Source organism: Oncorhynchus masou, chromosome 2 (genome assembly GCF_036934945.1).
Source record: "Oncorhynchus masou masou isolate Uvic2021 chromosome 2, UVic_Omas_1.1, whole genome shotgun sequence".
In the NCBI taxonomy this organism is placed as follows: domain Eukaryota; kingdom Metazoa; phylum Chordata; class Actinopteri; order Salmoniformes; family Salmonidae; genus Oncorhynchus; species Oncorhynchus masou.
In genome coordinates, this window is record NC_088213.1 from 17,080,662 (window position 1) to 17,141,609 (window position 60,948).

The following is a 60,948-nucleotide window of genomic DNA, read 5'->3' on the forward strand; positions in this document are numbered from 1 at the left end:
TTTTTCTCCAGACCATTTGAACAGGAATGGTTGCCTTCTCCCTTACCCTCCCATCAACTCATCCCTGACCGCATGTAGATCCCTTCCGTCTTCAACACACACGCACAGTTGCACCACCTTCAAAAAACCACACTCGATCCCTCCGATGTCAACAACTACAGACCAGTATCCCTTCTTTCTTTTCTCTCCAAAACTCACACGTGCCGTCACACAGCTCCCTCTTCTCTTGCATCTTCTTGATCCAAATCAGTCAGGTTTCACACTAGTCATTCAACTGCACACGCTCTTCACTGTATCACACGCTCCACACACTAACCCTCTCCTCTGCTCTCATCCTTCAGACCACACACGACACTACACACACCATCACATCCTCCACTCCACACTCACACGCACACACACACACACACACACTGTCTCCTCGCCACGCGCTCTCACCACTGGTGTCCCCCAGGGCTCTGTTCTAGGCCCTCTCCTACTCTCGCTATACACCACACCTCACATGGTCTCTCCTATCATTGCTATGCAGACGAGCACACAATTAATCTTCTCCTTTCCCCCTTCAACACACACACACACACACACACACACACACACACACACCACTGGTGTCCGGCCGTTTTTGAGTGGGATCAGTGTCTCTCCCCTGCAGCTGGACTAGTTAATTCTCCCATGCCGCAAATCCAGACATTTCCCCTCTCTGAAAGGACCTGTGTGTGTCTGGCAGACTAACAAAAAGGTAGTGAAATATCAACAAGTTGTCATTTACCTCAGAACAAAACAAACAAAGCTAGAAGAAAGAACTGCTAATGAGCCAACGGCTTTTACACTCCAGGAATCCATCTCCCATGTGGCTTCAGGCAGCGTGATCCAGCCAAATCTAATATGGATTTATATACAAAGAAAGTGCCTAGTTTAACATAATTAATATTTAATCATGCATGGACCCTGTAATCCAGGCAATTTTGCCAGAGTAATTTTAAGCAGACATTGTTTTAAACCCCAAAAAACTCACCAGATAAACTATTGTCCCAAAGGAGCCCGGAAATCTGAGGCTGGATTAAATGTTTACACTGAAGCTCGCATCCGCTACAAGACCATGGTGCTTGCCTGAGGAACGGCACGGAGGCCTCCAGTCAAAACTGTTTGCTGCTGGCATACACTCTGGTAAATGAGGTTACAATTCTGGGCCTGAATCAGTGAGTGCTAACCCTGCTGATCTGGTCACCCAAACAAGGGCATCTCCCTCTCATCCACCTCACACTCACCCTACCACTGAGGAACACAGTTCCACACAGCCCAGTCAAAACTGTTTGCACTCTGGCCCCACAATGGTGGAACAAACACCTCACACGCCAGGACACGGAGTCAATCACCACCTTCCGGAGACACCTGAAACCCCACCTCTTAAAGGAATATTAGGATAGAAACATGCAATGTTCTATCTGGGTTCCTTGGGATTTAGATGTTTGTAAAGTGGCTGTTCCACTGATGTTAGGTAAGGGTTGGTACCAATTTGTAATGCTCTGGATAAGAGCGTCTGCTAAATGACTTAAATGTAAATGTAAATGTGTCAACACAACCCCAACACACACCTACCTACTGTGTTAACACAACCCCAACACACCACCTACCTACTGTGTTAACACAACCCCAACACACCACATATCTACTGTGTTAACACAATAATTCCTGCAGTTGGAAAACAATACACTGGCTCACGAACACGGTGAATCCACAGAATTCCAAATACAGAATTTATTCTGAACACAGATGTATATTTAGCTGAAAATATTGGGTAACAGACAATACATTCTGAACACAGTAGACAATACATTCTGAACACGGTAGACAATACATTTTTGAACACAGTATTTGAACAGGAATGGTTGCTTTCTTAACACATGTAGATACACACAATACGTTCTGAACACAGTAGACAATACATTCTGAACACACAGACAATACACAACACAGTAGACAATACATTCTGAATCACACACAGACAATACATTCTACACACAGACACGCACATTCTGAACACACGACACACACCCCTCTTTCTGAACACAGTAGACAACACATTCTGAACACAGTAGACAACACACGCACACAGCACACGCACAATCACAACACATACACAAACATTCTGAACACGGTAGACAATACGGCCGTTTTTGAGTGGGATCAGTGTCTCTCCCCTGCAGACAATACATTAATTCTCCACAGTAGACAATACATTCTGAACAGGTGACAATAATTCTGGAACACAGTAGTGAAATGCATTCTGAAGTTGTACCTCAGAACAAAAACAAACTGAACACAGTAGCCAATACAAGAACACAGTAAGACAATACAGAAGAATCCATCTCATGTGGCTTCAGGCAGCCTGCCAGCCAAATCTAATATGGATTTATATCCATTCTGAACACAGTAGACAATACATTCTGAACACAGTAGACAATACATTCTGAACACTAGTTTAGACATAATGCATATTTAACACATGGACAAAGCATTTTGCCAGAAATTTTAAGCAGACATTTCTGGAAGCCAAAAAAACACCAGACAAACATTCTGAACAGGTAGACAAAATTCTGAACTGGATTAAATGTTTACACTGCTGGCATACACTCTGGTAAATGAGGTTACAATTTGGGCCTGAATCAGTAGACAATACATTCTGAACTGGTCAGAAACAATACATCTCCCTCCCTCCCTCCCTCCCTTCACACACACACAGTAGACAATACACACACACACACACACACACACTGAACACAGTAGACAATACATTCTGAACACAGTAGACAATATCTTTGAAGGGTTAGTAGACAATACATTCTGAACAGGGTTAGACAATACATTCTGAACACAGTAGACAATAATTCTGGTAAGGTAAGGGTTAAGGTTAAGGCAAGGTACGGGTTTAGGGTAGACAATACATTCTGAACACGGACAGACAATGACATTAGAAATAAGATGTGCAGAAGATGAACATAAACCTATTTAGCTAGCATACAAATCAAAATTCAAACAAATGTAGACAATACATTCTGAACACAGTAGACAATACATTCTGAAACACAGTAGACAATACTTTTCCAACAATGACAATACATTCTGAACACAGTAGACAATACATTTAAACATAGTAATAATGACATAAGGAATAAATATACAGTGACAATACACAATGAACGAGTCAGAATGACAGTGACAATGACATCTCAACAAGTAGACAATAATTCTGAACACAGTAACAATACATTCTGAACACAGTAGACAATACATTCTGAACACAGTAGACAATACATTCTGAACACAGTAGACAATACATTCTGAACACGGTAGACAATCCATTCTGAACACGGTAGACAATACATTCTGAACACAGTAGACAATACATTCTGAACACAGTAGACAATACATTCTGAACACAGTAGACAATACATTCTGAACACAGTAGACAATACATTCTGAACACAGTAGACAATACATTCTGAACACAGTAGACAATACATTCTGAACACAGTAGACAATAGCAAAGAAGTCTGGTGAGATAAGAAAACTTCCCTTGCTTCTGCTGTTTCCTCTGTATACAATTCCTTTACCGTAAATAGGAAACTTATATAAAGGGGGGCGTTAATATAAGCGGATTTGACGGCCGGTAAGTGTTCACTTGTGCAAAATAAAACAGGTTATCAGGTTTATTTGGTGATTCCCGGCACCCCTTAATAAATCGGCTTAAAGGCGGCCTAACGGCTTCATTCGCTGTAAATCTCTGCACTGCAATAACACGCACCAGCAAGCACAGATTAATTTAATAACTCCTTAATATTCTCTGTGAAAAGGGGGACTGGGAGAGTCCGCAGCATATGGGGAGCTCGAGCCGAGCCTCCCACAGAATAGAATATTGCTGCGGCTCCAGATTGAAAATTACGTAATGATGTCATTTATATTCCATTCACCAACAAGGCTAGAAAAATACTTTCAGCTGACTCTGTGGGGAAATAAAAGTGTGTTTCGTGCCTAGATCCTATAATCCTGAAAAATAGAAACAGAAATTGACATTCGAAATACATATTTACAACTCTAATTTATTTTAATATTTTTATTTATTACGTTTATTTGAACAGGGACCATGTACAACAAAAAATATGTCTCAGAAGTAAGAGGTGAGGTGTTTTGGCTCAATTCCATCTCCAGTCCCCAGGAAGGTGAACACATAATCATGAAAACATTATATACAAAACAGACAATGTACATTCATTAAAAAGTGGTCAGGACATTACACAGAGAAGTTATTGCACATATTGCTTTTGGACCAGATAATATCTGAGTAGTAAACACATCACATACGTAGTAAAAACTAAATATTGCACAGAGCCCAGAGTGTGTTTTCGTGAGCCTTCTGTAGCATTAAAACAGTCACTGTGTTCTGTTAGCTAAAATCAGTGTGAACACGTCTGATTGGACTTGATCCATGTTTTTGTCTGGATGAGAAGGCTAAGGAGGCGGAAATCGGGATTTGTCCAAATCAGTAGTAGGTGTTTGAATCCCTGGTGTTGTCTGACTGAAATTCATCTCTCTTGGACAGATCTACGGTAACATAACTGTTCCCCTGGAATCTGTCGGGAATGGGGTGGGTGGGATACTGAGCAGCAGTAGTTCTTCATGTTCGGGTTTTTTGTTACTGGTTATTTGGACCAAACATGATTTGGCAGGTGTTAGCGTCTTTTGACTTTCGGAAGGGCAGGGGGCATTAGGACCGTAACTTGCAATAAGAGAGTGGGTGGAGCTTGTCGTTCCAGTGCCGCTCCTTGTTCTAGCGTCTCTTAATCCCCTTCTCTTAACACGTACGGACCCAGAACTTAATCAAGCAGCTGACCAATTACGTGAGACTTTAGTTCTGGGTTAACCAAGATTAGTCTAACAAGCATATAGATACTGTACCACGTGCCATTTACGTGTATAATTTGTATACGCTTCACTGCTCACCATAATAGGGGTGTCGTGACTGACTGTTTCCCACTCCTAAGTAGCTCGCTCCATTTTGGCCGACACCCCGAAACCTCAAACATTCTGGTTCACTACCAACCCACTGCTCCCACCACCACCAGTCACACAATAGCAGCTCAAATAACAAGCGGTGTGGTTTGTATGGCAAGATAATTGACTGTTGGAAGAAAAACTAAAAGGAGACATCTGGTTGTCATTAGCCTTAAAGATACTAAAATGTCCTGCAATCAGCAAGCAAGGCATTACATGTGACAAGCTGACATCAAATACATTGTATTCGGAGTGGGTGGTGGTGGTAACCGAACAGAGAGGCTGCCCTGAGAGGGGGGCTTCATGAAAATAAGCAGGGTCAACTGTAGACAGTGTAATGAGAATTTGCTCCATTTGGTGGTTTCCCGCAGCAAATATCCCATCTGTTTTCTGTTGGAGAAAGAGTCAACAGTTTAGAAGTGCAGGGGTGAGGCAGGGAATCAGCAGACCATACTGACATCTCATGGCTGCAGCTGAGATCACAGGCATTAAGGGTGCGTGTGTGTGAGTGTGTGAGTGTGTGAGTGTGTGAGTGTGTGAGAGTGTGAGAGTGTGAGAGTGTGAGAGTGTGAGAGTGTGTGAGTGAGACAGACAGACGGACGGACGGACGGACGGACGGACGGACGGACAGACAGACTTCTTTATTTATTTTATTTTTTACCCCTTTTTCTCCCCAATTTCGTGGTATCCAATCGTTGTAGTAGCTACTATCTTGTCTCATCGCTACAACTCCCGTACGGGCTTGGGAGAGACGAAGGTTGAAAGTCATGTGTTCTCCGATACACAACCCAACCAGCCGTACTGCTTCTTAACACAGCGTGCATCCAACCCGGAAGCCAGCCGCACCAATGTGTCGGAGGGTACACCGTGCACCTGGCAACCTTGGTTAGCGCGCACTGCGCCCGGCCCGCCACAGGAGTCGCTGGTGCGCGATGAGACAAGGACATCCCTACCGACCAAGCCCTCCCCAACCCGGACAACGCTAGGCCAATTGTGCGTCGCCCCACGGATCTCCTGGTTACGACAGAGCCTGGGCGCGAACCCAGGGACACTGATGGCACAGCTGGCGCTGCAGTACAGCGCCCTTAACCACTGCGTCCAAACACACCATGACAGTTGTGAAGAGGACACGACAAAGCCTATCCCCCTCAGGAAACTAAAAGATTTGGCATGGGTCCTGAGATCCTCAAAGGTTCTGCCGCTGCAACATCGAGAGCATCCTAACCGGTTTCATCACTGCCTGGTATTGCAACTGCTCGGCCTCCGACTGCATGGCACTACAGTGTGTACGGCCCAGTACATCACTGGGGATAAGCTGTGCCATCCAGGACCTCTATACCAGGCGGTGTCAGAGGAAGGCATCACTGGGCCCAGTACATCACTGGGGATAAGCTGTACATCACCTGCCATCCAGGACCTCTACACCAGGCGGTGTCAGAGGAAGGCCCTACAGAGGGGTAGTACGGCCCAGTACATCACTGGGGATACTGCCTGCCCAGTACATCACTGGGGATAAGTACATCACTGGGCCTGCCATCCAGGACCTCTACACCAGGCGGTGTCAGAGGAAGGCCCTACAGAGGGTAGTGTGTACGGCCCAGTACATCACTGGGGATAAGCTGCCTGCCATCCAGGACCTCTACACCAGGCGGTGTCAGAGGAAGGCCCTACAGAGGGTAGTGTGTGTACATCACTGGGGATACTGGCATCCAGTACATCACTCCAGGACCTCTACACCAGGCGGGAGGAAGGCTGTGTACGGCCCAGTACATCACTGGGGATGCCATCCAGGACCTCTACACCAGGCGGTGTCAGAGGAAGGCCCTACAGAGGGTAGTGTGTACGGCCCAGTACATCACTGGGGATAAGCTGCCTGCCATCCAGGACCTCTACACCAGGCGGTGTCAGAGGAAGGCCCTATAGAGGGTAGTGTGTACGGCCCAGTACATCACTGGGGATAAGCTGCCTGCCATCCAGGACCTCTACACCAGGCGGTGTCAGAGGAAGGCCCTACAGAGGGTAGTGTGTACGGCCCAGTACATCACTGGGGATAAGCTGCCTGCCATCCAGGACCTCTACACCAGGCGGTGTCAGAGGAAGGCCCAGAGGGTAGTGTGTACGGCCCAGTACATCACTGGGGAAAAGCTGCCTGCCATCCAGGACCTCTACACCAGGCGGTGTCAGAGGAAGGCCCTACAGAGGGTAGTGGGTACGGCCCAGTACATCACTGGGGATAAGCTGCCTGCCATCCAGGACCTCTACACCAGGCGGTGTCAGAGGAAGGCCCTACAGAGGGTAGTGTGTACGGCCCAGTACATCACTGGGGATAAGCTGCCTGCCATCCAGGACCTCTACACCAGGCGGTGTCAGAGGAAGGCCCTATAGAGGGTAGTGTGTACGGCCCAGTACATCACTGGGGATAAGCTGCCTGCCATCCAGGACCTCTACACCAGGCGGTGTCAGAGGAAGGCCCTAAAAATTGTCACAAAGACCCTAGCCACCCCAGCCATAGACTGTTCTCTCTACTACCGCATGGCTAGCGGTATCGGAGTGCTAGGACAAGTCTAGGACATAAGAAAAGGTCATCAAATCTCTATTTGCAGTTTTTACCCCCAAGTCCTCCAGGACATAAGCACGATGTCAAAAGATCTGAACAGGTCATCAAATGGCTACCCGGACTATTTGCATTGTGTGCCTCCCCCTCGGGCTCTCCAGAGGGTGGTGCGGTCTGCCCAACGCATCACCTGTCCTCCAGGACACCTACAGCACCCGATGTCACAGGAAGGCCAAAAAGATCATCAAGGACATCAACCACCTGAGGTCATCAAATGGCTACCCGGACTATCTGCATTGTGTGCCTCCCCCTCGGGCTCTCCCGGTCTGCCCGGGCATCACCTGTCCTCCAGGAGCACCCGATGTCACAGGAAGGCCAAAAAGATCATCAAGGACATCAACCACCTGAGGTCATCAAATGGCTACCCGGACTATCTGCATCCCCTCGGGTCGGTCTCCAGGATCACCTCCAGGACACCCGCACCCGATGTCATCAAGGACCACCTGAGGTCCAAAAATCTGCATCAAGGACATCAACCACCTGTCATCAAATGGCCCGGACCCCCTCGGGCTCTCCAGAGGGTGGTGCGGTCTGCCCAACGCATCACCTGTCCTCCAGGACACCTACAGCACCCGATGTCACAGGAAGGCCAAAAAGATCATCAAGGACATCAACCACCTGAGCCACTGCCTGTTCACCCCACTATCATCCAGAAGGCGAGGTCAGTACAGGTGCATCAAAGCTGGGACCGAGAGACTGAAAAACAGCTTCTATCTCAAGGCCATCAGACTGTTAAATAGCCATCACTAGCAGGCCACGCAACACTGCACCTTAGAGGATGCTGCCCTATATACATACACTTGGAATCACTGGCCACTTTAATAATGTTTACATACTGCTTTACTCATCTCATTTATATTGTACTCTATTCTACTGTATTTTAGTCAATGCTTTTCCAACATTGCTCAATCTAATATTTACATATTTCTTAATTCCATTCTTTCACTTTTAGATTTGTGTGTATTGTTGTGAATTGCTAGATACTACTGCACTGTTGGAGTTGGCAACGCAAGCATTTCGCTACACCTGCAATAACATCTGCTAAATGTGTATGTGACCAATAACATGTGATTTGATTTAGTTAAATAGTTAACCAATAGCTACCCAGAATATCTGTTTAGTTAAATAGTTAACCAATAGCTACCCAGAATATCTGTTTAGTTAAATAGTTAACCAATAGCTACCCAGAATATCTGTTTAGTTAAATAGTTAACCAATAGCTTCCCAGAATATCTGTTTAGTTAAATAGTTAACCAATAGCTACCCAGAATATCTGTTTAGTTAAATAGCTAACCAATAGCTACCCAGAATATCTGTTTAGTTAAATAGCTAACCAATAGCTACCCAGAATATCTGTTTCGTTCAATAGTTAACCAATAGCTACCCAGAATATCTGCATTGAAACTTTTTGCACTACCTCTTTTGAATCAACACATGATGCTGTTACTGTGTATTATCTATCCTGCTGCCTAGTCACTATACCTTTACCTATATTTAAATATCTTTTGACTCAACACACGATGCTGTTACTGTGTATTATCTATCCTGCTGCCTAGTCACTATACCTTTACCTATATTTAAATATCTTTTGACTCAACACACGATGCTGTTACTGTGTATTATCTATCCTGCTGCCTAGTCACTATACCTTTACCTATATTTAAATATCTTTTGACTCAACACATGATGCTGTTACTGTTGATTATCTATCCTGCTGCCTAGTCAAATACCTCGTACCCCAGCACATCGACTCGGCAACACATGTATATCGCCAAGCGATCTTTACTTTGTTTATTTATTCATTGTTTGATTATTATTCTATTTAGTAAAATGTCTACTCTTTCTTTCTCTACACACACACACACACACACACACACACACACACACACTGCATTCAGAAAGTATTCAGACCCCTTGACTTTTTCCACATTTTGTTACATTACAGCCTTATTCTAAAATGGATTCAAATTGTAGTCCCCCCCCCCCCTCATCAATTTACACACAATACCCCATAATGACAAAACCAAAACGGTTTTTTATACATTTATGCAAATGTATCAAGAAAAAAACTGAAATAGCACATTTACATAATTATTCAGAACCTTTACTCAGTACTTTGTTAAAAGCATCTTTGGCAGCGACTACAGCCTCAAGTCTTCTTGGGTATGACGCTTCAAGCTAGGCACACTTGTATTGGGGAGTTTCTCCCATTCTTCTCTGCAGATCCTCTCAAGCTCTGTGCGGTTGGAAGGAGAGTGTCGCTCCACAGCTGTTTGATCGGGTTCAAGTTGTCCCAAAGCCACTTCTGCGTTGTTTTGGCTGTTGAGCTCAGGTGCATCCTGCACAGCTATTTCCAGGTTCACCCTGTACAGCTATTTCCAGGTTCACCCTGCACAGCTATTTCCAGGTTCACCCTGCACAGCTATTTCCAGGTTCACCCTGCACAGCTATTTCCAGGTTCACCCTGCACAGCTATTTCCAGGTTCACCCTGCACAGCTATTTCCAGGTTCACCCTGCACAGCTATTTCCAGGTGCACCCTGCACAGCTATTTCCAGGTGCAGAGATGTTTGATTGGGTTCAAGTTGCCCCAAGGAGGCCTGTGGGGATTAGGAGAATAAGAACAGCCTCTATATATATATGGTCCAAATGAGAAAGTCCCAGGTCCATTTCAGAACGGGTCCAACTTTTTGGACTGGTGAAGACTTCTGATGCAAATCTGCCGTCCTCACCCTCTTTCCCTCTCAGGCACAGAGAGCGTACAGCGAGACACTGCGTACAGCATGGGTCTCACTCCACATCATCGCCTCCAAACTGGCCTTCCTCACCCTCTTTCCCTCTCAGGCACAGAGAGCGTACAGCGAGACACTGCGTACAGCGAGACACTGCATTCAGCGAGACGCTGCGTACAGCATGGGTCTCACTCCACATCATCGCCTCCAAACTGGCCTTCCTCACCCTCTTTCCCTCTCAGGCACAGAGAGCGTACAGTGAGACACTGCGTACAGCATGGGTCTCACTCCACATCATCGCCTCCAAACTGGCCTTCCTCACCCTCTTTCCCTCTCAGGCACAGAGAGTGTACAGCGAGATGCTGCGTACAGCGAGACGCTGCGTACAGCGAGACGCTGCGTACAGCGAGACGCTGCGTACAGCGAGACGCTGGGTACAGCGAGACGCTGCGTACAGCGAGACGCTGCGTTCAGCGAGACGCTGGGTACAGCGAGACGCTGCGTTCAGCGAGACGCTGCGTTCAGCGAGACGCTGGGTACAGCGAGACGCTGCGTTCAGCGAGACGCTGCGTACAGCATGGGTCTCACTCCACATCACCGCCCTCAAGCTGGCCTGCCTCCCTTCCCATTCAGAATGATGGAAGCACAAATGAAAACAGAAAGAAAAAGAGCTTTCCCCAACGAATGAACTAAAATATCCAATCTTGCTGTTAACTTGGGGAGAAACAACCATGTACAAAGGATACGCGCTTTTTCAAATGACTTGTGAACATTTTTGAAGTTTGATGGCTTTACAATTTCAGAGATGCAATGGAAAGACATAGTAATGTTATGCATTGTAATGGTTGAGCTACTTCCATGTCTGAAAGTGGAACAGTCCCAGCTTTGTCCTTGTGTGAGTTTTTCCCTCAGAGCTGGAGGACAGGTGTTGTGAAGGGGTGTGACTAAAGATTTGTTTGACTAGTGACCCATGGCCAGATTATTCGGCGGGATGTAAAAGCCTTTATTAATGTAGGTTTAAATAGGGTCAACACACACAGAGACGTTGTGTTTGTGTGTGTCTCAGAGGGAAGTTAGCCAACACCTTCAGCTAGATCAACAGTCGACGGCACTAGTAAAACAGAGCAAGTCTCATGTGTAGGACGTTACAGCTTTGGCACACAAGCCACAGCATTTATCTCCCTCCTTAACCCTCCATCATTGAAAAGGATGATTGCAGGGGTCAAATAGTGGTGGGCTTTCACAGGTCACACAGAGCCTCGTCTCACACCCATGCACACACACAGACAAATATATACACAGACAGAGACACACAGCAGGGTCACTGTGACAACAAGCCTCTGTGCTTGTGTGTGTGTGAGAGAGAGTTTGTGAGTGTGAGAGAGTGAGTGAGAGAGATGTGACAATGTTCAGTTCACACAGAAACGTGTTCCACTAAAGTTGGTGTGTCTTCCTGTTTTCCCTCTGGGGTCTCACCTATTCCAGCTCTGGATTGATCTGGTAGAGACAGTGGCAGTAAGTGGAGCCAACGTCCACACTGAACTCATGGTTAAGGATGTTTAGGCCCATGTGTTTTAACATGATAACAGCCTGTGAGAGACACAGACACACACACATTCTTAATCATGCATGCAGTCACTCAAAACGCTCCTATCCAACACACAGCAGTCAGTTCTGAATGTGGCATGAGCCAAAAGCCTCAACCGCATTGGAGGGATGCTAAGCTGGATTTAGTGTGTTCTTTACCTACTGCATTAAATAAGCAAATCCTGACACATTCCCCCACTCCAACCTCACATTGTGTTTTTATGTGACAGCTTTTTTTGGAAAATAACAATATTTGCAATTATCAGACACTTTTATCCAAAGTGACTTAGAGTCAAGTGTGAATACATTTTAGGTACGGTTGGTCCCAGGAAATGAACCCACTTTACTGGCGTTGCAAGCACTATGCTCTAATAACTGAGCTACAGAGGACCACAAGGGACTTAGAACACATCCCGGCCATGGGAATGTTTCTGAACACCCAAATCTAGAAGTTAATGAAGATCTTTCTGGAGGTCTACTGCGCTTCCCTGTTGAACCCACCAGGAAAACAAGACACATCAGCCATCTCATTCTGGTTGATATCTAATTGAGTCGTCAACCAATGTGAATTCATTAATAATGTTTCGCAATTTTCAAACCAGCCTGCTACGTTGATGCAGCGTCATCACGACATTGATAAAATACGTTGAATAACGTTGAAACTGCAACGAGTCAAGCAGCGAGGGAAGAGGCCTAAAAAGAGAGATGAGGACCGTCATCACTTGGCCCTGGAAGGAACCCTGGGTTCTGACAGTTTAATGCAACCTGAAAATGAGGAAACGAGGCGACCCAACACAGCGTCAAACCCCCATTGTATGCAGTGGCCACACACCGACGGCTGTACAAACACACTGTGTTGAATCAGGGGGGAGGTGGGGAGGAGGGATAGACTGAGGGAAGTAGGTCATCTTGTATTTTACAGGACAGTGGTGTCTCAGTGTGTTAGAAAAGGGGTTAAGAAAGTAAACAGAGTTGGTTGTGACCCTCCAGTTGTCTGTCATCGTAGGCGAACACACAAACAGACCCGTTTTTAGAAACGTTAACACTCAGGTGTAGAACACACAGACACACTCACCCTGTCTCACTCACACACACACACTATCTACATGCAAAACACTAAAACAGCAATAAAGGGATGGAAATTCCCAGGGACCTCACGATATGATATCACAATACTTAGATGCGGATGAGATATGCATTGCGATTCTCATGATTCTATAGGTGTTGCAATTCCAAAACTTATTGCTCAGTATAGGTCTCCTGTAGGTAGCATAGTGGTTAAGAGCATTGGGCCAGTAACCGAAAGGTTGCCGTTTCTAATCCTCGAGCCGACTACGTGAAAAATCTGTCGATGTGCCATTGAGCAAAGCACTTAACCATAATTGCTCCTGTAAGTTGCTCTGAATAAGCACCAGGTAAATTACTAAAATGTTTATTTTTTAAATTCCACAAAAGAGAAAATTTGTTTTGATCAGTCAAGGAAATAAGTGTGTTGGAAACATGTTGGCTCACTATTTAAAAAGAAGATGGAGAACAAGCTATAGGATGAAAAATACCAGAGTTTTGGCGCCGGTACAGCTGTCTGGCGCTTGCTAAAGCTACCGAGCACCAACAAAAAAACAAGATACTTGGAGTTAAAGTATCGATATAATATAGTCCAAAATAATATTGTGACATGGAACTGTACAGATGTTTTCCCCCATCACTAATTGATATGTGGAATCCGTAATATATGATACAGTAGTTATCAACCGACCCACCTAGTCAGAACGTGCAATAGTGACCTGTGAAGTGTTACTGTGTGTTACACAAGAGAATTCACAGGAATCATGGAGATCATAAGGAAGTGCCTACAGGATTGGCTGTTGATGCCTAGCATTAGGACCTGGCATGCTGTCGGCCTGCTAGTGAACATTGACCTTGAGGGCCATCGGCTATAGCAGGGTCGTATTCATTAGGCACCAAACGGAAGAAAAGACTGAAACAGGGAGGAACTACCTGAACTTGTCCAATAAGAAACACTACATTTTCCATTGCAGCAAAACGTTTTGCGACGGTGCGCCCCAAATGAATACGGACCAATATTACCTAACGTTTTCCCCATATGGACTCTGTTTACATGACATGGCACTTGCTCTTTGCAACTGAAATATGTCCCAAGGCAAGTATGGCCTTAGATATAGCTGCCCTTCCATTAGTCACCTGCCGTTTACGACGACTATCGAGCGAGTCTCTTTTATCCATATAGATTATCTCATATTTTATAAGGTCTGTAAAATTCTGTGCTGTGAAACAACACTGATTAGACTTTATGATCCAGCTGTGTGTATTGTAATGCATGTATAGGGTATTCCAGTGTCAAACACAAGTGTCAATAACCAATGACTCATGGTGCTTTGTAAGAGACACACTCAAAAAATGCTTATTAATGGTTTCATAATGCGCTACCACAACAATACTAGTGAGAACTACAAAGGGATGCAGTTGGTTTTGCAGGAGTATGATTCATCTATGGGCGTAGCGTTGTAGAAAGGGTTTTCAGACAGGTTAAGGGCATTCAGTGTGTAGTTGAGCATTGTTAGGGAAGTTTACACAGCGTCGACAAGGAGGGAGAGACCGAGGGAACAAAAGAAGGACACAGAGAGAGAGAGAGAGAGAGAGAGCGAGAGAGAGAAGTCAATTTGTTAGAGAGTAGCCATTATTTACTGAAGACAATGGAGGAAGGAGAAATAGAGTGTTGCTAAGGGGACAAGTCACACTAAAGAACACACACAGTGACATACACAATTATGCAGTTCCAACAATGATGATCTCCTCCCAGAGTGGTCATCAGTCAAACAACGTTTGACATTAATTAAGTAAATAACAACGGAAACAAACCTCATGGCATTTGACTGTACCTTTAGACTGTAAAACAGGTGTAGACAGCAGTATCGTGTGGGTCATTGATTTTACACTGAAATTGAAATAGAGTTGACCTACTTGTACTTTGTGACATGATGCTGCTCTGTTAGTGAAAGGCTCAGGTATTCTTTGGCTGCTTCAAACCGTCCACACACACACACACACACACACTTGTATTCTCCAAGTCCACAAGACCAGTCACATTAGCAGCTAGCAGGGCCATGAGAACCAACACCAGTCACACACTACCACATGAGAACCACAAGACCAGGCACATTACACACAGGGCCATGAGAACCAACAAGACCAGGCACATTACAGTTGCACACATGAGAACCAGCACACACATTACAGTAGTTCTCCAAGTCACTAATTGAATGAGAAAATGTATAGGAGTTGAAAACAAGACCAGTCACATTAGCAGTAGTAGCTAGCAGGGCCATGAGAACCAACAAGACCAGTCACATTAGCAGTAGTAGCTACCAGGGCCATGAGAACCAACAAGACCAGGCACATTAGCAGTAGTAGCTAGCAGGGCCATGAGAACCAACAAGACCAGGCAGATTAACAGCAGTAGCTAGCATCATGAGAACCAACAAGACCAGTCAGATTAGCAGTAGTAGCTAGCATGAGAGGGCCATTGAGAACCAGACCAAGACCAGGCACATTAGCAGTAGTAGCTAGCATGGTCAGGGACCAGTCAGATTGAGAACCAACAAGACCAGTCACATTAGCAGTAGTAGCAGATTAGCAGGGCCATGAGAACCAACAAGACCAGGCACATTAGCAGTCAGATTAACAGCAGTAGCTAGCAGGGCCATGAGAACCAGTCAGATTAACAAGACCAGAACAAGACCAGTCATTAGCAGTAGTAGCTAGCAGGGCCATGAGAACCAACAAGACCAGTCAGCATTAGCAGTAGTAGCTAGCAGGGCCATGAGAACCAACAAGACCAGGCACATTAGCAGTAGTAGCTAGATTAACAGGGCCATGAGAACCAACAAGACCAGAGACCACATTAGCAGTAGTAGCTAGCAGGGTCATGAGAACCAACAAGACCAGGCACATTAGTCAGATTAACAGTAGTAGCTAGGGTCAGGGCCATGAGAACCAACAAGACCAGTCAGATTAACAGTAGTAGCTAGCAGGGTCATGAGAGACCAGTCAGATTAAAGAGGGTCATGAGAACGAGACCAGTCAGATTAACAGCAGTAGCCAGTCACCATTAGCAGCTAGCAGTGAGAACGAGACCAGTCAGATTAACAGCAGGCTAGCATGAGAACGAGACCAGTCAGATTAACACAGTAGCAATGGTCAAGACCAGTCAGATTAACAGCAGTAGCTAGCAGGGTCATGAGAACGAGACCAGTCAGATTAACAGTAGTAGCTAGCAGGGTCTGAGAAGCAGACCAGTCAGATTCAGTATGCAGGGTCATGACGAGACCAGTCAGATTAACAGCAGTAGCTAGCAGGGTCATGAGAGAGACCAGTCAGATTAACCAGTCAGATTAACAGCAGTAGCTAGCAGGGTCATGAGAACGAGACCAGTCAGCAGTAGCTAGCAGGGTCATGAGAACGAGACCAGTCAGATTAACAGCAGTAGCTAGCAGGGTCATGAGAACGAGACCAGTCAGATTAACAGCAGTAGCTAGCAGGGTCATGAGAACGAGACCAGTCAGACCAGTCAGAGGACCAGTTAGAGAAGGGTCATGAGAGACCAGTCAGATTAACAGCAGTAGCTAGCAGGGTCATGAGAACGAGACCAGTCAGATTAACAGTAGTAGCTAGCAGGGTCATGAGAACGAGACCAGTCAGATTAACAGCAGTAGCTAGCAGGGTCATGAGAACGAGACCAGTCAGATTAACAGTAGTAGCTAGCAGGGTCATAGCAGAGAAGAACGAGACCAGTCAGATTAACAGTAGTAGCTAGCAGGGTCATGAGAACGAGACCAGTCAGATTAACAGCAGTAGCTAGCAGGGTCATGAGAACGAGACCAGTCAGATTAACAGCAGTAGCTAGCAGGGTCATGAGAACGAGACCAGTCAGATTAACAGCAGTAGCTAGCAGGGTCATGAGAACGAGACCAGTCAGATTAACAGTCAGTAGACCAGTCAGATTAACAGTCATGAGAACGAGTCAGATTAACAGTAGTAGCTAGCAGGTAGCCGTGTGACTTGCCTGGTGTGTGTACCTTGTACTACTCAGAATTGTTCTGTATCTATATTTGAGCCACACGGCCACATAAAGGAAAGGCCCGGCATAAAAGGGAACAAACAGCACAAATAGGTAGCTAATCTCTCAGACGTTCTACTCCAGAGCCCCAGGACATGAAAAGGTGACCAATTCAATGCAATGTTCCAAGGTAAACACAACGTACACAGTGGATAAGAGGGGGTATTTAAGCTTCCATTAGTGAATGTTTGAGTAAAAGGAGTCATTTAGAAAAGCGTCAGGGCCATGTGATATTTGCTCAAACAGTGCTTAAAGGCTGCCTGGTTAAACAGGCAGCGGGGGAAGGTCAATATTTTCACAGGCAGGCCGGGAGACACAGGACCGCTGGAAGTGAGAGACAACTGACAGCTGTTTCCCGCCCGGGCTGCCACTCGCTGTTCAAACTGGGCAGGAGAGGACGTTGGACTGGACAACGGTCAGACCAGACATGTCAGCATGGCCCTCTCAAATAAGGGGGGGGGGGGAACGAAAACCACCAGCACTATAGAAAGTCATGTATATAAACCACCAGACACTATAGAAAGTCATGTATATAAACCACCAGACACTATAGAAAGTCATGTATATAAACCACCGGACACTATAGAAAGTCATGTATATAAACCACCAGACACTATAGAAAGTCATGTATATAAACCACCAGACACTATAGAAAGTCATGTATATAAACCACCAGGACACTATAGAAAGTCATGTATATAAACCACCAGACACTATAGAAAGTCATGACACTATAGAAATATAAACCACCAGACACTATAGAAAGTCATGTATATAAACCACCTGGACACTATAGAAAGTCATGTATATAAACCACCGGACACTATAGAAAGTCATGTATATAAACCACCAGACACTATAGAAAGTCATGTATATAAACCACCGGACACTATAGAAAGTCATGTATATAAACCACCGGACACTATAGAAAGTCATGTATATAAACCACCAGACACTATAGAAAGTCATGTATATAAACCACCAGACACTATAGAAAGTCATGTATATAAACCACCAGACACTATAGAAAGTCATGTATATAAACCACCAGACACTATAGAAAGTCATGTATATAAACCAAGACATAGAAAGTCATGTATATAAACCACCAGACACTATAGAAAGTCATGTATATAAACCACCAGACACTATAGAAAGTCATGTATATAAACCACCAGACACTATAGAAAGTCATGTATATAAACCACCAGACACTATAGAAAGTCATGTATATAAACCACCAGACACTATAGAAAGTCATGTATATAAACCACCAGACACTATAGAAAGTCATGTATATAAACCACTGGACACTATAGAAAGTCATGTATATAAACCACCGGACACTATAGAAAGTCATGTATATAAACCACCGGACACTATAGAAAGTCATGTATATAAACCACCGGACACTATAGAAAGTCATGTATATAAACCACCAGACACTATAGAAAGTCATGTATATAAACCACCGGACACTATAGAAAGTCATGTATATAAACCACCAGACACTATAGAAAGTCATGTATATAAACCACCAGACACTATAGAAAGTCATGTATATAAACCACCAGACACTATAGAAAGTCATGTATATAAACCACCAGACACTATAGAAAGTCATGTATATAAACCACCAGACACTATAGAAAGTCATGTATATAAACCACCAGACACTTTAGAAAGTCATGTATAAGTAACTTGACATTATACTTGATTCCAACATCTCTTTTTTAAAGCAGGTGAAGAAGGTAACTTGAATAACCAAATTGAAACTAGCTCATTTCTGATTCACACAAAATTGTTTGACTGTAGAGGTTGCAAAACTGTACTTCAATACTATGATACTCCCCCACTTAACATAATGCTTGACAAGTGTGGCCCAAGCATGCTGTACAACATTAAAACCCATTCAGTCTGACTACAAACAGGCTCTCAAAGTGCTTGATAGAAAGCTCAATAGCCATCATCACTGCTACATCCTCAGAACGCATAAGCTCCTGGGTTGGGAAAATCTACAAGCATGTCTTGTATTCAAAGATTCTAAATGGCCTGGCTCCTCCCCTTCCACGTAGTACCTTTGTCAAACAGAAAACCTAAACCCATGGCAGCAGATCCACAAGGTCTGCCATGGAGACGTGACTATAGTTCCCATGAGGAAAATCCCCTTTGGTCAATCTGATTTCTCTGCGAGAGCTTTCCATGTCTGGAATACACTGTTATCAGACACACACATATCACCACCTATCACACTTTCACAAAAATCATGAAGACATGGCTAAAGGTCAATCAGATTTGTGAACATAATCCTTAGCAGTGTATTGCCGCTTTCCCTGTCGTCTGTAGCTTGTGAGGTGTGGAAACACTGCTGCTTTTATGGATTTAGTTGTGTTGCTTTATGTACTGTTGCTCTGTCTGCGTGCTACTTGTCCTGTGTTTCTCTGTCTGCGTTCTACTTGTCCTGTGTTTCTCTGTCTGCGTGCTACTTGTCCTGTGTTGGTCTGTCTGCGTGCTACTTGTCCTGTGTTTCTCTGTCTGCGTGCTACTTGTCCTGTTGCTCTGTCTGCGTGCTACTTGTCCTGTGTTTCTCTGTCTACATGCTACTTGTCCTGTGTTGGTCTGTCTGCGTGCTACTTGTCCTGTGTTTCTCTGTCTGCATGCTACTTGTCCTGTGTTTCTCTGTCTGCATGCTACTTGTCCTGTGTTTCTCTGTCTGCGTGCTACTTGTCCTGTGTTGGTCTGTCTGCGTGCTACTTGTCCTGTGTTGCTCTGACTGCGTGTTGCTCTGTCTGCGTGCTACTTGTCCTGTGTTGTTCTGTCTGTGTTTCTCTGTCTATGTGCTACTTGTCCTGTGTTGTTCTGTCTGCGTGTTGCTTGTCCTGTTTCTCTGTCTGCGTGCTACTTGTCCTGTTGCTCTGTCTGCGTGCTACTTGTCCTGTGTTTCTCTGTCTGCGTGCTACTTGTCCTGTGTTTCTCTGTCTGCATGCTACTTGTCCTGTGTTTCTCTGTCTGCGTGCTACTTGTCCTGTGTTTCTCTGTCTGCGTGCTACTTGTCCTGTGTTGCTCTGACTGCGTGTTGCTCTCTCTGCGTGCTACTTGTCCTGTGTTGTTCTGTCTGCGTGCTACTTGTCCTGTGTTGTTCTGTCTGCGTGTTGCTTGTCCTGTTTCTCTGTCTGCGTGCTACTTGTCCTGTTGCTCTGTCTGCGTGCTACTTGTCCTGTGTTTCTCTGTCTGCGTGCTACTTGTCCTGTTGCTCTGTCTGCGTGCTACTTGTCCTGTGTTTCTCTGTCTGCGTGCTACTTGTCCTGTGTTTCTCTGTCTGCGTGCTACTTGTCCTGTGTTTCTCTGTCTGCGTGCTACTTGTCCTGTTGCTCTGTCTGCGTGCTACTTGTCCTGTGTTTCTCTGTCTGCGTGCTACTTGTCCTGTGTTTCTCTGTCTGCGTGCTACTTGTCCTGTTGCTCTGTCTGCGTGCTACTTGTCCTGTGTTGCTCTGACTGCGTGTTGCTCTGTATGCGTGTTGCTTGTCCTGTTTCTCTGTCTGCGTGTTGCTTGTCCTGTTGCTGTCTGCTTGTTTCTCCATCTGCGTGTTGCTTGTCCTGTTTCTCTGTCTGTGTGCTACTTGTCCTGTTGCTCTGACTGCGTGCTACTTGTCCTGTTGCTCTGACTGCATGTTGCTCTGTCTGCGTGCTACTTGTCCTGTTGCTCTGACTGCGTGTTGCTTGTCCTAGGTTGCTCTGCATGTGCTCACTGCTCATTGTCTGTATTGTTATTGTAATCGTTTTAAATTTAATTTCAACAGTTAACCCTCACTGACTATTGTTTAAAGTCACATCCTCGTTCGATACCTAAATGGTACAGAACAGTGGGTTAACTGCCTTGTTCAGGGGCAGAATGACAGATTTTACCTTGTCAGCTCAGGGATTTGATCCAACAACCTTTCGGTTACTGGCCCAACACTCTAACCATTAGGCTGCCTGCCGCCCTTCGACTGATTTATATAAAATGGCAGAAATTTGATTTTGAAAATAGATTTTATTATTACTCTGGCTTCTCAAATTAAACGCAGACATTCTGTTTATTACAAAATCTTGGTTAAAGAAGTCCATGCTGAATTCTGATGTCTCTGGCTAGTTATAATATATAGATCTAACAGAGTTGGCAGAGGTGGGGGTGTCGCCATATTCTTAAAGAGCAACTTAAAATGTTTATGTGCCCCTTTCCACCTCTGTCCCTAAGCAATTTGAATGTCTAATCCCAAATGTGGGCTCTGGTAATAATGCCCAACTGAAACTAGTGGGAATTTATCCCCCTCCCTCAGCTCTACCTTGTGCTCTAAGCAAATTGTCTGAATTACTGTCTGACCATTCTAAATTTGAATAATTAATATTGGGTGATTTTAATCTAGATTGGTTGATGCCAGTATCAGATGGTCTGAAAGATATTTGTACTGAGCTAATTCTAACACAGCTGATAACTAAACCAACTCCAACTTTGAAAACCCTGAAAAATCTCATTTGTTTTTGATATTCTAACAAAGGCCCCTTATAAGTACACTGCCAATTGAATCTTAGCTAATGAGCTCAGTGACCATTGTCCCACTGCCTGCATAAGATGCTAAAATACCTAAATCCAGCCCACATTTGAGGAATTTTAATGATCAACATTTCATGTCTGATCGGAGGTTGTGTGACTGGGGGATTGTGTCATGTATCTGACTCAGATCAGGCCCTAAATAGTTTTACATTTCTGTTTAACACCGTCGCAGATAAGCATTCTCCATATAAAAAAAACAAAGAGTAAAAGATAGGTCACTTGGTTCATTCATGAATTCAAGTGACCTTTCTTAAAAATGCCAGGAAAGAGTTTTAGTTTGGGCTAAGGCTAGATTGACTGATACTACATCTGACTGGCAGTCCATCAGACATTTGAGAAATGGATGCCTCTCTGGTAAGAAAAGCAATGTCAAACTTCTTGAGCTGTGTAGCTGAGAATGATGGGAATGCAGCAAACTTCTGCAAAGTTCTTCTATGTGCTACCGAGTTCACATGCTAGCTCGGTAGCTAGCTCAAGCTGGCTAATGTTAGTCACACCGCATGCTCTTCACAGACTTTGTGGCTATTTAGTGGGATCCCATCAGCACGGCACGCTCTGGTGCCTTCTTGCCAAGGGCTCAAAATAAGAGAAAAAAAATCATACCTGCTTTCTCTAATTGTGTAATACCTCGCCTGTTCTTCATTTTGTTTTGTCAACTTTTTGGCACGTTCTCTGTGAAGTTGGCCACATGAGTTTTGGAACTTTTCCACCTTGGTTTAGTGTGAGCACGCAAGCTGACCTATCTATTATGGATTGTTCTCGCTATATAAACTCAGCAAAAAAAGAAATATCCCCTCACTGTCAACTGTGTTTATTTTCGGAAAACTTAACATGTAAATATTTGTATGAACATGAGATTCAACAACTGAGACAAACAAGTTCCACAGACATGTGGCTAACAGAAATGGAATAATGTGTCCCTGGGGGGGGGGGTCAAAACCAAAAGTAACAGTCAATGCAGCTGGTGGCGACACCAGATACTAAGTACTGCAGTGCATCTCCTCCTCATGGACTGCACCAGATTTGCCAGTTCTTGCTGTGAGATGTTACCCCATTCTTCCACCAAGGCACCTGCAAGTTCTCAGACATTTCTGGGGGGAATGGCCCTAGCCCTCCAACAGGTCCCAGACGTGCTCAATGGGATTGAGATGCAGGCTCTTCGCTGGCTATGGCAGAACACTGACATTCCTGTTTTGCAGGAAAACACGCACAGAACGAGCAGTATGGCTGGTGGCATTGTCATGCTGGAGGGTCATGTCAGGATGAGCCTGCAGGAAGGGTACCACATGAGGGAGGAGGATGTCTTCCCTGTAACGCACAGCGTTGAGATTGAGCTTGTCATCATTGCAGGCAGTCTGAAGATGCTGTGACACACCGCTCCAGACCATGACCGAGCCTCCACCTCCAAAATCAATCCCGCTCCAGAATACAGACCTCGATGGAACGCTCATTCCTTCAATGAAAAACAGAAATCCGACCATCACCCCTGGTGAGACAAAGCTGCGACTTGTCAGTGAAGAGCACTTTTTGCCAGTCCTGTCTGGTCCAGCAATGGTGGGTTTGTACCCATAGGCGACGTTGTTGCCCGTGATGTCTGGTGAGGACCTGCCTTACAACAGGCCTACAAGCCCTGAGTCCAGCCTCTCTCAACCCATTGCGGACAGTCTGAGCACTGATGGAGGGATTGTGCGTTCCTGTGTAACTTGGGCAGTTTTTGTTGCCATCCTGTACCTGTCCCGCAGGTGTGATGTTCAGATGTACCGATCCTGTGCAGGTGCACGTGGTCTTCCACTGCGAGGATGATCACCTGTCCGTCCTGTCTCCCTGTAGAGCGGTCTTATGCTTCTCACAGTACGGACATTGCAATTTATCACCCTGGCCACGTCTGCAGTCCTCATGCCTCCTTGCAGCATGCCGAAGGCACGTTCACGCAGGGTCCCTGGGCATCTTTCTTTGTGTTTTTCAGAGTCAGTAGAAAGTCCTCTTTACTGTCCTTCATAACATAAGTGCTCACAACTGTGACCTTAATTGCATACCATCTCTGTAAGCCGTTAGTGTCTTAAGGACTATAACACAGGTGCATGTTCGTTGTTTATGGTTCATTGAACAAGCATGGAAAACAGTGTTTAAACCCTTTTCAATGAAGATCTGTGAAGTTATTTGGATTTCTACGAATGATCTTTAAAAGACAAGGTCCTGAAAAGGGGACGTTTCTTATTTTTGTTGCTGAGTTTAGTTATTGGATTTCCCCGACTCTCCCTCGGCCCGGTGAAGCACCAGCCTTCCCCTCGCTTTGGTAGCTAACTCAGCCTGCACTCTTAAAATGTTACACCATCGGCTGGGCCCCAGCCATCAATCTGTGAGTCTCTGTTCTCTCTTTGCTGCTGATCTGCGGTTATGTTTTAGTTGTGTTCAAGCTGGTCTCCAGTAGTTGGGCTCTAGATTTCCGACCCTAACAGCTAGTTGGCTAAATAGCTAACTTTAGCTGGCAGACTAGCGGGCTAAGATAACTGCAGATAGCTAACGTTCTTTGATAACTGGTTAGATGGCGTTATGCATTTCCAAAACTTTGGTTTACTTTAATGCAGCTAAGATAGGTGATGAAAGCAACTGGCTAAATCATCATGTAACTTTGCATTGGGACTTTTGATGTGTGTACTAAATACAAATCAAATCAAATTTTATTTGTCACATACACATGGTTAGCAGATGTTAATGCGAGTGTAGCGAAATGCTTGTGCTTCTAGTTCCGACAATGCAGTAATAACCAACAAGTAATCTAACTAACAATTCCAAAACTGTCTTATACACAAGTGTAAGGGGATAAAGAATGTACATAAGGATATATGAATGAGTGATGGTACAGAGCAGCATAGGCAAGATACAGTAGATGGTATCGAGTACAGTATATAGATATGAGTATGTAAACAAAGTGGCATAGTTAAAGTGGCTAGTGATACATGTATTACATAAAGATGCAGTAGATGATAGAGTACAGTATGTAAACATTATATTAGGTAGCATTGTTTAAAGTGGCTAGTGATATATTTTACATCATTTCCCATCAATTCCCATTATTAAAGTGGCTGGAGTTGTCAGTGTGTTGGCAGCAGCCACTCAATGTTAGTGGTGGCTGTTTAACAGTCTGATGGCCTTGAGATAGAAGCTGTTTTTCAGTCTCTCGGTCCCAGCTTTGATGCACCTGTACTGACCTCGCCTTCTGGATGGTAGCGGGGTGAACAGGCAGTGGCTCGGGTGGTTGTTGTCCTTGATGATCTTTATGGCCTTCGTGTAACATCGGGTGGTGTAGGTGTCCTGGAGGGCAGGTAATTTGCCCCCGGTGATGCGTTGTGCAGACCTCACTACCCTCTGGAGAGCCTTACGGTTGTGGGCGGAGCAGTTGCCGTACCAGGCGGTGATACAGCCCGCCAGGATGCTCTCGATTGTGCATCTGTAGAAGTTTGTGAGTGCTTTTGGTGACAAGCAGAATTTCTTCAGCCTCCTGAGGTTCGTCTGTCTGTGTGGGTGGACAATTTCAGTTTGTCTGTGATGTGTATGCCGAGGAACTTAACTTACTACCCTCTCCACTACTGTTCCATCGATGTGGATAGGGGGGGGGGGGGGGGGGTGTTCCCTCTGCTGTTTCCTGAAGTCCACAATCAGCTCCTTAGTTTTGTTGACGTTGAGTGTGAGGTTATTTTCCTGACACCACACTCCGAGGGCCCTCACCTCCTCCCTGTAGGCCGTCTCGTCGTTGTTGGTAATCAAGCCTACAACTGTTGTGTCGAGCTTGGAGGGTACTATGGTGTTAAAATGACGAACTGTAGTCGATGAACAGCATTCTCACATAGGTATTCCTCTTGTCCAGATGGGTTAGGGCAGTGTGCAGTGTGGTTGAGATTGCATCGTCTGTGGACCTATTTGGGCAGTAAGCAAATTGGAGTGGGTCTAGGGTGTCAGGTAGGGTGGAGGTGATATGGTCCTTGACTAGTCTCTCAAAGCACTTCATGATGACGGAAGTGAGTCGTTTAGCTCAGTTAACTTAGCTTTCTTGGGAACAGGAACAATGGTGGCCCTCTTGAAGCATTTGGGAACAGCAGACAGATAGGGATTGATTGAATATGTCCGTAAACATACCAGCCAGCTGGTCTGCGCATGCTCTGAGGGCGCGGCTGGGGATGCTGTCTGGGCCGTCAGCCTTGCGAGGGTTAACACGTTTGAATGTTTTACTAATGTCGGCTGCAGTGAAGGAGAGTCCGCATGTCTTCGTTGCAGGCCATGTCAGTGGCACTGTATTGTCCTCAAAGCGGGCAAAAAAGTTATTTAGTCTGCCTGGGAGCAAGACATCCTGGTCCGTGACTGGGCTGGTTTTCTTTTTGTAATCCGTGATTGACTGTAGACCCTGCCACATACCTCGTGTCTGAGCCGTTGAATTGAGATTCTACTTTGTCTCTATACTGACGCTTAGCTTGTTTGATTGCATTCGGTCATGTTACCAGTCACATTGCCCTGATTAAAAGCAGTGGTTCGCGCTTTCAGTTTCACGCGAATGCTGTCATCAATCCAAGGTTTCTGGTTTGGGAATGTTTTAATCATTGCTATGGGAATGACAAACCCATACGTTACGTTTATGCTGCCTACCCTTGCAGGCAAGACTAAATATACAGTGGGGCAAAAACGTATTTAGTCAGCCAGCAATTGTGCAAGTTCTCCCACTTAAAAAGACGAGAGAGGCCTGTAATTTTCATCATAGGTACACTTCAACTGACAGACAAAATTAGAAAACAATAATCCAGAAATCACATTGTAGGATTTTTAATGAATTTATTTGCAAATTATGGTGGAAAATAAGTATTTGGTCACCTACAAACAAGCAAGATTTCTATCTCTCACAGACCTGTAACTTCTTCTTTAAGAGGCTCCTCTGTCTTCCACTCATTACCTGTATTAATGGCACCTGTTTGAACTTGTTATCAGTATAAAAGACACCTTTCCACAACCTCAAACAGTCACACTCCAAACTCCACTATGGCCAAGACCAAAGAGCTGTCAAAGGACACCAGAAACAAAATTGTAGACCTGCACCAGGCTGGGAAGACTGAATCTGCAATAGGTAAGCAGCTTGGTTTGAGGAAATCAACTGTGGGAGCAATTATTAGGAAATGGAAGACATACAAGACCACTGATAATCTCTCATAAAAGACGTCACCCCATGGGGTCAAAATGATCACAAGAATGGTGAGCAAAAATCCCAGAACCACACGGGGGGACCTAGTGAATGACCTGCAGAGAGCTGGGACCAAAGTAACAAAGCCTACCATCAGTAACACACTACGCCGCCAGGGACTCAAATCCTGCAGTGCCAGACGTGTCTCCCTGCTTAAGCCAGTACATGTCCAGGCCCGTCTGAAGTTTGCTAGAGAGCATTTGAATTATCCAGAAGAAGATTGGAAGAATGTCATATGGTCAGATGAAACCAAAATATAAATTTTTGTTAAACTCAACTCTTCGTGTTTGGAGGACAAACAATGCTTAGTTGCATCCAAAGAACACCATACCTAATGTGAAGCATGGGGGTGGAAACATCATGCTTTGGGGCTGTTTTTCTGCAAAGGGACCAGGACGACTGATCCGTGTAAAGGAAAGAATGAATGGGGCCATGTATTGTGAGATTTTGAGTGAAAACCTCCTTCCATCAGCAAGGGCATTGAAGATGAAACGTGGCTGGGTCTTTCAGCATGACAATGATCCCAAACACACCGCCTGGGCAAAGAAGGAGTGGCTTCGTAAGAAGCATTTCAAGGTCCTGGAGTGGCCTAGCCAGTCTCCAGATCTCAACCCCATAGAAAATCTTTGGAGGGAGTTGAAAGTCCGTGTTGCCCAGCAACAGCTCCAAAACATCACTGCGCTAGAGGAGATCTTCATGGAGGAATGGGCCAAAAAAACAGCAACAGTGTGTAAAAACCTTGTGAAGACTTACAGAAAACTTTTGACCTCTGCCAACAAAGGGTATATAACAAAGTATTGAGATAAGTATTTGGTCAATAACAAAAGTTTATTTTCCACCATAATTTGCAAATAAATTCATTAAAAATCCTACAATGTGATTTTCTGGATTTTTTCTCTCTCATTTTGTCTGTCATAGTTGAAGTGTACCTACGATAAATTACAGGCCTCTCATCTTTTTAAGTGGGAGAACTTGCACAATTGGTGGATGACTAAATACTTTTTTTGCCCCACTGGATGTTGTTCTCTAATGATCACAAAAATGTTTCAGATGGACCACATTGGATGGTTCTTGCCGATCGGGTTCTCGCCTTTAAATATCTAGGCATTTGGATTGACAAAAAAAACAAACATGGGTGAGCTAGTTAAAAAGCTAAGATTTGGGCTTTTTAAAAATACATCTTGCCTCTCCCTAGATAGCAGGAAGCAGTTTGTACAGTGAACTTTTCTGTCGAACCAGGTTAAATGGCTTTTAGCTTAAAAGCGCCTCATTGCTGGAACCAACTACAACACACATTACAATTGAATGCTCTGGTAATAAAAACACATTGATTGGGGACCACCTTACTTAGGAAAGTAATTGTTTATTTTATGTGTTGTGCTGTATTTTATATAGTGTTTCATTTGTCTTATGAAATTGTATATGCAGGATTCCCTTGTGAAAGAGACCCTGGTCTCAATGGTGACTCCCTGCTTAAAAATAAAAGGTAAAATTAAATTAAAACTCTGAATAAGGTAAGTGGCTGGGGAAAGTGAACTTGATAAACTCAGTCCCCCGTCACTCCAGCAAGAAATCATACTCCGGAGTCGATTTGCTAAGTGCACATTGCCTATTAACTTACATTTCCTCGCGCTTCGTTTACGATGAAGTGATAACGCAGCGGTTTTGGCGAAAGACGACGGGCCTCATCCAAGCAGAAGAGCAATTCAGCAGTGCAGTGTGCACGGATCTCGCCTCCGACCAAGCGTTCACTATGAAACGAGCCCAGTGAAGCAGAGGAGCCTAGGATATCTGGAGCTGTCCAAAGTCAACGGCCGTGGCTGACGGCATGGACTCACAGTCCAACTTGTCAAATGTGTCAAGACTGTCATCCATATTCTCTGCAGCACAATGAGTCACTCACAGGCAATGAGATCTGAAAGGCTCCTAAATATAACAAGACAGAGGAAACGGAGCACTAGTATGCACAGTTAAAATATAACAAGAGAGGGGAAATGGAGCACTCTAGTATGCTCCGTTAGGGCATGCGGTAATTATTACATATTCACGTGACCGTTTGTTGGCATGGAAACACATGTATACGCTCATGTCCAATGTGTCTGGTAAGGATGCAGTCTGTGAGGAACTACAGGATCAAACCTTTGCGTCAACACCAACCAATCTACATTGTCCAGAACCACAACTGTCCAGCCCGACCATGGTTACCATGGCTACCAGCAGACAACTCTCCAAATCAGAATAACCTGTGGTGCCATATGGCCAGTCACAAAATAAGTGCCAGTATAAAAAGGCCAGTTAAAAAAAATGTACAGTATCTGCTGCCACCTGCTGTTAGTAATGATTATTACAGGAATTCCCTGTAAAGCGCTCATCGGTGTGCGGCAAACAGTAATGCGTTTGAGTCATTACATTATACGGCTAAAGTAAGTCATGCAACATTATAGATGAAAGACACATATATAAAATGTATCTTAAAATATAAATGAACATTAAAAATGTGTTCTAATTGTGTGATGGAATTTGACCTTTAGCTCCAATTATACACACACACACACACACACACATATCAGCGAGCCTACATGGAACGTCTGATGGGCCAGGTTCACAAATACTTCTGAGGCTTAGTGAAATGACTCAGCATACAGAGAAGTGAAATCAGGCAACAACAACACTGTCTGCCTTTCATCTCTCCCACATTCATACTGCACGCTGGATGGCAATTGTACACAAAACCAATCATTGCATATGTTCTTCCCACAAGAAAGATGTTTCAACCCATTGACAGTCCAAAAGCAGCCAGATATAGTAAATATGCCCAGGACCATTGGCAACATGCTGGTGGAATGTAACCTGACCAGGAGACTAGCAGAGCATCTGCAGTGCACAAGACTTTAGCAGGGGCCCCACAAACTATACAGACTTGCTAGTGAGCGCTTCTGTTTGGCATTTCTCATCAACTGTCAACAGACCAAAGAATGTCAAGCAAACAGTGTCAGCCACATAAAAATGTCAGTTTGTTAGCACAGCATACTGCGTGCTTAGCAAAGTCTTACAGCGATCCATTCCATTTAAAAAAGGCTGGTGCCCGTGGCCGCCTGGCTGGGGCAAATATAAGTGGATGTGAACTACAAGGTCAGCAGTTATTCAGACAGGAGTCTGGCAGTAGCGCTGTTAAGATGGGGGAAGGTTGGGTTAGGACATTAGGGAGAGTGTAACACTGTTTCCTCTAACATAACTGCTGACTTAAAAAAAAAAGACCTTAATAAAATGCATTTGATAGATTGGTACTCATGTCGTCACACCAAATCTTTTTGGATGCCAACTGGTTTCAATTGATTATGTTTGGGGCCTGCAGCGCTACATCTACCTCCAAAGCAAGACCTGCCATTCACATGGTTATACAGTAATATAAACAAGGTGGTTAAAGATAATTCTCATTTCTTGATTTATTTTTTTTCCAGTTTTTAAATAGTACATTCCTTCAAAAATACATGTATTTGCAGTCAGACAGAGACTGACCGGCAGGCTTTAGCAAAGTATATAATTGGGGTTGTTGACCTAGCAGCCTCCTACCATTGATTTTCTGCAGATTATGTGTGTGAATATAGGTCTATACAACAACAAGTGCCTTGAAACTGAGAGGAAAAAAGAAGTTACATTTTGTCATCTAAATAGTCTTTGGGTGTGAAAAAAACAGTGAAGGAAAGTTTCATAGGTGAAGGTGGAAAGCTATACAATGACACTCGATTCAATGTGATAAGAGAACAAGTTCTCTAAATCATCTAATACAAACCTCATTGAAAATGTCCCTTTTAAGCGACGGTCATGATTAAATACAACTCAGGTCTTGATCATCACTTGTCTAGAAAAACAGTTCTATAAAAAGCTTGACTTTAAAAAACAAGATGCATAGTTTAAAGTGATGGTAAGTTCACTAGTCCAATGCACAAGACAATTCCAGCATAGAAAAAGATGATCTGTCCAGTTCCTACTTCCTGCGTCTGAAAGGGATGGAGAAAAGAAGTGTAATTTGTCATCAGCATTTGATTAGTCAATACTATGAAAACATGCAATGTTGTCAGTCAAAATCCCTACTGGAATGTGATATAAATTCTCACTTCTGATAGCCATTCTGGAGACCAAGAGCTGAGCTTGTGCTTGCCACTGGTGCCTGTTGGGAGAAAACATTTGATACCTTTATGAGCAGGTATCATTACAAAGCCTAATAGCCATTTCACTCCAGCCGAGGTGAATGAGTGCTAGACAGTAGTGGGGACAGCTTACCCTGTTCTCTCTGTCGTTCCAGTCCACCTTGTTCCCATCATGTTGTCCTGGCCCGTCTCCCGATGACCTCCTCTTACGACTTCATGGAACAGAAAATATTCACATCAGGACTCTGAATGACCTACACTAAAAACACAGACACCTATTATTTCAACAAGAGGAGACATGTCCTCATCTCAACAGAAGATGATTTCCGATAGGGTTGCAAAAGTTTTCCAGAAATACCACTTGGAATATTCCTGGAAATAAGCACAAAATACAGAATCATGCAAACAGGATTTCTGGAAACCTAGAAATGCTGGGAAAGTTACCAGAATTTTGCAACGCTACACACAATCTGGCAAAGTGTCTGCATAATAACTGATGGGTTAGCCAATGGGCATACCTTGGAACAGTTGGGTATTCTGTCGAAGCGTTTCGATGTCTGTGAACTGCACGGCTTGTCCTCCACCTCTCGTTCTGAACACGTCTCCCTGAAGAGGTAGACAACTATCAGATTAAGAGATATGCCACGCAGAGACTCAAAGTGAGGGATACAAATGCATTCCCCTCCACAGGTAAATCAGGTACAGTGCATTCGGTAAGTATTCAGACCTCACAACTTTTCCCACATTTTGTTACAGCCTTATTCTAAAATGGATTAAGAAATAAAAACTACATCTATACACAATACCCCATAATGACAAAGAACAGTTTATTACATTTTAAATAAGTATTCAGACCCTTTGCTACAAGACTGCTCTCTGCGCTTTTAACGGACCTCTGAGACTATCACAGTGCTGTGAATGTTTGGAACATTTTTTTCAAACTGAGCAATCGGGGTAGCCAAACTGAACTCTTCCATAAAGACCAGATTTGTGCAATATACGACTGGGTCTCCCACCTCAGCAGCTGCAGTTCATAGTGATCATGGGCCTCTGCTATGATCAGTTTTGATACTCCTTCCATTTCAATATTATCGCTTCAGGTGCATTTATATGGAGAATTGATTACACACAGGTGGATTGTATTTATCATCATTAGTCATTTAGGTCAACATTGGATCATTCAGAGATCCTCACTGAACTTCTGGAGAGAGTTTGCTGCACTAAAAGTAAAGGGGCGGAATAATTTTGCACGCCCAATTTTTCAGTTTTTGATTTGTTAAAAAAGGTTTGAAATATCCAATAAATGTCGTTCCACTTCATGATTGTGTCCCTCTTGTTGATGATTCTTCACAAAAAAAATACAGTTTTATATCTTTATGTTTGAAGCCTGAAATGTGGCAAAAGGTCGCAAAGTTCAAGGGGGCCGAATACTTTCGCAAGGCACTGTATTTCATTTATTTTTGAATAAGGTTGTAACATAACAAAATGTGGAAAAAGTCAAAGGGTCTGAACACTTTCCGAATGCACTGTATATGGTTGTAGAAGTACAAATCTCTATTTCTGTTTGAAACAATATTACTACGACTCATTGTTCAGGTATATGGTTGTAGAAGTACAAATCTCTATTTCTGTTTGAAACATTATTACTACGACTCATTGTTCAGGTAGCCAGATCATTCAATAGTAGTCGGAAAGATTCAAACCAAGAAGGTGAAAAAGTCTAAAATATGAGACAAACAAAAAAAGAGACACCAATTGAGGGATTTTTTTTTTTTTTTTTTACCTTGATCAGTTTGGTCTGAATCTCCCCATCGGAGGCAAGCTCCTGATGCGTGAGAACATACTTGCTGCATTTAGACAGAGCTTTCTCGCTGGCCGCTGACACTTTGATTGCATTGGGTATGATTGGCTGCATGACCGTATCTAAATCCAAATTAGAGAGTGGTTTGTGATCTACCCATCGCTGCCCACCCGCTGAGTGGGAGCGTCTGTGCTGCGGGCGAGTCGGTGGCCCCGTGGTCTGGTGGGTCCCATTTAAAACAGGGAGGAAAAGACACATCTGGGGATTATTGACCGGTGGTGTTAAGGGCCATCGGGTTAGTAGTAGCAGCGTCTATGGCGGACCGGCGGCAGGCGTTAGTGGGGGTAGAGTGGGCTGGCAGAACACAGGCGTTAGTGGGGGTAGAGTGGGCTGGCAGAACACAGGCGTTAGTGGGGGTAGAGTGGGCTGGCAGAACACAGGCGTTAGTGGTGGGTAGAGTGGGCTGGCAGAACACAGGCGTTAGTGTGGGTAGAGTGGGCTGGCAGAACATAAAGCCCATGGTTTAAACACAGTATAGTTTGAGGTGGTTTGGTTAACATGTATAATTGGACAATCCTCTATGCTGTGAAGGTTCAAATAAAAGATATGATGAAGACAATTTTCTAAAACCCTTCCTGTAAGCTTGGCTAATAGAAGACCAATGACAAGTATGCTGTAAGTCAATATACAGTGGCAAGTAGGTTAACCCTTTGGAATTACCTGGATTTCTGCATTAATTGGTTTTCAAATTTGATCTGATCATCTAAGTCACAACAATAGACAGTGTGCTTAAACTAATAACTATTGTTTTGTTCTTGTCTATATTGAATACATCATTTAAACATTCAGTGTAGGTTGGAAAAAAATGTGTGAACCCCAAGGCTAATGACTTCTCCAAAAGCTAAATTGGAGTCAGCCAACCTGGAGTCCAATCAATGAGATGTTGGTTAGAGCTGCCTTGCCCTATAAAAAAAAAAAAGTTTTTTTTTTTTTTTAAATTGAGTTTGCTATTCAGAAGAAACATTGCCTGATGTGAACCATGCCTCAAATTAAAGAGATCTCAGAATACCTAAGATTAAGAATTGTTGACTTGCATAAAGCTGGAAATGGTTACAAACGCATCTCTAAAAGCCTTGATGTTCACCAGTCCACGGTAAGACAAAAGGTCTATAAATGGAGAAAGTTCAGCACTGTTGCTACTCTCCCTAGGAGTGGCAGCCCTGCAAAGATGACTGCAAGAGCACAGTGCAGAATGCTCAATGAGGTTAAGAAGAATCCTAGAGTGTCGGCTAAAGACTTCCAGAAATCTCTGGAACATGCTAACATCTGCCGAGTCCAAGAGAGTTCCTGGATGTTCCACAGCGCTACTGGCAAAATATTCTGTGGACAGATGAAACTAAAGTTGTTTGGAAGGAACACGCAACACTATGTGTGGAGAACAAAATATGCACAGCAACATGAAAATCCTCATCCCAACTGTAAAGTATGGTGGAGGGAGCCTCATGGTTTGGGCCTGCTTTGCTGCCTCAGGGCCTGGACAGCTTGCTATCAGACAGAACAATGGACAAGTTATCCAGACTTGTTGCAGGAGAATGTTAGGCTGTCTGTCCGCCAATTGAAGCTCAACAAAAGTTGGGTGATGCAACAGGACAACGACCCAAAACAGAAGTAAATCAACAACAGAATGGCTTCAACAGAAGAAAATACACCTTCTGGTCTGGCCCAGTCAGAGTCCTGACCTCAACCTGATTGAGATGCTGTGGCATGACCTCAAGAGAGCGGTTGACACCAGACATCACAAGAGGATTGCTGAACTGAAACAGTTTTGTGAAGAGGAATGTTCCAAAATTCCTCCTGACAGTTGTGCAGGTCTGATCCGCAACTACAGAAAACATTTGGCTGAGGTTATTGCTGACAAAGGAGGGTCAACCCGTTATTAAATCCAAGGGATCACAACCTTTCCCACCCTGCACTGTGAATGTTTACAGTGTGTTCAATGAAAAGTATAATTGTTTGTTAAAGCAGACGGTTGTATATATGATCAATTTATGCAGAAATCCATGTATTTCACATACTTTCTCTTGCCACTGTATATACACATTAGCTACCAACATTATGATTGAAACCAGGTTAGATATGAGTTTTACAGCAGCAATCTATAGCATTATGAATGGATTGTTTCATAAGAGTATTATTCGTACTTGGTAGTTGATTAGGATCCCCGTTAGCTTAAGCAGCTACTCTTCCTGGGGTACGCAAATAGTCTGAGGAGATGTGTGAATATTGTATATGTGAAAGTGCTGAAAAATGTTACCTACTGTAGATAATACAGCCTGCACTAGGGGACATGGTAACATAACATGGGAGGAGAATGGTGATGATAAATGTGATGAGAGGACACCCTGGTTATCAGTCCTGTGGTGACCATTACAGACAACCAAACACACATCAAGCAGCTATTGATGCAATTCTGCAGGGTGATTGTTTAAGGATCTACAAGCTTAGCGGAACTAGCTACGGTACAGCTACACACATACGAACACACAGATTAAAGGCTATAGGACTACAAGCATAGCAGAACTAACTACTGTGATGATACCAGCGTCACAATTTTTTGTTTCCATGGCAAAAATTAAAACACGAAACAGACCAAACTCTTCGGGCCTTTAAAAACCTGCTATATGGTAATATTGTGTTTTGTTTTCTTGCCATGACACTAACGAGTATCGATACTGGTATCAGCCTGGTCCTAATAGCTAGCACATGTATAGTAGGTAAGTATACAAACCAAGCAGCTACAGTTCTATCCGGGTCTAGGGTGTAGTTCTATCCGGGTCTAGTTCTATCCAGGTCTAGTTCTATCCGGGTCTAGGGTGTAGTTCTATCCAGGTCTAGTTCTATCCGGGTCTAGGGTGTAGTTCTATCCAGGTCTAGTTCTATCCGGGTCTAGGGTGCAGTTCTATCCTGGTCTAGAGTGCAGTTCTATCCGGGTCTAGTTCTACCCGGGTCTAGGGTGTAGTTCTATCCGGGTTTACAAGCACGGCAGATCCAGCTACTTAAAGTTTACCTCCTGATTTCCAAGACACAGATTAAGCCAAACGCAGGACTATTGCTTCATCTTTGTCTGGGAAACCAGTCCCTTAGAGTGAAATTCTAACACACACTAACCCTTGAGCTTGACTCTAGGTCTCGCCCATGTGTGTGGCTGGGGCCCGGAGCCTCTGTCTCAGGGGCCCATCGCTGGCCTCTCCTGCGGCCCACACTGCTGCTTCCGTATGGGGTCGCTGTTCCGTACGCACCGGGTGTCCCGGGGGGGTCCCTACCTATGGGGAACCTCTGCTCCCACTCAGAGATGACGGAGGCTACTGAGAGACTAGCAGCAGAGGAGGAGGGTGGGAGGGGGTGGCACTGAGCTGTGCTGACCTGGGGGTGGTAGCAGGAGGGAAGTCTGGGAGTATTATATGAAGGCATGGCATCTCCAACAGTGTATTCACAACGTTGTAGATAACATTGTAACAAATAGAACCAACACGATGCCCTATTCTACATGACAGACAAATCATATCTGTTCTACAGCATACAAGTTTCTATCGAAACACTGTAATGTCACAAATGTCAGTAGCGTGAAACAGAGGACAACACATGCAGGTGGCCAGTAACAGTGAGACAGCAGAGTAATAGTACATGTGGTCTGATGACACAACACCTGCTTAATAGACAGACTCATACATCTTCAACCCACCATGCAACACAACAGTCCATCAACATTAGAATAGTTCCACAGTCAATATCCATTACAATAACGTCAAATCAATCATTTCTAGATGGAGAGAGAATGACAGAGCGAGGGGGAGACGGAGAGATGCGAGCGGGAGAAAGAGAGGCAGTAACAACTCACGGGCAGTGGCGAGCGAGATCTCTTCTCAGGGGCGCGAGGATGGTCCTTCTCCCGGGAGTTCCTCTGGGGCTTGTCTGGGGGTGGTGGGGGACGCTGCTGCTCTGAGGTGGCGCTGTTGTTGCTCTCTGATACGATGGCCTTCAGCTGCTTCAGCTTCTCATCCTTCACCCACAGCTTGTTCTGCATCTCCAGCTGCTTGGCGTTCACACGGCGCTCCTGAGGTAGCAAGAGGAAGACCAATGTTAACTACACAACTTCAACAAAAACTTCAACAAAATGACCCCCCCAGTCTGGGGGTTAGCTGAGGGTTACAGTCTGGGGTAGCACTGAACTACAGTCTGGGGTTAGTTAGCAGCTGAGGGACCCCCCACAGTCTGGGGTTAGTTAGCAGCTGAGGGACTACAGTCTGGGGTTAGTTAGCAGCTGAGGGACCCCCCTTACAGTCTGGGGTTAGTTAGTTAGTTGAGCTGAGGGACCCCCCCCACAGTCTGGGGTTAGTTAGCAGCTGAGGGACCCCCCCCCCTGGGGTTAGTTAGCAGCTGAGGGACAGTCTGGGGGGGTTAGTTAGCTGGGGAGGGACCCCCTACAGTCTGGGGTTAGTTAGCAGCTGAGGGACCCCCTTACAGTCTGGGGGTTAGCAGTGAGGGAGTACAGTCTGGGGTTAGTTAGCAGCTTACAGTCTGGGGTTAGTTAGCAGCTGACCCCCTCACAGTCTGGGGGGACCCCCCTTACAGTCTGGGGTTAGTTAGCAGCTGAGGGACCCCCCACAGTCTGGGGTTAGTTACAGTCTGGGGTAGTTAGCAGCTGAGGGACCCCCTTACAGTCTGGGGTTAGTTAGCAGCTGAGGGACCCCCCTTACAGTCTGGGGTTAGTTAGCAGCTGAGTGACCCCCTCACAGTCTGGGGTTAGTTAGCAGCTGAGGGACCCCCCTCACAGTCTGGGGTTAGTTAGCAGCTGAGGGACCCCCTTACAGTCTGGGGATAGTTAGCAGCTGAGGGACCCCCCTTACAGTCTGGGGTTAGTTAGCAGCTGAGGGACCCCCCTCACAGTCTGGGGTTAGTGACCCCCTTACAGTCTGGGGATAGTTAGCAGCTGAGGGACCCCCCTTACAGTCTGGGGTTAGTTAGCAGCTGAGGGACCCCCCTTACAGTCTGGGGTTAGTTAGCAGCTGAGGGACCCCCCTTACAGTCTGGGGATAGTTAGTCTGGGGTTAGTTAGCAGCTGAGGGACCCCCCTTACAGTCTGGGGATAGTTAGTCTGGGGTTAGTTAGCAGCTGAGGGACCCCCCTTACAGTCTGGGGTTAGTTAGCAGCTGAGGGACCCCCCTTACAGTCTGGGGTTAGTTAGCAGCTGAGGGACCCCCCTTACAGTCTGGGGTTAGTTAGCAGCTGAGGACAGTCTGGGGTTAGTTAGCAGCTGAGGGACCCCCCTTACAGTCTGGGGTTAGTTAGCAGCTGAGGGACCCCCCTTACAGTCTGGGGGGACCCCCTTACAGTCTGGGGGGTTAGTTAGCAGCTGAGGGACCCCCCCCTTACAGTCTGGGGTTAGTTAGTCTTAGCAGCTGAGGGACCCCCTTACAGTCTGGGGTTAGTTAGCAGCTGAGGGACCCCCCTTACAGTCTGGGGTTAGTTAGCAGCTGAGGGACCCCCCTTACAGTCTGGGGTTAGTTAGCAGCTGAGGGACCCCCCTCACAGTCTGGGGTTAGTTAGCAGCTTAGTGACCAGATCTATTGAAAGAGTGAAGGAGGGCTGAGTGAGTGGAGGGAGGGTTGAGGGGAGGAGGGTAACACTCCACTTACACACTCCTTCTCCCACTGGTGTTTGGTGTCAGACACCATGCCCTGCATGCGTGCCTCCATGCGCTTCCTCTCCGACAGCTCCCGCTGCAGCCTCTGCTCACGGCTCTCCAGCTCCTGCTGCAGCGACCGCTTGTCCCCCTCATAGATATTGGTGGTCTTCTGAAGAATGTCAATCTGAGAGGGGTGGGCATAAGGCAATAAAGGTATGTAAAAAGTTCTGGATCATTTTGAAATGAGTTCAATTAGGATGTACGAATGAATGGGTTTCAGTGATATAAAAATGTAGCTGAGGAGAGAACGAGGCGGGGAGGGAGAGAGAAGAGAGAGGGAGGACTGCCACTTCACCTTGTATTCCAGCATTTTGGATTTCTTCTCCAGCCGATCCATCTCATTCTTCTGGTTGAACATGATCTTGTCCTTCTCCCCTAGTTTACCCCGCTGTTCATGGATAAAGTTCTCCTTGGCCATCAGATGGCCATCAAACTCCTGGAGCATGGATTTCAGCGTGTGGGCTGTTGGTAAGGGGAAAAGGAATGGAAATTAATCCATTGGTACAAATTTAACTTTAATCTTGTCCACTAAAGGTAGACAATATGTTTACACTAACTAAACATTTATGTATATCAAAACATGCCCTAAGAAAAGCCAGATGAACATCAAAAGACAATGATGAATTTAAATAGAGGATGTCTATGACATTTCAAACGATAGGAGACTAAATGTGCAGCTCTAAAGCCCGTAGTATTTTATTAGGATCCCCTTAAGACGTTGCTGAAGCAGCAGCTACTCTTCCTGCAGTCAACACAGAACATGACATAATACAGAACATTAACAGACAACTACAGTCCATACATTTAAAATAAATAGAGGTCCTGTACTGACAAAATACCCTTAATTATGTCTATAGTGGCCTGGTCCGTACCAGTTCTGGTGTACTGCTCAGTGATCATCTGGCGGATGCGGTGCCTCCTCTCCAGCACCTCTATGAGGCGGGGCAGGATCTGCTCATCGGTGGGGTCCACCAACTCACAGGCAGGCAGGGCTGGCAGGCTGTCCAGGAGCTGGTTCAGCACCGAGCCATCCTCTGGAAGATCAGTGAAGAACAGATTAACTTGACTTAACATTAGTGCTGGCTGAGGTGGTGGTCACATTGGACGGTTCTAACATGACCCATGTACAATCAGATGCTTTAAAATGAGATGTGAAAGCCCTCCTGCTTTGTAGCTAGCTAGCTAGAGATTATATATATCTATATATATCTAGCTCTATCTCTCTCTCTCTGTGTGTGATTATGTGTGTGTACATACCGGTGTTGTTGGATCCCCCAGGGCGCTCCTCCTGGCGTCGTGACAACTCATCTCTGAAGGCCTGGTTCCGGTGTCTCCGCCCCGCCGCCAGGCTGCAAATGGGCCTGTCCACCGGCCGCGCCACCTCAACCTCCTGGGTCAACTCCGCAAAGCGCATGACCAACTGAAGGAACACACACACGGTTACGTCTGGTTGATATTTCCCTCACTTAGGGTTGTTATTAGGATTTAACTCCGATCAGTTACCATGGTTTCTTAGGGCTGTTATTAGGATTTAACTCAGATCAGTTACCATGGTTTCTTAGGGCTGTTATTAGGATCTAACTCAGATCAGTTACCATGGTTTCTTGGGGCTGTTATTGGGATCTAATTTCAGATCAGTTACCATGGTTTCTTGGGGCTGTTATTAGGATCTAACTCAGATCAGTTACCATGGTTTCTTCATAGTCGTCGGCTTTAGGGTTGACACACACAACCATGCGGACTTTCCCTTCACCGTCAAAATAGTTCTTGAACAGATGAGTGACTTTAGAGTCTCTGTAAGGAACCATCTGAAACAAAAACACAGTATCATTGTGATACTTTATGACATAATATCAGTGCTTGACTCCTCTGGTCTACAGTTTTATCAAGTACACAGAGATTCATTCAAAATGACCAACCCGGTTTGTTCCACACATCTGGTTCTCTCTGAGGACTTCTATACAGGTGCGTAAGGTCATCAGGGACTGGTTGATGTTGCCTGGGGAAAGAGTGGAGATGCCAGGTAAAGATGGGTGCATGTTGTGAAGTTGTCAGTAGGTCAGTACTAGTCTGGGTACCAGTCTGTTTCGCCATGATTCCACTCCTGTCATGCTAAACATGTGGCATATGACACAGAGCACAAGGAGTGGAATGTTCGCTAAACAGACTGGTCCCCAGGCTCGGTCAGTGGTGCTGTTAGACAAACAGAATGTGAGCTAAACAGACTGGTCCCCAGGCTCGGTCAGTGGTGCTGTTAGACAAACAGAATGTGAGCTAAACAGACTGGTCTCCAGGCTCGGTCAGTGGTGCTGTTAGACAAACAGAATGTGAGCTAAACAGACTGGTCCCCAGGCTCGGTCAGTGGTGCTGTTAGACAAACAGAATGTGAGCTAAACAGACTGGTCCCCAGGCTCGGTCAGTGGTGCTGTTAGACAAACAGAATGTGAGCTAAACAGACTGGTCCCCAGGCTCGGTCAGTGGTGCTGTTAGACAAACAGAAGCTAAACAAACAGAATGTTAGACAAACAGAATGCTAAACAGACTGGTCCCCAGGCTAGGTCAGTGGTGCTGTTAGACAAACAGAATGTGAGCTAAACAGACTGGTCCCCAGGCTCGGTCAGTGGTGCTGTTAGACAAACAGAATGTGAGCTAAACAGACTGGTCCCCAGGCTCGGTCAGTGGTGCTGTTAGACAAACAGAATGTGAGCTAAACAGACTGGTCCCCAGGCTCGGTCAGTGGTGCTGTTAGACAAACAGAATGTGAGCTAAACAGACTGGTCTCCAGGCTCGGTCAGTGGTGCTGTTAGACAAACAGAATGTTCGCTAAACAGACTGGTCTCCAGGCTCGGTCAGTGGTGCTGTTAGACAAACAGAATGTTCGCTAAACAGACTGGTCCCCAGGCTAGGTCAGTGGTGCTGTTAGACAAACAGAATGTGAGCTAAACAGACTGGTCCCCAGGCTAGGTCAGTGGTGCTGTTAGACAAACAGAATGTGAGCTAAACAGACTGGTCCCCAGGCTAGGTCAGTGGTGCTGTTAGACAAACAGAATGTGAGCTAAACAGACTGGTCTCCAGGCTCGGTCAGTGGTGCTGTTAGACAAACAGAATGTTAGCTAAACAGACTGGTCCCCAGGCTCGGTCAGTGGTGCTGTTAGACAAACAGAATGTGAGCTAAACAGACTGGTCTCCAGGCTCGGTCAGTGGTGCTGTTAGACAAACAGAATGTGAGCTAAACAGACTGGTCCCCAGGCTCGGTCAGTGGTGCTGTTAGACAAACAGAATGTGAGCTAAACAGACTGGTCCCCAGGCTCGGTCAGTGGTGCTGTTAGACAAACAGAATGTGAGCTAAACAGACTGGTCCCCAGGCTCGGTCAGTGGTGCTGTTAGACAAACAGAAAAGTAAAGGATTGTTCAATGGGTCCTACGTTGTCAACTCACCTGCTTCCCGGAGGCGGCTGCCCTCTGCTTTAGTCCTGCTGGTGCGTTCACTCCCTGCCAGGTCCACCAGACACAGCTGGCTAACAGTCACCTGGTTCTTGTCCTGTAACACAGCCAGGCTAGGCTATCAGAGGCTAGGCTATCAGAGCTAGCACTGGTTGATGTCCATGTGGTCCAGTGATAGCTGTTAGCATGCCTGCTCTGCATTGGGTCTTCTAGTGAAACATACATAAGCTAACACAGCTTCTACTAGTGACGGAGCAACAGATATATATTGTGCTAGCTCACATAGTAATTAAAGGATGTTTGTGTTTGTTATCTTAAGGTTAGGTCAAAGCAGGGATGGAGAGTAGACCAATCCACTGAGCCCAGGCTAGTACTGGTCACACCAGGCTGGTAGAACATTTTCCCAACTAGCCTCCCGGTTAGAGACATTTTGTATTTTCAGATATCGCATGGCACAGATATTAAACCAAGGCTACTAAAAGAATGTGGTGTACTAGCCTGGCTGGCCAGTGCCCAAAATCCTTGTTCCATCCCTGGGTCAAAAGGTAGTGGATTTTGTCATCACTTCTATATGAAGAACTGTATCGGCAAGATATAAAGATGCAAGGTTCAAGTCACCTGCAGAATGTGGTCTCCATCTGCGTCCAGCGGAGCTTGTGCCAGTTTGACAATGAACACACTGTGAGAGCGACTGGACTCACAGTTCAGCTGAGTATCGGCAATCCTCCTTTTCTTTTGGCCTGGACAGAAGCAAATACTGTGGACTAATAGAGGGAAGAAGAGAGTTTTCCTTCGAAAGAAATGACTAAAATCCCACTCACCCCGCCAAAACACTTCGAAGGCTTCCTCTGTGGACTTCACCTCGACCTCTGTGCATCCCGACACATACATGTTGTGGTTCTGGTCCTCACGTAAAATCTTTGATTGAGGCGGTCTGCAACCGCGGAGAGCAACAATACGGTTAACCACCACACAGCCTACAACACATAAACTAGACTATAACCACAAGCAAGAAGTCAACATGACAATGCTAAAACAACGGTTGTGACTGTTCAAAACAGTCAAGGGAAAAGACATGCATTATGTCAAGCTTCCCAGCCGCAGCACAGATCAGTTTCCACTCCGTCATTCAGGGACGTGTTAACACCAACCTCATGATAATCAGCAGGTTGAAAACACTACCTCTACAAAGGCAACCAGAGACAGAGGGATAGAAGCAATACGACACGTTGAAATGTTTATACTATATAATAACACCACATACCATACACATTACATGCAGGGTTCTAGATTGGGAGGGGATGACGGTACCATACGCATTACATGCAGGGTCCCTACATTGGGAGGGGATGTAGTGGAGGGATGATGGCTAGATAATTCTGCCATGTTTTTCTACTTTTAAACTGTATACACTTAGCCTGGGACCAGATTTATGAAACTGCTTCAAAAGGTGAAACAAAGCTAGTTGATCAGTGTGGTCCCAGGCTAGTTTCACACTGACCACGTACATCAACTCAGGGTTCTGTAGAGGTGTGCCTCCACCGGGTCGCCTAACAAACACTTCACATCGCTAACCTACAATACATCTTACATTGACTGGTGCATTCTGAACACTAAAATTAACTGTAGAAGATAAATGACAGGAAAGACGTGGGGTAGGACCACTCTGGCAGAATGATGATACTGGTCTCCCTTTACACATCTTTTTAATTAAATGACACAAAAATACATAACTACTGGTAACACAAAGCCTGGACTTACTTGGGTCGTATAGGGTCTATTGGTGCGTCTTCCAGCAGATCGTAGATGTAGTTATTGTATATTTCTATGTAGGATACAAACACACTGTAGCAGCTGTCCTCGTCAACTCCCTCACATTTGCAAGCCTCCTCTGGACTGATCATGTCTGCAAACTCTGGGTCAGGTTTTTGCCTTAAGGACAGAACCAACACAAAACCTCAGTCTCAAACCAGCTTCAACAAATCAAGAAAGTGCTATTTCCAGTATCATTTCAACAGGTTGTCTTTATGTCATCCAAATAGTCTCTGAAACACTAAAATCAATGCATGAAAGATGTCAATAACCTAGCATCTATTTACATCCGAGGGTGATCACAAATGTGTGCAGGAAACATGTTTGGCTTATAAAACCCATGCATACTTTGAGGACGGTGTTTTGGGCATGGTGGACTGTTGATTTGATTCTCTCTTCTGTCTCTCCAGGAGAGCATCCACCTGACCTTGGATCTCCATGCCATTCTTGTCATCTGTCCTAAACACCTGCGAGATTGAACATTTGAAAGCTAGATGTATAGGGATTAGCGCTCAATTTAACATTTGGAGAACCTGAAATTCAAATAGTAAAATAATATTAGCTTTTTTGCACATATTTGCTGTTGAATAAAATGACCAACTCAAAGTTAAGTCTCTCACAAGCACTTGATTGGCTAGTGTACCAACACATTCAGTTCAATGTATAAATCTCTGATGAAAAGACAAGGACAAAAGCATACATTGATGCTCTGTAGGAACAGAGTTGTACACCCAGAGATATGACAGAAAATAAGTCTTACAAATCTCTTGGCCTGTAATGGACCGATGCTGTTGAATAGCATGTCCAGGGAGCGGGGGAGGAGACCACCTTCTCCAGGAGAGCCTGTCATGGTAAACGTCTTTCCACTGCCTGTGACGCCGTAAGTGAAAAGCAATCCTATGGACAGCAAAGAAAAACAAAAAAACACTCAACACCCTGTCGAAACCGAATACTTTAAAAATGTATGCGTTATTAAAAATAAATGAGCAGTTTCGCTCACTTACCATTCTTGCAGTGAATGAGGTCATCCACAAGTGGTTTGGCAACATCCTCAAACAACTCTATTTGGGAGGTTTGAATTCCAAACACTTTTTTAAAGGAGTACTGAGTCTGAAAGAAAGCACGTTCATTATGATATGACATCATAGAGAGAGAGTCTGAAAGAACACGTTCATTATGATATGAAATCATAGAGAGAGAGTCTGAAAGAACACGTTCATTATGATATGACATCATAGAGAGAGTCGGTCTGTGAAAGAAAGCACGTTCATTATGAGATGACATCATAGAGAGAGAGTCTGAAAGAACACGTTCATTATGAGATGGCATCATAGAGAGAGAGTCTGAAAGAACACGTTCATTATGAGATGACATCATAGAGAGAGAGTCTGAAAGAACACGTTCATTATGATATGACATCATAGAGAGAGAGTCTGAAAGAACACGTTCATTATGAGATGACATCATAGAGAGAGAGTCTGAAAGAACACGTTCATTATGAGATGACATCATAGAGAGAGTCTGAAAGAACACGTTCATTATGATATGACATCATAGAGAGAGAGTCTGAAAGAACACGTTCATTATGAGATGGCATCATAGAGAGAGTCGGTCTGTGAAAGAAAGCACGTTCATTATGATATGACCTCATAGAGAGAGTCGGTCTGTGAAAGCACGTTCATTATGATATGACATCATAGAGAGAGTCTGAAAGAACACGTTCCTTATAAGATGACATAGAGAGACGGTCTATGAAAGAAAACACTTCATGATGAGATGACACAGGAAGACGCATCATAGAGAGAGAGATGTGATGTCCGTGTTACACCTGTACCTCTTTGTATTCCCCATTGCGGTTGGCTTTGATGCCATCAGGAGCATGCAGCTGAATGGTGGTGCTGCTGATCATTTCAATACAACACTCCTCATCTGTAGCACCTAAAGGGCGGATACGGCAGTACACCTGCACACAGAAAATCACCATACTGTAAGACGTGTTATTCATTAGCTACGTATACATTATTTAGTCATTATCAACTTGCTTTTAGTAACTATTAATTGAGGTGACAGCTGACAGTGACCAACTTACACCAACTGGGTCTTTTTGTGTGTGGGATGTTTTCTTCAGGGGTGGCCTCCGTGGAGTTTTGCCCTTTCTGTGAAATGAATGAGGGGCATTTAGAGGTTGAGTAGCTACAGTACATTTATGGCAGGGTAGCCTAGTGGTTAGAGCGTTGGACTAGTAACCGGAAGGTTGCAAGTTCAAATCCCCGAGCTGACAAGGTACAAATCTGTCGTTCTGCCCCTGAACAGGCAGTTGACCCACTGTTCCTATGCTGTCATTGAAAATAAGAATTTGTTCTTAACTGACTTGCCTGGTTAAATAAAGGTAAAATAAAATTAAAATAAAAATTTACACAGTGATGGACTCGGAGAAAGTGGCTAAAAAATAAAAAAAAAACCCACTACAGCAAGACATGGCTAGCATAACTAACACATAATTATCTACAAATCCATAAGACAGTAGATCCGACCCGCTTGCTTACAGCTGCACTCGGGTCAGACAGGGTTCATGTGTAGATTAACATTTCAGTTAGTGCTAAACACAGCTGCTAGAATCCTGACTAGAACCAAAAAACGTGATCATATTACTCCAGTGCTAAGCCTCTTCCTGTCAAGGCTAGGGCTGATTTCAAGGTTTTACTGCTAACCTACAAAGCAGTACATGGGCTTGCTCCTCCCTATCTTTCCGATTTGGTCCTGCCACACGTACGCTACGGTCACAAGATGCAGGCCTCCCTACTGTCCCTAGAACACCTAAGCAAACAGCTGGAGACAGGGCTTTCTCCTATAGAGATCCACTTTTATGGAATGGTCTGCCTATTCATTGTGAGAGACACAGACTCTGTCTCAACCTTGAAGTCGTTATTGAAGACCCACCTCTTCAGTAGGTCCTATGACTGAGTGTAGTCTGGCCCAGGAGCGAAGGTGAACAGAAAAGCACTGGAGCAACGAATCGCACTTGCTTATATCCTGCCTGTTTGGCCGAGCCCGCGGGGTACAGTGTCTCCCGGCCCCTCCGGTCTCAGCCTCCCATATTTATGCTGCAATAGTTTGTGGGTCAGTCTGTTATATCTGGAGTATTTCTCCTGTCTGAATAAGTGTACTCTCTCTAATCCTCTCTCGGAGGACCTGAGCCCTAGGACCATGCCTCAGGACTACCTGGCCTGATGACTCCTTGCTGTCAGAGACCTGGCCAGGTGGTGCCAGAATAACAACCTATCCCTCAACGTAACCAAGACTAAGGAGATTATTGTGGACTACAGGAAAAGGAGGACCAAGCACGTCCCCATTCTCATCGATGGGGCTGTAGTGGAGCAGGTTGAGAGCTTCATGTTCCTTGGTGTCGACATCAACAAACTAGAATGGTCCAAACACACCAAGACAGTCGTGAAGAGGGCACGACAAAGCCCATTACCCCTCAGGAAACTAAAAAGATTTGGCATGGGTCCTGAGATCCTCAAAAAAGTTCTACAGCTGCAACATTGAGAGCATCCTGACTGGTTGCATCACTGCTTGGTACGGCAATTGCTCGGCCTCTGACCGCAAGGCATTACAGAGGGTAGTGTGTACAGCCCAGTACATCACTGGGGCTAAGCTGCCTGCCATCCAGGACCTCTACACCAGGCTGTGTCTGAGGAAGGCCCTAAGAATTGTCAAAGACACCAGCCATAGACCGTTCTCTAGGACAAAAAGGCTTCTCAACAGTTTTTACCCCCAAGCCATAAGACTCCTGAACAGGTAATCAAATGGCTACCCGGACTATTTGCATTGTTTGCCACCAACCCCTCTTTTTACGCTGCTGCTACTCTGTTTATCATATATGCATAGTCACGTTAACTATACATTCATGTACATTCTACCTCAATTGGGCCGACCAACCAGTGCTCCCTCACATTGGCTAACCGGGCTATCTGCATTGTGTCCCGCCACCCACCAACCCCTCGTTTACGTACTCTACTCTCTGTTCATCATATATGCATAGTCACTTTAACCATATCTACATACTACCTCAATTAGCCTGACTAACCAGTGTCTGTATGTTGCCTCACTACTGCATATAGCCTGTCTATTTACTGTTTTATTTCTTTACTTACCTATTGTTCAATACATTTTTTGCACTATTGGTTAGAGCCTCTAAGTAAGCATTTCACTGTAAGGTCTACACCGGTTGTATTCTGCGCACGTGACAAATAAAAACTTTGATTTGTCCCCAGTCCACCTGGTCATGCTGCTGCTCCCAGACCTGCTGTTATCAAATCTCTAGAGACAGCAGGAGCAGTAGAGAGTATGAGAGTATATATATATAAATATATATATATATATATATATATATATATAAATAAATAAATAAATAAATAAATAAATAAATAAATAAATATATATATATATATATAAATAAATATATATATATATAAATAAATAAATATATATATAAATAAATAAATAAATATATAATTATTTTTTTGAAGCCTTCTATTTAACCAGGTAGGCCGGTTGAGAACAAGTTTACAACTGCATCCTGGCTGCAGTTGTAAAGCAGTGTGACAAAAAACAGAGTTACACATGGAATAAACAAACGTACAGCCAACAACACAATAGAAAAAAGTATATATACAGTGTGTGCAAATGAGAAGATTAGGGAGGTAAGACAATAAATAGGCCCTAGTGACGAAGTAATTACAATTTAGCAATTAAACACTGGAGTGATAGATACTCTGAATGATCGGCTATGAAAAGCCAACGACATTTACTCCTGAGGTGCTGACCTGTTGCACCCTCTACAACCACTGTGATTATTATTATTTGACCCAGATGGTCATGTATGAACATTTGAACATCTTGGCCACGTTCTGTTATATGCACCAGATGTATCTCCGAAAACTGTCCATTTCGTTTTCATGCTAGGTAGCAGAAGCCACAGCAGTCATTTTGGACTGGCAGTGTCAGCCAATCAACTCCTTTCTTGTTCAACTTGACATGCCATTCCATAATGGCCGATGTGGCTACTACTAGCTAGCATTAGGACAGACGGCAGTTTACTTAAAACTAACCGTTCAATCTTATTGGTGTAACTATTGGGATAATGGGACAATGGGACAATTCGGAGTACAAGGCATTTATTCATTCCTGCATTGAGGTACCTTTCCGATACATGTTGCACTGTTTCCCAGTGCATTAAGTTACACAGTTAGCCTGTCAGACCCTGGCGCAGCTGTAAGCAAGCGGGTTGGATCTGCTGGCTACAAAATCAGCCCACCCTTCAGAAAAGTATACATGTTCAAGTCAACCTCGCAAACTGGCGTCTCAATTTGTGTTGGCTAACGTCTATGCATTATGTTGGAGTAGCTTGCTAAACTGGCGAACATTACATTTGACATGATACTTAGATATCACGCCATTGTGGCGAGTTAGTTATCAATGCAGGTTATCTGCCGGTTTAGTTAGCTAGAAGGCTAAAATGCTAAGTGCTGGCTACCTTGTTCGCTATCGTTACTAAACTCCTTACGAATACAACCACAATAGTTAACGAATGAAAACGTTACATAATAGTATTGTACTTACGCAGGTCTTTGCATTTTTAATATTGCCTTTATCTTTCCCCTTAAGTTCGATTAACTTCTTCAGTTTTTGAAAATTCCCTCTCGTGTCACGTCACGTAGGTGTTGGTGGTTTTGCGCCAATAAAAACGCAGACAGCTTAATCATTATGCGAAGGAAGCCCCGCCCCCATAAAGTACCTTCTTATCTGCCCTGACCGAACATATAGGATCAGCGGAGTGTGTGCTGCACACTTCTGCATTATATGTTGCGAATAAAACTAACCATATCTTCAATAATCATTCAATAAAAAAACAATATTGTGTACAATGTCTTTTTCAAGAATATTGTGCGCCTATGATAAAATCCAAAGTGATCCTCTAGCCTACATGTGATTAAGTGATTAATGAAATAAGAAAAACAAAGTGTGCTCTTCAACTGTACTACAATGAGAAAACAGTGTTTGGAGTTTGCTGTAGGCCTATTTCATGTGTTGCATCCACAGGATGTTTTTGCTCCCTACTTTATTTCAAGGCAATACACAGACACCTTTTATTTATGAGAATTCACAATAAATAACATTTCAAAATATATTAACTAAAATATTAACTAAAATGAGACAAGATTTACATGAGCCAAAGAAAACGTTTAATGTGTAACGGAGAACTATAATGTCTTGGTGATGCTTTAAATAATACTGTACTTAACAGTTTACAGGAAAGCGATCTGACATGTATGACTTGTATCTCTAAAAGGCAGCTTCACTTTAGTAGCTGACCATCATACATACTGTAAACTTCATTAATAAGTTGTGTCCTTCAGTGCTGATTTTACTTTACAATATACTACCAAAACCCTCCACTTAACAGCCCTTAGGCTACAGTCTGTGGTCCTAAAATTGTTGATGTGTTTGTGGTACATATCCATTGTTTGCGTATAAAAATGATCAAGTGATAAATATATTTAGTATAAAAAGTGTTTAAAAAGAAAAACTAAATTGAAGGAATATTGAAAATTCGTCTTCATGTAACATTCAGTGGATTGATTCTTCATATACAGTTTGACTTCCAACTGCTCCAGTCTCTTCCTGCTCCTCAGTGGATTGATTCTTCATATACAGTTTGACTTCCCACTGCTCCAGTCTCTTCCTGCTACTCAGTGGATTGATTCTTCATATACAGTTTGACTTCCCACTGCTCCAGTCTCTTCCTGCTCCTCAGTAGCGTTGGTAAATCAGCGAACAAAAGCAAGGACTACATGTTTAGTACTGTGTACTTGTCCTATAGTCAATATAATACTACCAGAGGTACCACTAACTTTGTCTGTCCCCCATTGCAGTATATATGGAGCTCTTGTTCAGCTACCAGTTTATTCATCCGTGTTGACAATGTGAAGAACAGTTCATTGCTCCTTCAGCATTGTATCTTGTCATGACTTCACCTCTATCCAACACCAAGAAGCCATAGTGGTTCACTTCAGTTGTTCACCTCTTCTCCCAAGCCCACCCCCACCACAGTGTCCAGTTTAATCATAGTAATATAATACAAATATATGCCATTTAGCAGACGCTCTTATCCAAAGTGACTTACATTCATGTTTGTATACATTTTACGTGTGGGTGGCCCTGTGAATCAAATCCACAATCCTGGCATTACAGGCACCATGCTCCACCAACTGAGCCATCCAGTTCCTACATCCCATATACATTATAATTAGCATGTGGTTAATGGCTAGTGCTAGTGGTACTGGCAGCCCTTGGCTATTGGACGTGACTGTGTCTTCTCAGTGTGTTCTCCCCGGGTGGCTGACCAGAGCAGAGGCAGACTAAAGAAGACGATGATGCCAAGGCTGAGGGTTACACTCAGCAGTGCCGCCCCCAGTGTGTTGGTGAAGGTGATGGGCAGAGAGTACGTGAGGAGCCACGGGCGTCGCGTCACCATGTCCTGCTCAATGGCCTCCATCTGGAAATGAGTGCCGATTATGCCGAACACGTGGAACAGTTGGTGGCTGTGACCTGCAGAGGGTGCAAAAGGACTGTGGTTAAATACCTACAGTAATAGTGGTACAGGAGAGGTACGAAGCAGAACTCAACGAGGAGAACTGTAACTGGCCAGCAAGAGGAACTGGCCTCCACAGCATAAGGGGGAAACAGGAAGGCACAGTGAGACCCAGAGGCAGTGATATAAAGACGACTATGTTGTTTTAATGCTACATATGTCATACCACTAATGTCAAGCCAGTGTTGATCAGTATCCAATGTATTACCACAAGTCTTGCACAATACAGTGACAAATCATTCTGAAATGAATCAAACAAGCAGCCTTTCCAGATAGACCATGCACTTTGACCTATGTAGTCGAAGCTGCCGGGGGCCAGGCGCTCTGGTAGGTGTGTGGCGAAGAGGAATGCGGTCAGGAAGGCCAGGGCGATGTGGGTGTGGTGGAGAGCGTTGGCATCGTTGACAGTGCAGCCCTCACCCACACACAAGAAGAGCTGTCAAAACACAGTCGAATGTATTATCCTCACATCACGTGACAGGCTTCATCACAGTCATACTCCACATGGCTGTTGAACCAAGATAGCATGGTACAGGTGTAGGATATTAATTTGATCACCCGGTTGTTGCAGGACATTTCCTAAACAGCAGGAAACACCAACTTGTAGTGTATTTGAGCTTTAAAAAAATATTTTAACATTGGTAATTTACAGTTCATAATTTCAGACTTGATTTGCCCCAACTTAAAACGAATCAACCCATACAAAAATGTCCATGAATTATAACCTACAATTATAATCAACATTTCTGTTGCTGCAGGATTATTTTACTGCTGTGAGAAACTGGTCAAATTAAGATCCAATAGTTGTGCATACAGAATGTCAGAACTGTTCATAAATACTTAAATGTACACCTGCATTCCACTGACTTGACCATAATTATACCATTAACCAGACAACAAAGTGTACAGAGCTTGCTAGGTTTCAAAAGATAAAGTCGTACAATAATCAGACAATACTAGCTTCAGCTCATTTTCATCCCTAGTCCCACGATCTGGCAAAAAAAACGATAAAAACATCACATGAATCAAACATTGACACAGTACACTTCAATATGACAAACACTGTTCTATACTTTTCAACTTTTCCTCAGGCACAGAAGGTGCGTCTGTGACACAGAGGGGTGAGAAATGTAATGACTCACCCTGTAGAAGAGAGGAATGTTGTCGAACAGGTAGGGTAATGCGAAAGCTAGAATGCGGAGAAATTTGCCAAACTTTGGGCTCTTACACTCTGAGAATCTGAAGGAAAAAAAGAGTTATGGTTGTTTTATCAGCCATCACAATGAGCCAAATCCATGCACATTCCTTATACACTGCAAATAATGACGGATTTTAATTCATCAACTTATGCCACCTCTGTGCATTAAGGATAGATGAATAGAAGATGCTCTTAACAGCATCTAGGGATCAAATTATTGCATTACTGTTGCATGGTTATTAAAATGATTAGAAACACATTTCCCATTATTGAATTTGGGAATGAACTGTAGCCTTTATGAACTTGCTCCCAAATAGACACTTCTTCAGTGCATTTTTGTATCTAGTATGAGCTCATCTTGTTTAAATATTACACAGGACATTTTCCTGGTTTTATATTCCCGTCACAAATCAGTTACAGTGCATTTGGAGAGTACTGAGACCACTGGACTTCTTCTATTTAAGAATGATGGAGACCACTGTGTTCTTAGGGACCTTCAATGCTGCAGAAATGTTTTAGTATCCTTCCCCAGATCTGTGCCTCGACACAATCCTGTCTCGGAGCTCTAGGGACAATTCCTTCGACCTCATGGCTTGATTTTTGCTCTGACCTGCACTGTCAACTGTGGGAACTTAAATAGACATGTGCTTTTCCACATCTTATCCAATCAATTGAATTTGCCACAGGCGGTCTTCAATTAAGTTATAGAAACATCTCAAGGAGGATCAATGGAAACAGGATGCACATGAGTTCAATTTCTAGTCTAATAGCAAAAACGTTTTTTTTTTTTTAAAGGCTGTAACGTAACAAATGTGGGAAAAATCAAGGGGTCTGAATGCTTTCCGAATGCACAGCTTTAATTAAATTCACTCACTTGTCAGATCAGATAAGCAAAATTGATTCTGTTTTTGTAGCTTTGAAACACATTCCAGTGTAAATGAAGCCAACTCCCTCTTCACATAATGAACACACGATCTGTTGCTAACTACTGTACATGTCTTCCCTCCTTACTACCTCTTCCAAATAAAACCACTCTTGATAGTCTATCTATGGAGTGAGGAGGCCTACATGTTTTTTTGTTAGCTCACACCCACATAATTGAAAAGGGAGGTGCATAGTGGCACTAATATTTTAAGGGCAACTCCACCACTTTTCAACCTCATATTCATTATCTCCAGCACCAAACCAGTGTCTACATATGTGAAAATGGAAATCATGCGTTTGATGTATTTGATACCATTCCACCCATTCTGCTCCAGCCACTACCATGAGCCCCCCCCCAATTAAGGTGCCACTGTAACAGTATACTTTTAGATCGTCCCCTCGCCCATACCCACTGGGTCGGCAGGGTAGCCTAGTGGTTTAGAGCGTTGGACTAGTAACCAAAAGGTTGCAAGTTCAACTCCCCGAGCTGACAAGGTACAAAATCTGTCCTTCTGCCCCTGAACAGGCAGCCAACCCACCGTTCCTAGGCCGTATATGAAAATAAGAATTTGTTCTTAACTGACTTGTGCCTGGTTAAATAAAGGTAAAAACAAATACCCGGGCGTGAATCAGGGACCCTCCGCCACATCAACAACAGTCACCCCTCGAAGCATCGTTACCCATCGCTCCACGTGAGCAAGTGACGTCACCGATTGAAACACTATTTAGCTCGCACCACCGCTAACTAAGCTAGCGTTTCACATCCGTTACACCACTAACCTCCTGTGATAAACAGTGAGTTAGGTTAGCAGTAGCACAGTGAGTTAGGTTAACAGTAGCACAGTGAGTTAGGTTAGCAGTAGCACAGCAGTTGACAGATCGTAAAAGAAAACGCATGACTAACGGAGACATGTTTACCTTTTTATGACGTCATGGTTATATTGGATATATGGTAAACCAAGCCTTAGCAGAAAAGAGGAGGGAGAAGCATTGTGAGACTGCCATCAAGCAGAGAATACTCAGTGATAATTATGAAGAAAGGTAGGCAAACCAGTCAGTGTGCGTTTTAACAACAATGTGTAGGCTTAGTGTACGATGACAAGCGAAGTCACAATAGCTGCTACACAGTGAAGCTAAGCTGAGGTAAAAGACCGGTCCAATTTGCCTCCTATCATGCATGATATTTTGACTGAAAGGAGCAGTTTCATTCCCCCAAATTAATTCATAACAGCAGTGTGTGTATCAAATCTACATGAAATGTACGTTAAAATGTTTCATGTCAAATATAAGTCCACACAGTAGGATGTAGACTAAATGTGATTGTTTCTGGTTGGAGGAATATTGTCATTTTGTAATCTTATTATTTCACAACATCCATAGCAAGGGGTTAAGTTGTACAATCACATTCCTTTAAAACCCAGAGCTAATTATACAATATCCTCATTAGCACTATGAGATGCCTGCGATTGAGTGGTTGCTAAACAACAGGCAGGTTGACATTTATTGTCACGAGTCTTGTCCTGGAGGCAGAACTGAGCATTTTCCCCTTAGATAGGCCATATTGTAAACATTCATGAAAACAAACATTTGCTTTTTGGTTTTCATTTAAGGTTAGGTTTAGCAGTGTGTTTAAGGTTTAAAATCAGATTTGATGACTTTGTGGCTGTGCCAGCTAGTGACCACTCTGCAGAGCTGCCTCCAGAACAAGAAAAAACCCACTAACCTGCAAACAACAGTGGCCTTCCAGTAGAAAGCTCTCTTACCTGGAGTAGCAGGCTAAGGCGGTACAGATGACCGTGTTCACCACAGCGATGGGGATATAGTACTGGTGGGACGAACTGTTCACCCAGTTATCAGGAATAACGTAGGCAGAATATGTCATGGCAGAGCCTGGAGGGGAAACACATAGCCATACATGCAGGAATAGACTCAGATACATAAACATGTGTGTGCATACACAGGTACTGCAAACTGTGTGTATATACCATAGACTATATCGATGTGTATAGTATGCACACATACAGATGGAGGATCTTAATTTGATCATCCTGTTCCAGGAGATTTTTCCTGCTGTTGCAAACTGGCTCAAATTAAGATCCTACATGTGGGAAATGCATTCATACTTGTGTATACAAAACACACACTGTCACCCTTCAGCATGCAGATGCTGGAAGAAGTGTAGGTTCCAATCTGAGGACTGGCTGGTCCAGGTCTCAGTATCCATGGTACATGTGCTTAAGCACATTCCTGGATGCATTTCCATAACTAATAATGCCCTTTGTATGACAGGTTGGTGCTACACATGAGTTAGTTTGAGGGTATCGTTTCCCTGACTGTCCTGTTCAAGACCTGCTACACACAAAGGGATTTTTAAAACTGGGTGCAGAGCTATATAAATGCAAACCATTATGCGTTTTTCCACATTATCCCCTACTGCCACCCCTAGACACCTTTTGTAAGCCCCTCCTAAATCCAAAATGATTGAATGGATGGGCCAAATATGGTCATAGAGCCTGTGTTAGGCCAGGCAGTGCCATTTATCTTCCACACATGTACTTCCATCAGATCTGTAAGGAGGCATTAACACGCGACTAGGGGTTGATTTGGGATTGGGGGAAACCACAGAATTAGATGAAATGAAACAGGCATAGATGTTTAATGTGATCAATCCAACACTCCAAATTGTACATTAAAAGTATGACTGGCCAGTGTTCCCACCACAGAACATCCATTTGAATGGGACTACATTCCCTTCCTACCAGTGGAGGCTGCTGAGGGGAGGACAGCTCATAATAATGGCTGGAATGGAGCAAATGGAATGGCATCGAACAACGTTTACCATTCCACGGATTCCGCTCCAGCCATTACCACAAGCCCATCCTCCCCTATAAAGGTGCCACCAACCTCCTGTGCTTCCTACCCATTCTAACTCCATCGGGGTATCATACAAAGGACTCTCAGTTAAAAGACCTGCAGGTTCAAAACTTTATACATTGACTAGATAGAATCCATACAATTCCGTTCCCTCTAGAAATACACCTGCATAACATAGTAGTCATGTCGCAAGGGGCAACAATGTTCTTTTGAATAGAATTCCATTTCTATGACATGTCTACTCACCCAGGCTGTAGAGACTCAGAGCTCCGTAGTCGAAGAAGAAGCAGATGTGTCGTGCGCGTGTTGACATGGTGCTGAAGGTGTGGGCACAGCTAGAGGCCAGCGGGTACACACAGCACGACATCAGGAACACCAGGAGGGGCCACGTGAACGAGTCGCTGGAGGACGTGTTCCTTTCAGGTCCATAAGAAGTACCTGTCAGGACACACAGCAGCTTCATAAGAAGTACCTGTCACGTTTGGCCCACCCCGACGTGTTCCTTCAGGACCACCGTCGTGTTCCTTCAGGACCACCGTCAGCAGCTTCCATAAGAAGTACCTGTCAGGACACACAGAGGGTTAGTTTGGCCCTGGAGGACGTGTTCCTTCAGGACCACCGTCAGCAGCTTCCATAAGAAGTACCTGTCAGGACACACAGAGGGTTAGTTTGGCCCTGGAGGACGTGTTCCTTCAGGACCACCGTCAGCAGCTTCCATAAGAAGTACCTGTCAGGACACACAGAGGGTTAGTTTGGCCCTGGAGGACGTGTTCCTTCAGGACCACCGTCAGCAGCTTCCATAAGAAGTACCTGTCAGGACACACAGAGGGTTAGTTTGGCCCTGGAGGGGGCACTCCTTCAGGACCCATTGTTTATCGGGGGAGCAATCCTTTACCAATTTTGTGGTACTTGTTTCAGCATTCAATCAGAATGCAAGTTAATTATGATTCTTCAAAATTAAGTCATTATTTTGGATTGTTCGCCTAAACAGCACAGTGATAGCTTTAAAAAAATAAAAAAAAATTCCCTTGAACCAGCTTGGCCTTTTGTAAGATGACTGTATTCTCCAGTTCAGTCAACCACAGTGAGTTACTGTATCTACCACAAGGTTTTCCCTGGCCTGTACACAGTAGTTACAGAGGCAGCGGGCAGTGTTTCCATGTCTCTGCACACCTCATTAACAAATACACCTTATTTGTGGTTTTCCCCATCGCTACGCTGAGCTGTTCACTAATTGTGGCTACTCATTTGAGAGCTGTGAGAGGAGAGAGAAGAAGGAGACAGAGAGAGAAATAGAAAAGGGGAGTTCTTGATCCTTGCAGTGCAGAGGCAAGTGTCTTAACGACTGTCATCAGGTAGACAGTCACATACACCATGCTACACTGCTAATCAACTACCACTTCCTGTGGAAGGCCTCAAGCCTGTGGAATATGCTTCAGCTGCTATTCAATAAAACCTGTTAATCATGTTTTCTGGTTTAGTCCAAATCCAAAGCAACATTGTTCCAGGGAATTGAGAGTGAGAGAGCATGTTTCAATATGCAGTTGCTTCTTTTCAGTCATTAAAAGACGTTATGTTCATTGTTCGTATCCAAATGATAAAGATAACACTAAACATGAGAGAAAAGTTCAACTGTTTACTCTCGTCTCGGTCTGCATTGAATACTACAATGATCCTCAAAGAGATGTTATATAGGTTATTAAATAGTTTGAGAAGTCCCCCCATCTCCTATTAACTCAAATTCACAGGATTACCTGCCACTCATTTAACTATACGGATCATTGTTTTGTGGGGATGAAGATTTTTTGAATAAAGAATCTAAGGAAAAGAGCTCAATTTGTTTTAATCTATGAAGGATGTTAAGGTTTTGAATTTAGTACAACTCTGTCTTAAGGACACATACCACTGCTGTGGCAGGACATTTTAGTTCTTACCCAGCACGTATACATCTGATTCCACTAATGAACTAATAACCATTCAACCCTGAATTAGGTGGGTTAGTGCTGGGTAACACTGCGTCTGTTTTTTAATAAGTTTCAATCGAAGGTGCAAAGTTAAAGAAATCAACATTTATTGAAAAATGGAATCACTTTCAACATTCAAAACATATTATTACACAACGAAATACTCAAGCTCAATAATACTTGTGTTCTCCCGCAAAACATGGATGGATTGTGTTAAACTCCGCAAACAAAATCACTTGCCTTGGTACTTGACTCTTGAATTGCAGTTTGTCGGTGAAAAAAGTTCTGGACTCTTATTTCGATAGTCCCAAGTAGATGGTTTGTCGATGTTCAATAACTGTAAACAAATGTCAATGTTTCTGTACAGCACTTTGTGACATCAGCTGATGTAAGAAGGGCTTTATAAATACGTTTGATTGAAATAACTATCCACTAACCCTAACCATGATAATAAACCTAACCCTAAGCCAAATTTAGCAAGCAATTGCTAAACAGATAGTTTGTTGATAGTATGACCATCTACAGAGCATCTTGTGTGGGACAATCCAAATAAAGTGTGACCAAAACATGTGCCCTATGTGGCGTTCACAAGGAACCCCGTAAGTGTAACAGGTGTCGCTCGGCTATACCATGTGGGCAGGAAGTGTGTCCAGATATTGAGCGTTTCATTGGTCAGCTGGAAGAGGCTGAGGATGCAGTCAGTGGCTGAGCTGCGAGGGTGTCGGTAGCCTGAGATGATGCTGTCCTCATGGAACACCTAAACAAAACAAAACCCAGGGTTACTGCACAGTTGGCCAACACTCATTCACCACACAGTAGTAGGCTGTATCTAGATACATATAGAGAGGAACCTGTTCACTATAAACCCAGTGGTTATGATGTTGACATATTTCCCAGTAAAAGCAGGACTATACATTCTTGAGGGGAGTCACAATGATACATTATTGACATTCTAAGTGTCAAGAATAAACACAAGCTTCAGAATAGTGTTCCACTCAAATTCCATGTCCACATGTTCAACTTCTGAACTAAGTGGACTTAAATATAAACCTCGACTCTGAAAATAATATTGTAGGAATTGTCATTCTAAAACGTAGTGAAGTAAAGTAACTTACTTTTGGGACTTGGTGGATGGTGAAGACTCTGGGCAGTTTAAGAAGGCTGAGCATGTTGTCTGAGAGGACAGTGGTGTTGACTTCACTTGCTGTATGAACTGAAGCCAGAGAGAGGGAGCATCTTTTCCTTTATAAGGTTGTTGCTATGTTGTTCTGTCGGTTCCTCCCTCCCTCCCACTCCCCACCCATCCAAAACATTCAGTACACCTGTTCCACTCCTCCTCTCTCTCCCTCCCTCCCTCTCTCTCTCGTCAGACTCTGCACACCCCATCTAGTTTCACCCTAAGACAAAAAGGTGTTTAGCAGCTGAGTTCATGTTCACACTCAGACATACAAAAATATTCACATTCTTTGAAAAAGCTGCCAAGGAAGAACACTTTTGAAAAGGGCAACAGAAGTCTTACCAAAAGTGTTCATATTTTGAAAGATAATGGTTTATGAGTTACAGAGTTTGTCTTTGAGAGCAGTTGGCCTATTGTTCTCTGAAGTAAAAAACAATTAGTTAATGACTGATTACGGTAGCCTAACAATCACAAAGGGGAAAGAGCACAGCAGTACAGCGAGTTGAGCAGCTTTCACAGTGATGTTGAGAGATTTCAACCCCTGCCTCGCCTCGCTTGTATCTGCTTGGTACTCGTGAACTGGATCCATGGAATCAGTATCAGAAAAATATATATTGATCTGTCTATGTATGCAGCAAAGAAATGCATAACGTTATTCTGTAAATCTACAATCCTCCTACTTGAACACAGTGGCTAAATGAAATATCTAGCTTCATCCTTGTGTACAAGATTTTGGTCCTACTGTAACATCAAAGGCAGACCAAATGATTTCCACAATATCTGGCAGTTCCACATTAGATTCATGTCAATAAGAGCAAATCAATAAGAAATAAGACAAGACAACTCGTTTCTGTTTGTCTGATTGTCTGTATGCATGGCTGTACCTGTTCTGATACTGCACAAGAGTGTATGCAAGTCATGGGGAAGAAATACTAAATAAAAACAGGTATTATTTAAGCTATTCATTGTAATAAAATTGTATCTTTTTTTACCTGGACAATACATTTATAAAAAAGGTTTCGCAGTGAGGAATCTTGGTTCAACGACAAGGTAACAGTGACAAAAACAAGCACTACCTCAGTCTCCAAGGAACCAGCAGTTACTGACATTCATTGTCTAAAGAATCACTTTAGAATGGGTGGCCATTTTCCATTAAGAGACACCTAAGTGAAGATGTCTGGAGATTAGCAGTGAATTTTGCCTGGTCCCAGATCAGTTTGTGCTGTCTTTCCAACTCCTACAGATGTAGGATCTTAAT

At 44.1% G+C, this 60,948-nt stretch overlaps 2 protein-coding genes across 5 annotated transcripts; both read right to left on the bottom strand.

Moving 5' to 3' along the window:
* Nucleotides 1-30,363: 30,363 nt before the first annotated feature.
* On the bottom strand, nt 30,364-49,630 carry LOC135556053 (kinesin-like protein KIF23). Of its 4 annotated transcripts, XM_064988965.1 has the most exons (24): nt 49,522-49,630; nt 45,986-46,052; nt 45,731-45,859; nt 44,901-45,006; nt 44,657-44,793; nt 44,245-44,363; nt 43,846-44,016; nt 42,906-43,018; nt 42,703-42,824; nt 42,079-42,181; nt 40,560-40,639; nt 40,329-40,448; nt 39,898-40,060; nt 39,513-39,674; nt 38,936-39,102; nt 38,591-38,764; nt 36,793-37,008; nt 36,063-36,317; nt 32,877-33,113; nt 31,620-31,699; nt 31,516-31,524; nt 31,227-31,305; nt 31,061-31,113; nt 30,841-30,943 (listed from the first exon to the last, which is right to left on the bottom strand). In XM_064988965.1, the coding sequence occupies exons 1-24, from the start codon at nt 49,533-49,535 to the stop codon at nt 30,931-30,933; spliced, it is 2,889 nt and encodes a 962-aa protein (XP_064845037.1). In that variant the 5' UTR covers nt 49,536-49,630; the 3' UTR covers nt 30,841-30,930. The 4 variants fall into 4 exon arrangements, with proteins under 4 accessions (XP_064845013.1, XP_064845021.1, XP_064845029.1 ...); XM_064988941.1 differs by lacking the exon at nt 31,516-31,524 and having other exon boundaries at nt 30,364-30,943; nt 31,612-31,699; XM_064988949.1 differs by lacking the exons at nt 31,516-31,524; nt 36,063-36,317 and having other exon boundaries at nt 30,364-30,943; nt 31,612-31,699.
* Nucleotides 49,631-50,121: 491 nt separating this feature from the next.
* On the bottom strand, nt 50,122-59,779 carry LOC135556074 (membrane progestin receptor gamma-B-like). Its single transcript, XM_064988980.1, has 9 exons — nt 59,629-59,779; nt 59,143-59,270; nt 57,309-57,359; nt 56,796-56,950; nt 55,439-55,565; nt 54,594-54,638; nt 52,696-52,792; nt 51,845-51,989; nt 50,122-51,510 (listed from the first exon to the last, which is right to left on the bottom strand). The coding sequence occupies exons 1-9, from the start codon at nt 59,680-59,682 to the stop codon at nt 51,233-51,235; spliced, it is 1,080 nt and encodes a 359-aa protein (XP_064845052.1). The 5' UTR covers nt 59,683-59,779; the 3' UTR covers nt 50,122-51,232.
* Between the last annotated feature and the right edge of the window lie 1,169 nt (nt 59,780-60,948).

Coding starts and splice junctions, on each gene's coding strand:
- LOC135556053 (XM_064988941.1), bottom strand. Junction 44,017..44,244: donor CCCAAAACACCGTCCTCAAA/GTATGCATGGGT, acceptor TCTGTCCTTAAG/GCAAAAACCTGACCCAGAGT. Junction 33,114..36,062: donor ACCTAGAGTCAAGCTCAAGG/GTTAGTGTGTGT, acceptor GGGACCCACCAG/ACCACGGGGCCACCGACTCG.
- LOC135556074 (XM_064988980.1), bottom strand. CDS start 59,682: ATGCTCAGCCTTCTTAAACTGCCCAGAGTCTTCACCATCCACCAAGTC. Junction 57,360..59,142: donor ACACACTTCCTGCCCACATG/GTATAGCCGAGC, acceptor GTGTCCTGACAG/GTACTTCTTATGGAAGCTGC. Junction 52,793..54,593: donor AACCATGACGTCATAAAAAG/GTAAACATGTCT, acceptor TTTTTCCTTCAG/ATTCTCAGAGTGTAAGAGCC.